This window comes from Equus quagga, chromosome 2 (genome assembly GCF_021613505.1).
Source record: "Equus quagga isolate Etosha38 chromosome 2, UCLA_HA_Equagga_1.0, whole genome shotgun sequence".
Classification (NCBI taxonomy): Eukaryota; Metazoa; Chordata; class Mammalia; order Perissodactyla; family Equidae; genus Equus; species Equus quagga.
Genome location: NC_060268.1, coordinates 99,352,256 through 99,424,344, shown reverse-complemented (window position 1 = coordinate 99,424,344; position 72,089 = coordinate 99,352,256). Strand labels below are relative to the sequence as shown.

The 72,089-nt window shown below is 38.1% G+C and overlaps 1 pseudogene; it reads left to right on the top strand.

The window, feature by feature from the left end:
* Positions 1-34,698: 34,698 nt before the first annotated feature.
* Positions 34,699-68,886, top strand: LOC124235184 (serine/threonine-protein kinase MARK2-like; annotated as a pseudogene).
* Positions 68,887-72,089: the final 3,203 nt, after the last annotated feature.

Here is a 72,089-nt window from a genome sequence, read left to right as displayed (position 1 = left end):
TACAGCTTAATGAATTAGCAAAAAATGAATGCAGTTGTGTTTTCATCAATCAAGCATAGAAATAGAATATTAGCATACTTCAGAGACCCTTCCCAGACACTTCCTCATTTCCAGCCTCCTCCTATCCTAAAATATCCACATCCATTCCCCTGACTTCTTCCACATTAATTGTTTTTGCCTGATCACACACACACACGCTCACACACATATGTAATATTACACAGTATATATTATGCTATGTATATGACAGTTACTTGTTGCTACTAACATATTACCTCAAAACTTCGTAGTTTAAAGTAAGACCAATAATTTTATGATCTCTCATGCTTTCTCTGGATCAGGAATTTGGGAAAGTCTTGCCTGGGTGGTTTGGGCTTGCACTCTCTTAAGAAGTTGCAAGTTATTTGGTGAATGAAGCTCCAACAGTGGGGTGGGATGGGGCTGGAGCTGACTGAGTGGAGATATTTCTTTCTCTCTTTATGTCGTCAAACAGTCTATCCATATGGGCTAGTTTTGGCTGTATTATTTACAGCACAGCGACTTCATATTGATTACAAGGTGACTCAGAGTTCTAATTGCAAATGTTCCTGTTTTCAAGACAGAAACGGAACTGCCTTTTGTGATCTGGCCTCAGAAGACGTGCATCGTTTCTTCCACCACATTCTGTTAGTTACAAGAATGTCAAGGTTGCCCATATTCAAGGAGAGGGAAATGAGACTCCATCTCTTGATGCCAGAATGGGGGTGGCAAGGTTCTAGAAGAGCAAGTGGGAGGGGAGATAAAGTGACCAACTTTGGAAAATATAATCTGTCCAGTCCATTGTCCACCAACAACAGTATGTATTCCTCCCACATGCAAAATATACTCAGTCCCTCCCAAGATACTTCTGAAGTCTCATCTCATTATATCAGAGGCATCAGAATTTTCCCTTCAAGTTAGGTCCAAGTGTAGATGAGGTTCTTCACGTGTCAATTCCTCAGGTGCAGCTCCTTGAATACCACGCTTCACAATCTGAACACCTGTGAGCATAAGAGACAAATTATCAACAAACTGTCCTCTTCTCACCCATGCAGCATACGGCAGTGAAGTTGGCATAGGATCACTACTGCAAACACTTCCACTCTAGCAGGGGGAACCTAGGAGACACACAGCAGTTACCACTCCACTGTAATTCTGAAATATAACTGGACAGGTATTGCCAGTTTGTTCTTTTCTTAGGGCTCAGTTCCACTGTTTGGATGCACACTCTAGGCTCTTGTCTCTGCCCTGAGCCATCCTTCCCTTTCCATAAGTAGTTGCCCATGATTTCAACAGAATATTCTTCTTAGCTTGCATCCTACCTCTAGTGGTTGATGATCTAAAGGCCCCCCCATAACACCTGCTTTGATTTTACTGTCTTTGTCCCTTTAGTCTAAGCTGGTAGTGCTTCCACTAGTACACTTCTCTGAAAATTATGTGGGCATCCATGACTATTAGTAGGTTACACTCAATTAGACAAAAGCCAGGTCCACAAATCTCTTCAAGATAGGACCTTCTCTACCCAGAGCTCTATGTGAGACTGATGATGGACCATGTTCTTAAGATCATTAGAAGTTCTATCCCTTAACATTTAGAGTATTGAGACACTACCTGAAGATTCTCAGAGGGCCTTTAGTTTGTGTGAACAGTTCTATGAGACCGTACCTTAGAACTTTCATATATCTTGACAAAAGATATCAGTCTCACCCTAGATTTGATCCTAGCTCAGAAGTCATCTCTTAATTTAAGAACCCTTGGCTAGCTAAAAAAACAAACAAACAAACAAACAAAGAAAAGTTCTGGCACCCTTATATTTCCTTCTAATTTAACCTGGAAAGTGAATAATTTATTCTTTAGATCATCTCTGTCCTCTCTCGTTTTATTACAGGCAGGAAGAAGAAGCCAGACAGAGCCCTCAGAACTCCACCAGGAACCTTCTTAGCTAGATCACCCAGTTCATTCAGAAAGTTTTCTGTTTATCATGATAACATGAGAAAGTTCCCTTTGGCTAAACTTTACATCACTACGTAAAATAGGTCTCATTTCCTCTAATTTTCTATATTTAGCCAAGTTTCTTTTTGTGACCTACCTTGGAAGTCAGGTATCGTCACCTCTGCCATCTTTTAGTGCTGACAGAAAAGTCTAAAGCCCACACAGATTCAAGGTAGATGAACTTGACTTTTCTTCTTGGTGGAGGAGAGGCAAGGCTCTAGAAGAGCATGTGATGCTAGAGATATTTTTAAAGTCATCTTCAGAAAATACAAGCTTCCAGAATTTCTTTTACTAAATATTCAGTTTGTGAAGTTTTTGTAAGTTGCAGCATGTAGCAAGTAGCTTGTTCATTTTCCTTGCTGCATAACGTTTTCTTTCATGATCCACTGCTATTTTAACCACTATAACTATTGATGTACATTCAGGCTGATCCCAGTTTGGAGTTATTATTAACAACACTGCTATAAAATGTTTGCGTGTCTTTATGAGTACAATGTATGCATTTCTGTCAGGTATACACATAGGAACTGTTTGGTATGTTTGTATTTATTTTTATAGATAACACCAAAGAGTTCTCCATGATGATTTACTCAATTTGCATTCTAATAGTGCATGGAAGTCATTCATTTCATGTTTCACGTCTTTTCTATCATGTGATGAGTTATTGTTAGTGGATATATTAATTCCAGCATTTTAGTCTGCTCTTCTTCATCTATAAATTTTTTAAAAATTTACACATTGCTAAAGTCACCTTATTTTTCTCGTATATATTTCTGCGAACTTTGCCAAATGCGTAGTCAGGTAACTATCACTATAATCAGGCTGTTGTATAGAGCAGGATACACCTCCACAGTTTCCCTTGTGCTCTCCTTTATGGTCATCTCCTTCCCCCTCGCCAACCTCTGGCAACCCCAGATCTCTCCTCCTTCCCTGTAGTTTTGCCTTTTCTGGAATGTCATTTAAATTGAGTCACATAGTATGTAACCTTGGAGTCTGGGTCTTTCATTCAGCTTCATGCATTTGAGATTCATCCATGCTCTTGTGTGTCAATAGATTACTCTTTTCCGTCTCTGAACAGTGTTTCATCGTATGGGGGCGCCATAGTTTATCCACACACTTAGTGAAGGACGTTTGTGTACTTGCCAGTTTGGGGTGATTGTGAAGGATGCTGCCATAAAAATTTCCATACATGTTTTTGTGAAAAAAAGTTTTCATTTTTCTAAAGTAAATAAATATCTAAAAGTAGGAGTAGTGAATAGTATGGTAAAAATATATTTGACTTTATAAGAATCTGTCAAACATTTTTCTACACTGGCTGTACCATTCTTCATTCCCATCAGCAATAAATAAGACTTCCAGGTGCTCAGCATCATCACTAGCAGTTAATATTGTCTGTTTGTATAATAATAATTATTATATCATATTATATAATGATATAATATTATTATGATTATTATCGTTATTCCTGCTGTTGTTGATATAACCGTTCATTACATGCATGCAATGACATATCACTGTGGATAAAATTTGCATTTCTCTAATGATTAATTATGCTGATCTTATTATAGTCTATGTGCCATCCCTGCATCTTTTTTGTAAATCTTTTATATTAATGTTATGTCTTTTATAATAATATAAAATATTGTTCAAATATTTTGCCCATAATTTAATTTGCTTCTTTTCTGATGACTGAGTTTTGAGAGTTCTTTAAATATTCTATATACCCAGGGATATATCATTTGCCAGTATTTTCTCTAAGACTATAACTTGGCTTTTTATCTTCTTACCCATGTCTTCACAGAGCAAAAGATTTCCTTTTGATGAAGTCCAAGTTATGCTTTTCTTTTATGGATTGTGCTTTTACTGTCAAATTTATTTTTTTGTGGTAGGCAGAATAATGATGTCCAAAAATGTCCATGTCCTAATTCCTGGAAACTGTGAATATGTTACTTTACATGGCAAAAGGGACTTTGCAGATGTGATTAGGTTAAGGGCCTTCAGATGGGAAATTATCCTGTATTATCTGTGTGGGTCCCTTCTAATTACATGAGTCTCTAAAATCAAGTAACCTTTCGTGGTCGTGGTGCTCAGAGGGAACCATGACTGGGGAACAATGGTCAGAGACTCATGCAATGTTGGTTTTGAAGATGGAGGAATGGACCATGAGTCAAGCAATGCAGGCAACCTCTAGAAGCTGGAGAAGGCAAAGAAACCAATTCTTCCCCTGGAACCTCCAGAAAAACAACAGGTAATGCTAACACCTTGTTTTTCACCCGGTGAGATCCATGTTGGACTTCTGAGTTATAGACCTGTGAGGTAATAGCTTTGTGTTGTTTAAAACCACCAACTTGGTGGTAATTTTTTATATCAGTAAGAGAAAATGAATATACTTAAACCATTACAACTTTTCTCAGAGTGTAGCAATGTGCATTCAACCTAGAAGATATCACGGAAAGTGACCTTTGGAGTTTTACAGAAAAAATATTAAATCTATTGTTTATTACCTGTTCCTTTGAGGAAATTACTAATCATGAGTTTTAATTCTGCAATTTGAAAAAAAATAGGAATGATAATTCCAAATAATATTTTAGTTGTGTGGATTAAATGTAGGTAATATATGTAAAATGCCTACAATACTGCCTGCCAGAAAATGCATAATCAAAAAATGTTGATTACCTTTGCATATCCTTTGCTCTGTTTCATTCACTATTTACAATATTATTAAACATTTACCGAGTACCTGTAATGTGGAATTGCGTAAAGTCATTGATAACTGGAGCTCCAAGATACCCTATGGGTCTACACCTTTCCTTTTACAGATAAGGAAACTGGTCCAAGGATGAGAAGTAGTTTGAACAACATCTCGTAGAATATAAACAGCAGACACAATTAAGAACTGTTCTTTTGCAGGATGTATTCATCTGATCTTTACAGAACATTATTCTTTCTATGGCCTTCACTTATTGAAGACTGGTTAAAAAATGACATCCACTTCATAGGTACTATTGGCACAATAATAACACCTCACATTTATTGCATATTTATAACATTCTATGAAGGGTGCTAACTCTCTCAAGTACCAACTAAATAGTTCTCACAACAGCCTTATGAGATAAAAACTATTATTGTCATCCCTATTTTACAAATGGAAAACAAAGGCACAGTGAGACTAAGTATATTACATAGACACCAAGTAGTGAAGCTGCAATTTGTGCCCAGGAATTCTGACTGCAAAACCTTACTCTTATCCATTATCCTAAAATGCATCTAGTAGCTAAGATGTGATGCAAATACTCCTAAGTAGCACTAACACTTACTGCACTCCTCCTGTGCACCAGACACGATATGAGGCAGTTTACATGCATTACGTCACTTAATGTCATGAACCTATGGAATCTGTATAAGTATCGTCACTTAGCAGAAGGAATCTGAGTTTCAGAGAAGCTAAGTAACATTTCTAGATCGATATGGCTATAGCAGGAAAAGCAAACTGTCCAGCTTGACTCTGTCTCCACAGTCCATGATCTTTTAATGAAGTTACTTCTCAGCAAGTAGTCAGGCATTTGGACTAACATTAGTAATTCCATCTGAATTATATAAGCTATATATATTTTATCTATTTATCTATCATCTATCTTCATCATTATCTATCATCTATCTACTCTTTAAAGTTAGGAAACCACTTCTTAAAGTAAACCTTAGTTTTTTAAAATTTCCATTTGAACATTTTTCTCTTTTCTTAAAAAATGGGATATGTTCATCATTAAACATTGGAAACTAGAACTCGGATTTTAATGGTTAGTAGGTATTTCAAAATTAAGATTGTTAGTATATAATCACCAAAAGCAGAATCCTTAAATCTCATCCTAGAATCTTTCATTCTTTTTTTTGTTCATTTAACATCCATAGGCACTTGGAAGGCAGAAACTCAAAGTAAGGTGTTGTTAAAACCATTTAAAGTAGACTGCAGAGGTGTCACTGGGAGATGTGGAAGTTCTGAGGACATGATCATTGCCTCTGAATATGTAAATGCTAGAAAAAAATTAACTAAATTTCTTTTAATAGCTTGAGAGGGCAGAATCAGGCAGAAGGTATGGCTGGACGGTATGGGTAACAGGGTAAAGAGGAGGTAAAGTTTTAAAATAAGTATTCGTAATTTGGGTTTAGACGTAGTTCTGAAGTATTTCTAGAGTCAGTTTACTGTGTAAAGTTGGGAAGGTAGAATTTATGTGAGAGAGACTCTATAGCATTTAAAATTCTTCCAAATATTTGATCACTGTTGTAAAGAAAACCAATATACCGCAACGTTAAAACTACATGAGAGCAAATTTAATTTGAGAAAAGACCATAACTTTAAAAATAATTCTAACAGTTTCCAAGCTTTTTCCTTTATTATTTCCCCCCCCTCTTTAAATACCTCACCGCCACTGCCATCCAACTATTCAAGCCATCTGGATCCCCTTTTTAATCAAGAAACATTTTTTCATTTTTACTGGTTATCTATTTTATGCCTTACCTCCAACATTGGCAGAAGATAGTAGAAACAGTTACAGTGGAGATTTTTGACTGAGGGAGACAGCAGGTTATTAAATAATTTCACACATCATGCAATAATAGGAAAAGGGGTATTTACCTGTGATACACATTTGTAAACAAAATCAGGATCCCATTGCAAGATATTTAGAAAAGGATGAATCCCTTTGAAATTGTTACAAAATCATACATTCCCTAATTACAATTATTGTGAGAAATATAGAGAGACTAAGAGAAGGCAGAAAGAAGCCACTTCAAGGGGAGAGTTGACAGAAGATATGAACTAACGTGGAGATCTGTTATAAAGAGGAGAACTAAATAGTTTGCACTATGACATTACTTTTTCAGAAAGGGATCTCGGCTTGAACTGGACCTTGGGTTGCTCCAGGTGCTCCTAAGAAATTGACCTTCCCTTCCTTGTCTCCTAGGGAACCCTGAGGGGTCACTAGCTGGACCGCTGTCAACCTGTTTCTTACACCTGCTGAGCAGAGAGGCAGGTACTGAGTTACCAGAACAGTCAAGAAAGAGGGTGGCCAGGAGAGGGAAACTGGCAGAATTACCACTCTATAGGTGGGGCATCAGCTGCAGCGACTATACACACCCACAGGGAAGTCGGGGACCTGGGAAACTGTCCCCTTTTCTAGAACACGCTGTGCTTTCTTCTGCTTTATGAAATTAATTCCATATCTTTCCTTATCCTATTATCATTAAAAAATTATGTCACAGCTGGACTGTTGAATTTTCTTCAATGACATTGTCAATCCATTTTGAAACCACACATTGCAAAACTGTACTATGATATAGCGCAATGCCAATAAGTACTCCAATTAATTTATTTGGAAACCTAAAAAAAAATTATAAATTCCATTTGAGGAAAAGAAATAAATCAAAGAGATGGTTTCTGGTTTAAAATGACATTTAGCTAGCTGGCCACAGACGTACATTTTACTCCAATATTTATGAAGCATCAGAGAATGATAGAAATAAAACAGCCCCCACAAGTAAGACCTAGCTGCCTGCCTATATCTGGGAAGAGTATTGACTCTACAAGCTATGAAACTGAGATAGGATTGCAATCAATGCCTTACATGAGCCTTGTGTGGCAAAAATGCAAGCTTGAGAAATATGAGAAAAGGATGTTTTTCCTCCTCTCTGCCTCCACAAGTTGTTTCAGCTTGAGAGATTGAGGGTTTGTACCGACTAGAAAATGAAACAGCTGTCCCGTCCCTTCTCGTGTGAGTGACTGCCTTGGAGGCTATCAAAACCTCACCAGCTACTCTCATCTTTAATTGAACGGCTTTTATGTGAAAAACTGAAAATACAGCAGTGGTATTAACTGAGACATGGAATATTGGAGGAGCGAAATTTGGTGGGGGAGGAAAGGAGAAAGGCAGAGACAGAGTGAGTTTGATTTGTGATATATTGATTTTCACGATGTTTATGTGAAATCTCAAAGTGGTATACAGTAAGATTTGTATGCTTGTTTCTGGATTACAGGAAAGAGCAGGTATGAACTCCGTACTTCTGTAACATCGTATTTCTTCTCACATCAATCGACTACATTCTCAATTCTAACCTTCACTCTACTGAAATTCATCTTGTCAAGGTTATCAGTTAGTCCCTATGCATTAAATCCAATGACTGCTACTCAGTTTTTATCTTAATAATCTCCCATTTGCATTTGAAATGTTGACTTCTCCCTCCCTTATGAAACACAAGACTCTTTTGGCTTTAACGTTAAATTTCCTGTTTTATATTAAGGTTTACTCTGTGTATGTATATGTATGTACACATGCATGTATGTATATATACATATGTGCATATTATATATAATATATGTATATATTATATATAATATTTATTATAATAATATATATTTTTATATAGATATATATATTTCCTTTCCAACTTCTATAGTAGCTGCCCTTTCTGCCACTTAAATTTGGAATTTTCCAAAGTTATCTCCATATTTTATTCTCCTTTCACTCTAGATGGTTTTCTCAGGCTAATTTTATCCATCCTCATGGTCTTATCTATGTTTAATAATCTGATAACTCCCCAATCTTTATCTCTAGTCTTGTTTTAAATTAATAGGTATTTTCTAAGTGCCAGGAACATTTTCCTTAATATTCCTATTATTTGAGAGCAAAAGCTGTTTGGTTTATACTCTTTGGGGACTTGACATGACTTTGGTTACATGCACACTGAGTCCTTGGTTTTATCTTTCAGGATCAGGTAAGGAGATCTAAGGAAAGTCTGCTGCAATTTGATGCTCTCTAGACTCCATTTCTGGCAGTATGGGAGGTGAGATATGCTTCCTCTTCAAATACATTGAAATCTTCATAAACTATAACAAAATTTCAAATGCATAGTTGAATTCCCAATAAAATGAAAAACTCTAGGGGTGCAAAGCAAAGAGGACATAGAAAACCAAAGCAGTATTCTTCTACGTAGTAATGATGATGCCAATATCATACCTAAGAAAATTAAGATTATATCACATCAGCTAATATCCAGCCCATACCCAAATTTTCCCAAATGCCTTCAAAAATATTTTTATAGCTGTTTTTTTAAATCAAGATTCAATCAAGATTCATGCATTACATCAGATTTGTGTGTCTCAGTCTCTTTTGAAAAAGAAAAATTTCCCCATTTTTTTTCTTTTCACACGATATTGACTTTTTGAAGCCAGTTGTTTTGTTGAATTTCCCACATCCTGGATTTGTCTTATTTTTCTCCTGCTGTTGTGAACCTGAACTTTGTCTACCATGTTACTTTTCCTCTTCTTTAGAATCCAGGAATTGAGTCATTTACGAAGGAAACATTCATTTAAAAAGATGGTGTTGCCCCTTTATCCTTAAGTAGAATGGATAATATCTTGAAAGAAAGATTGTGTTTGGTGAGTGTCACAATGACTGACACCAGGGCCTGATTTAACTGAGTATGTTAGGAACTTTCAGAGGACAGGTTAGGACATTGGCTTGGCCTCCTCTTCCTCGATGACCATACTGGCAGCAGAGATTCTGCTGATAAATTCCCAATCCAAAATGGTAAAAATGTTTCACTTCTCACGCCGACTGTGATTGGCTGTCAGTGGCTGAATAGAGTACAATCTTGAGGAGGATGCTGAGGACATAATTCACCCCAGTGAGAAAGAGTGCCACAGAAAACACTTAACGTCTGCCATCAACCCAGGGAGGATAAATGCTAGTACATGTGAAAAATATTTGAGAACGCCACCTGACCCACGATGAGCAAGCAAATTCTATCTAGCAGGCTCCTATCTGGGAATACCCTTTCTTTCCTCCTCCAAAGACAGTCGTGGTCCTCCAAGATTTTATCAACTCCAGGTATCCAGGTTTTGAGGCAGTAACTGATCCAGGCAACATTAATGTTGAAGAGGTAGGGTGACACCTGAGGTTGGTTAGGGGAATAAAATGAAGTTCACAGTAGTTCCCTAAAGTAGACAAGAGGTTGCTATTTACACTTGACTAGAAATAATTGCTGTGTAAGTTGTTCCATAATGTGTCCTCTAACAGATTCTACACAAGAGAGCATTTAATGTAAAGTAGCTTCATGGGTCATTTAGATGAAATCCACATTTTTGTGTGTGACAAGTGCTGAATAGATTCTTTCTATTGAATTCTTCTTAGGAAGCTCTAGACTCATGGAAAGTGTGGAAAGAAAAGCAACTATGTAGGATGTCTTCTCCAGGCTTCATTTACCCTGCTGTACTGAAGGCATCGTGGCACTTAGAGTCATTCCCTTGAAAACAAATGGTAATTAGGAATGGAGGCAGATGATTTGATTGCATTATTAAGTCTGAGGTGGTTAGAGACATAATTTGCTTCCCTGTGAAATGGCTATTAAATAAGAAGTCATCAACAAAGATACTAGCATGGGAGGATGGAGAGAACGCTGGAAATTTACTCTCCATCCTTTTTCAAATCCTGCTGCAATCTGCCATTTCCCAACCCAAGGCATCATTTCAGCACTGAAAATATCATGAAAGCTTTTATTCGAGTATCACTTTATGCTTTTTTTCTAATTATTTTATTGAGGTCATATTGGTGTATAACATTATGTAAGTTCAGGTGTACATTATTATATATCATTTTCTGTATAAACTGCATCGTGCTCACCACCAATAGGCTAATTTTTATCCATCACCATGCATTTGTGTCCCTTTACCCCTTTCCCCTCAGGTAACCACTATTGTGTTCTCTTTATCCATGTGTTGTTTTTTTTTATCTTCCACATAAGAGTGAAATCATGCAGTGTTTGTCTTTCTCTGTCTGGCTTATTTTGCTTAACATAACACCCTCAAGGTCCATCTAGGTTGTTGGAAATGGAACGATTTTGTCTTCTTTTATAGCTGAGTAGTATTCCATGGTGTATGTGTGTGTGTTTGTGTGTGTGTGTGTGTGTATGAATACATGCCACATCTTATTTATCCATTCGTCAGTTGATGGGAACTTGGGTTGCTTCCACATCTTGGCTATAGTGAATAGTGCTGCAGCGAACATAGGGGTGAATAAATCTCTTTGAATTGTTGACTTCATGTTCTTTGGATAAATACCCTGTAGTGGGAGAGCTGGATAGTATGGTATTTCTATTCCTAATTTTTTGAAAAATCTCCATACTGTTTTCCATAGTGGCTGCACCAGTTTGCATTCCCACCAGCAGTGGATGAGGGTTCCCTTTTCTCCACAACCTCTCCAACATTTTGTTAATTTTTGTCTTGATAATTAGAGCCATTCTGACAGGTGTAAGGTGATATCTCATGGTAGTTTTGATTTGCATTTCCCTGATGGTTAGTGATGTTGATCATCTTGTCATGTGTCTGTTGACCATCTGTATATGTTGTTTAGAAAAATGTCTGATCCGGGGCCGGCCCCGTGGCCAAGTAGTTAAGTTCGCGCTCCGCTGCAGGCGGCACAGTATTTCATCAGTTCGAATCCTGGGTGCGGACGTGGCACCACTCATCAAGCCATGCTGAGGCGGCTTTCCACATGCCACAACTCGAAGGACCCACAACTAAAAATACACAACTATGTACTGGGGGGCTTTGAGGAGAAAAAGGAAAAAAAGAAAAAAAAAGAAAAATGTCTGTTCATATCCTCTGCTCATTTTTTGATCAGGTTGTTTGTTTTTTTGTTGTTGAGTTGTATGTCTTCTTGATATATTTTGGAAATTAACCCCTTGTCAGATATATGATTTGCAATTATTTTCTTTCAGTTGGTATATTGTCTTTTTGTTTTGTCCATGGTTTCCTTTGCCTTGTGGAAGATTTCAGTCTGATGTAGTTCCATGTGTTTCTTTTTTTCTTTTGTTTCCCTTGCTCGAGTAGACATGGTATTCAAAAAGATGCTGCTTGGACCAACGTCAAAGAGTGTACTGCCTATATTTCCTCTAGGAGTTCTACGGTTTCACATCTTACCTTCAAGTCTTTAACTCGTTTGAGTAATTTTTGTGTATGGTATAAGAAAGTGGTCTACTTTCATTCTTTTCCATGTGGCTGTCCAACTTTCCCAACACCGTATATTGAAGAGACTTTCCTGTCTCCATTGTATGTTCTCAGCTCCTTTGTCAAAGATTGGCCATCCATAGATGTGTAGTTTCATTTCTTGGTTTTCAATTCTGTTCCATTGATCTGTAAGTCTGTTTTCCTGCCAGCACCATGCTGTTTTGATTACTATAGCTTTGCAGTATATTTTGAAGTCAGGGATTGTGATGCCCCCAGCTTTGTTCTTTTTTTCTCAGAATTGCTTTGACTATTTGGGATCTTTTGTTGTTTCATATAAATTTTAGGATTCTTTGTTCTATTTCTGTGAAGAATATCATTGGGATTCCGATTTGGATTGCATTTAATCTGTAGATTGCTTTAGGTAATATGGACATTTTAACTATGCTTATTCTTCCAATCCATGAGTGTGGAATATCTTTCCACTTCTTTATGTCTTCCTCCATTTCCTTCAGTAATGTCTCACAGTTTTCAGTGTATAGTCTTTCACCTCCTTGGTTAAATTTATTCCTAGATATTTTAATATTTTTTGTTGAGATTATAGATGGGATTTTATTCTTGACTTCTCTTTCTGCTAGTTCGTTATTAGTGTATAGAAATGCAACTGATTTTTGTAAGTTGATTTTGTACCCTGCAACTTTCCTGTAGTTGGTTATTTCTAACATCTTTCTGGTGGATTCTTTAGGTTTTCTATATATAGAATCATGTCATCCACAAACAACGAGAGTTTCACTTCTTCCTTTCCAATTTGGATCCTTTTATTTCTTTTTCTTGCCTAATTGCTCTGGCCAAAACCTCCAGTACTATGTTGAATAAGAGTGGCGAGAGTGGGCACCCTTGTCTTTTTCCTGTTCTCAGAGGGATGGCTTTCAGTTTTTCACCATTAAGGATGATTTTCACTATGGGTTTGTCATATATGGCCTTTATCATGTTGAGGTACTTTCCTTCTATACTCATTTTATTGAGAGTTTTTATCATAAATGGATGCTTTCTCTGCATCTATTGAGATGATGTGATTTTTATTCCTCATTTTTTCAGTGTGGTGTATCACATTGATTAGAGTAAGTTGAACCATCCCTGTGTCCCAGGTATAAATGCCACTTTATCAGGGTGTGTGATCCTTTTAATGTATTGCTGTATTCATTTTTCTAATATTTTGTTGAGTATTTTTGCATCTATGCTCATCAGAAATATTGTCCTGTAAACTTCCTTCTTTGTGCTGTGCTTGCTTGCTTTTCATATCAGGTGATGTTGATCTCCTAGAATGAGATAGGAAGTGTTCCATCTTCTTCAATTTTTTGCAATAGTTTGAAAAGGATAGGTATTACATCTTCTCTGAGTGTTTGGTAGAATTCTCCAGAGAAGCCATCTGGTCTTGGACTTTTGTTTTTTGGGAGGTTTTTAATTACTGTTTCAATCTCTTTACTTGTGCTTGGCCTATTCAGATTCTCTATTTCTTCTTGATTCAGTTTTGGGAGGTTGTATGATACTAGGAATTTATCCATTTCTTCCAGGTTACCCAATTTGTAGGCATATAGTTTTCATATGCCCTACATGTCCTATAATTCTTTGTATTTCTGTGGTGTCTGTTGTAGTTTCTCCACTTTCATTTCTAATTTTATTTATTTGAGACCTTTTTTTCTTGATAAATCTGGCTGTGGGTTTGTCAATTTTGTTTATCTTCTCAAGGAACCAGTACTTAGGTTCATTGATGCTTTCTACTATTTTTTTACTCTTTATTTGATTTATTCTTGCAGTAATTTGTATTACTTCCTTTCTTCTGCTGACTTTGGGCTTTGTTTGTTCTTCTTTTTGTAGTTCTATTAGGTGTAGATTACTTATTTGAGGTTTTTCTTCTTTGTTGAAGTGTGCCAGTATTGCTATAAATTTCCCTCTTAGAATTGCTTTTACTGCATCCCATAAAAGTTGGCATGTTGTGTGTTCATTTTCATTTGTCTCCAGGCATTTTTTGATTCCTCGTTTGATTTCTACATCAATGGAATGGTTGTTCAGTAGCATGTTGTTTAGTCTCCATATATTTGTGACTTTCTCAGCTTTTTTCTTGTCATTGATTTCTAGTTTCATAGCATTTTGGTTGGAAAAGTTGTGTGATATGATTTCAACCTTCTTAAATTTATTGAGGCTTGCCTTGTTTCCAAACATATAATTTATTTTTGAGAATGTTCCATGTGTACTTGAGAAGAATGTGTATTTTGCTGTTTTGGGATGGAATGTTCTATATATATTAAGTCCATCTTGTCTAGTGTTTCGTTTAAGGCCACTATTTCCATGTTGACTTTCTGTCTGGATGATCTATCCATTGTTGTAGTGGGGTGTTGAGGTTCCCTACTATTATTATGTTGCTGTCAATTTCTCCCTTTAGGTCTGTTAGTAGTTGTTTTATATACTTTTGGTGCTCCTGTCTTAGGTACATGCATATTCATAAGTGTTATTTCTTCTTAGTGGAATGCCCCTTCTATCATTACATACTATCCCTCTTTGTTTCTCATTGTCTTTTCTATCTTGAAGTCTGCTTTATCTGATATAAGCATGGCAATACGTGCTTTCTTTTGCTTGCTATTTACTTGGATTATCATTTTTCATCCTTTCACTCTGAGCCTGTGTTTGTCTTTAGAGCTGAGATGTGTTTCCTGGAGGCAGCATATTTTTGGGTCCTATTTTTTAATCCATCCAGCCACTCTATGTCTTTTGACTGGAGAATTCAACACATTTACATTTAGAGTAATTATTGATGAAGGCTTAATATTGCCATTTTATCTCTTCTATTCCGGTTTTTCTATAATTTCCTTTTTTCTCTTTGCTTGTATTTCTGACTGCCATTTCAGTTTGGTGGTTTTCTGTGATGGTTTTCTCAGTTTTCTCTTTATTTATGATTTGTGGCTCTATTCTGATTCTTTGTTTCCTACTTACCTAGAGGTTTGTATAAAAGGTTTCATAGGTGAGATAGTCCATTTTCTGATAGCCTTTTATCTCCATTAGCCTAAGCAGCTTCCATCCTCATGCTCTTTCCTTCTGAGTCATTATTGTCATGAATTTTTTTTCTGTGTTTTGAGTTTGTGACTAAATTGAAGTGTTTGTAGTTATTTTTTTATTTATTTTTTTATTTTTTCTTTTAAAGATTTTATTTTTTCCTTTTTCTCCCCAAAGCCCCCCCGGTACACAGTTGTATATTCTTCATTGTGGGTCCTTCTAGCTGTGGTATGTGGGACGCCGCCTCAGCGTGGTTTGACGAGCAGTGTCATGTCCGCTCCCAGGATTCGAACCAACAAAACACTGGGCCACCTGCAGCGGAGCGCGCGAACCCAACCACTCGGCCACGGGGCCAGCCCCAATGTTTGTAGTTATTTTTGATGCTTTCCTTCCCTTTATGTTATAATTAAGTGTTTGCTAATCTGTTCTAATAGATACGTGCAATTTTCTGATTTTGTCTATTTATCTCCTCTCTCAAAGCTTTGTACACCTTTTCCTTTTTGTTTCAAGTTGCAGAGCTTCCTTCATCATTTCTTGTAAGGGAGGCCTAGTGGTGACAAACTCCCTCAACTTTTGTTTATAGGGGAAAATTTGTATTTCTCCATTTTACCTGAAGGATAGTTTCACTGGATAGCATATTCTTGGCTGAAAGATTTTGTCTTTCAGCATTTTGAAGATATAATTCCATTCTCTCCTAGCCTGTAAGGTTTCTGCTGAGAAATCCACTGAAAGCCTGATAGGGGTTCCTTTGTAGGTTATTTTATTCTGCTTTCAGCCCTTGATATTTCTTCTTTGTCATTGACTTTTGCCAGTTTTATTATATGACTCAGAGAAGGTTTTTTTTTTTTTTTGCATTGATGTAATTAGGAGTTATATTAGCTTCATATACTTGTAAATCTAGTTCTTTCCCCAGGTTTGGGAAGTTCTCAGCTATTATTTCTTTGAACAAGCTCTCTGCTCCTTTCTCCCCCTATTCTCCCTCTGGAATACCCATAATCCTTATATTGCTTTTCCTAATTGAGTTGGATATTTCTTGAAGAAATTCTTCATTTTTTAAAAAATCTTAGTTCTCTCTCATCCTCTACCTGAAGCATTTCTATATTCATGTCCTCTAATTCACTAATTCTGTGCACCATAATATCACCTCTATTTTTTTACGGATTCTAGATTATTTTGTATTTATCTCATTCATTATGCTCTTCATATCTAGAATTTCTGGGATGTTTTTGTAGTTTCACTCTCTTTGGTGAAGTATCCTGCTGCTCATTAATTTTATCCGTGAGCTAATTGAACTATCTTTCTGAATTTTCTTGTAAATCATTGAGTTTCTTTATGACAGCTATTTTGAATTCTCTGTCATTTAGAGTGCAAATTTCTGGGACTTCAGGATTGTTTTCTGGAGACCCATCATTTTCCTTCTGCTCTGAAGTGTTACTGTAGTTCTTCATGTTGTTTGATGAATTGATCTTTTGCTGAAACATTTGTGATAGTATTAGGTTTCAGATTCCACCTGCCACCACTAGGGGGGAGCAGGCGTTGTGTTTTCTGATTCCACCCTGTCTGCTGGAAGTTGTGCATGTAGGGCTACTCTGCCTTTGCGTGGGCTGGCTACAGCCACACTGCATGTTACACTCATGTGGGCAGAGCCTCTGCTCTGGGCAGGCAGATCAGGCAGCACAGGCAGAAACTCTGTGCTTGGCAGGGGACCAGCTGAGGTGCTGCATGCCAGCTAGTTGGGGTGCCTACTGGGGACTAAGCCACCACTCAGTGGATCCCACAGACTGCTGTGCTCCATGGGTGAGGCCTCCTTCTGAGTGGGCAGGGTGCCTTCTTGCCTTGCTATGCTCAGTGGGCAGGCACTTTAGTGGGGTCTGATCCACTGCCACTTGGTATAGAGCAGTCTCACCAGCAGGGCCACCATGGTGCAGTGGGTACGCCCACAGCTGGGCAGCCGCTCCAAAAGCATTTGTGCAAGCCAGGCTATCCCTGCCTCCTCCTACAGTTGTGCCAGCCACTCTGTAAGGATCTTCAACCTGGCTCACTGCCACCAGGGAAAAGGATGGGTGTGCTCACATAGTTCCACTGCATCCTGGAGATCCAGTCCACCCACCTTCAAATGGATAGCTGTGTGGATCTCTCAGATGTCTTGTTGTGCTATGCAGGGAATCCTATGCTGGTTAATTAATGTCCATTTAGTTTTAACTTAAAGGGGAGAGACTAAGGAAACAATTCACTCTGCCATGATGCTGAGGTCACTCCGGCGAGATGTTCTCACTTTACACTTCTTAATATGGTATTTTACCAATTACCTAATCAGAGCTCAATAGTCTAACCCAGTGAGTTAGGGACGCTCCTCCCATACTGATTCTATGTTTGACGTTGGAGTTTATTGAGGTTAAATGATTGAGCCACTATTGCCTGAATTTGAAGAGATGGAGCAATAATTAAAACACAGTTCTTTTCTGTTTTTTACTCTACATCATGATGATCATAGAAGTCAACGTGAAAAATAACACATTATAAAGACATGTTGTTGGGTGACCCAATGGAATGTATTATATAGTTTCAAAGGCTTTTGCCCCTTTTCCTTTCCTTGTTTCATACATCCACACTCGTGCTCACATCCACAAAAAGAACATTATTCTTCATTATGGCAGGTCCCAGGGGCCCAGGTATTTTTCATCTCATTAATGCTGCTACCATCTACTACACTCATTGGTGGGTGGGCATCCTCCCATCACCAAAATGTCTTAGAAAACAAATAAAAGTACCACTTTTTATTTTAAAGTTGTTTTTTTCTCCAGTTAAGAGACAAATTTTAAACTGTATGTTAGAGTCACTTGAGGAACTTTAAGACTACATATTCCTAGAACCTGCTCACAGAGAATAAAACTATGATAGTCTTCATTTGGGACTCAGAAACATACATCTGTTACAAATACTGTAGAAGAATTTCATTCAGGTCATTTTCAGAACTGAGAAACACTGCAATTGAAGGGATAACAGAAATGGAATAATGGCCCTTAACCTTTCAAAATGTTGTAGCTAATGTGTTTCATCTATGTTCTTGTCTCTCTTGTGAAAAAATCCCTTCCTCCCAGCCATAACCCTAACAGATCTCTCTAACCTCTGCATTTTCATACCACCTTAGGACAGGGCATGAAGATGTGGCTGGTAGCTACATATTGGACAAAACAACTCTAGAATCTCAGGACTTGCTTGTCCTTGTACCACCAGGCTTTTATCCTTTACTGAATGACCCACTCTGAGACATTATAGCTCAAATGGGAACTTCAGTACAAGTCAGAAGTTCATTTTTTCTTCTATTACTGACTAATATTTGAGCTCCAGTGCGTATTGCCATCCGTAATATATTGTAAACCTTATTTGCCAGAGATTTTCAGAGGATCATTTGAGATGACATTTCCTTTTTTAAATAGACTTCAATTTTAGAGCACTTTTAGGTTTACAGGAAAATTAAGCTTGTGGTACAGAGAGTTGCCATATCCTTCTCTCAATCATCCCTTCCCCCAGTTTTCCCTATTAGCATCTTCCATTAGTGTGGTACATTTGTTACAATCGATGTACCATTAATAATAGGTTATTTTTCATTAATCTATTCTTTACATTAAAGTTCATTTTTTTTGTTCTACATTTCTATGGGTTTTGACAAATGCATAATGTCATGTATCCACTCAGAATAGTTTCACTGCCTTAAAAATCCTCTGTGCTTTGCCTATTCATCCCTTCACCCCACCCAACCTCTGTCAACCACTGATCTTTTTACTATCTCTATAGTTTTGCCTTTTCCACATGTCATATAGTTAGAATCATACATAATGCAGCCTTTTCAGACTGGCTTCTTTCACTTAGCAATATGCATTTAAGATTTCTCCATGTCTCTTCATAGATTGATAGCTCATTTATTTTTATTGCTGAATAATATTCTATTATATGGATGCACCTCAATTTGTTTACAAATTCAGTTAGCAAAGAACACCTTGGTTGCTTCCAGCTCTTGGCAATTATGAATAAAAGTGCTACAAATATTCATGTACAAATTTTTTTTGTGAACGTAAGTTTTCAATTCATATGGGAAAATACCTAGGAACGTGATTACTAGATTGAATAGTAAACCCATGTTTAGCTTTGTAAAAACTGCTGAAATGTCTTCTAAAATGGCTATGCTACTTCTCATCTCCATTAGGAATGAATTATAGTCCCTGTTGCTCCACATCCTTGTCAACATTTGGTGTTGTCAGTGTTTTGAATTTTAGCCACTCTAATAAGTATACGGTGGTATCTCATTGTTGTTTTAATTTTCAATTCCCTAATAACATATGGTATCAAGTATCTTTTCAGATGCTTATTTTCCATCTGTGTATCTTCTTTGTTGAGGTGTCCAGATCGTTTGCCCATTTTTTTTATTGGGTTGTTTGTTTTCTTATTATTGAGTTCAGGTAAGTCTTTTGTCAGATATATGTTTTGCAAATATTTTCTCTCGCTCTACAGCTTGTCTTTTGTTTCCCTTAGGAGTGTCTTTTATAGAGTAGAATTTTTAACCTTAATGAAGTCCAACCTATCAGTTTTTTCTCTTGTGGCCCACGCTTTTGGTGTTGCATTTACAAACTCATTACAAGCCCAAGGTCACCTAGATATTCTCCTATGTCATCTTCTAGAAGTTTCGTATTTTACATTTAGGTCTATGATCCATTTGGAGTTAATTTTTGTGAAAGATGTAAAGTCCGTGTCTAGATTCATTTTTTGGATGTGGATGTCTAGTTGTTCCAGCATTATTTGTTGAAAAGATTATCCTTTCTCCATTGAATTGCTTTTGCTCCTTTGTCAAAGACCAGTTGACTATATTTCTGTTGGTCTATTTCTGGGCTCTCTATTGTGTTTCACTGATTTATTTATCTATTCTTTCATCATTACCACACTGTCTTGATTACTGTAGCTTTATCACAAATCTTGTAGTTGAATAGTGTCAGCGCTCTGACTTTTTCAGCATTTAGTTGTCTATTCTTGGTCTTCTCCACTTCCATGTAAACTTTAGAATTAGTTTGTCAATGTCCACAAAATAATTTCCTGGGATTTTAATTGGGATTGTATTGTACCTTTAGACCAATTTGAGAAGAATTGACATCTTAACCATATTGAGTCTTCTTATTTACGAACATGGAATGTCTCTCCACTTATTTAGATCTTTTTTGGTGTCTTTATTCAGAGTATTATTGTTTCTTTATATGAATCCTGTACATATTTTATTAGACTTATGCCTAAATATTTAATTTTTGGTACTAACATAAATGGTATTGTGTTTTTAATTTCAGATTTCAATTGTTCATTGCTGGTATATAGGAAAGCAATTGGCTTCTGTATATTAACCTATATCCTGCAAACTTACTATAATCACTTATTAGTTTCAGGAGCATTTTTCTTTATTCTTTGAGATTTTCTAGGTAGGCAATCATGTCATCTGTGAACAAGGAGAGTTTTGTTTCTTCCTTCCCAATCTGTATGCTTTTATTTCCTTTTCTTTTCTTATTGTATTAGTTAGAACTTTCAGTATGATGTTGATTAGGACTGGTGAGAGGGTACATCCTTGCCTTGTTCCTGATCTTAAGTGGATAGCATCAAATTTCAGACCATTAAGTATATTACCTATAGGATTTTTGCAGATGTTCCTTATCAGTTTGAGGGTCTACCTGTGTTCTTAGTTTGCTGAGAGTTTTTATCATGAATGAGTATTGGGTTTCATCAAATACTTTTTCTGCACTTGTTGATATAATCATATTTTTTTCTTCTTTATTCTGTTGATGTGATGAGCTACATAAATTTATTTTCAAATGTTGATTAAGGCATATTTTTAAATGTAATTTCACACACAAAGTAACACTTGAAGACAAGGCATTTTTACTTGCATTCCCTAGACCAAAATATTATCAGATACAAAGAGAAATGGGAAGGATACTTAGGAGGGAGAGAAAGCTAGAGGAATGTAGGCTGCTGCTCCTGTCGAATGCTCTGCTTCAGGAGTGTTTCTTGCTTTATGTTGAACAACGGGAAACTTGTTCTAAATAGGCCAGCATAGTTGTCTTTAGTCGTCTAACAGTCCCTTGAGAAAGAGGTGGGGATAAGAAAGACTTCATGTTTTATCATTTGGTTTATTAGACTCATCCTTTTCTTGTTTAGAATAAGAATTTCAACTTTAGTTCTAGAATTTTAGAATTTACAAACTAGTAAAATCAAAGGCTGTCAGGTTTTTCAAATTTTGCCAACTGAGACTTTGCCTTGAAGGTTTTAGGACAAACAGTGGAGGGCAATTTAGGATGTGCAGAGAAGATGCTACAGAGAAAGCTCTTGAACTGTCTGCTGCTTTAGAAAAGTAGGACCTCAAATGCTCTTCATGCTTTATACTCCAAACTAGTGGTGCAGGTCATGCATGCCATGGTCAAAATTAAGGGTGATTGTTCCTAATAAAAGATAATTTGCTAAGGTATTTGTATTGTATTTGTGATCTCACACTTATGTGAGATGTAAGTGAACAGGAAGCTAAGATTGCCATCATCATGGAGCCGGCAGCCTATTTGGGGAGACAAAATTAACTGGAACTACCCAGGCAGGAGACGAGATTTATACTGTCAAGTGCTGAACCAGGTATTACAGAAAATAAACATCGTAAGGAGTCAATAAAGTGAAAACAGAGTAGGTTGAAGAAGAGAAGGAAAACTCTATGAGAAATGGGGATTTGATATGGGCTTGAAGGGAGAGTAGATTTTTAGGTAGGTGGAAAATAGATCCCAAAAATATCTGAAGAAAAAGACAACATAAAGGTGGGTTGTGACTCTCCTATGCAGCTTCCAAAGCACTCCTCTGCCTATCTCCTAAACAGCTTTGCTCCTTTGTGGCTCACATCTCTGACAGTGTCATCTCTTGCCCTTTCACGTAACTATCATTAACAAGCTCTCGATTGTTCCTTCTAACTTTTTTTTAACACATCATCATCTAGCTCACCAGCTTTCTCTCAGCTCTAACCTTTTTCTTCACCCACAGTGAATTCAACATATGGGTGCACAGCACAGTCATTCTAGAAATCAGGAGTTTTGTTTCAGGACCATCAGCAATATACTTCTCTTCCAGCCCATGTCAACCACAAATTCCATGATCACAACCTCCTAAGCTACAATCTCTGACTGCAAAGCCCTACCTTCTAGCTCCCTTGCTGCAGTGTCCCCTATAATGGTCCTCTTTAACTTCGTAACCACCACTCCTTTCACTGCTCCACTTTCCACAGGACTGCTCTTAGGTTCACTCACACAGCTTGGCATGAATTCATCACAATCATATTCTTACAAATCTTTGGCTGCCACTCATCCTCCCCATTTTTGCATCAGAGCAGCTCAACTTGGCTGAAAAGCAACCCCTTAAATTTAAAGAGATTTTTAATCACCAAAAATTTATAATTATGTCACCTTGGTTGGGCCTTCAAAATTGTTGGGGAAACGTCAGACTTATTTCTATTTCTGGAGGGCTTAAGGAAGGCTTTCCCTTACACTTTCAAGTCTGGAGGCTAGAGCACAAATGCAGATCCATAGACCCTGGGTCTAAATATCTGAAAGTATAATTCCAACTAACAAACTGCTAAATAAAATGGGATCTACCCTTCTGTCTTCACAAATACACCTTCACAATGACCTGAAAGTCCAGATTTCAATTTAGTGTTTTAAGATGCCTCAGAATTCTGTGAGAGCTTGCAAAGCAGAAAAAATAACAATACCCAGCTTGTGGCCTGCCCCTTTCTATTCTCTAGCTCCCCCACTGACTCTCCATGACAAGGGTCTTGAGCATGCAGACAACTTAGCCAGCATGCCCATTTACCATTTCATAACAGCTGCCCCTTGATCTCTCCTAGGGCCTGAAGATGCATACAATCAGAGCCTGATCTGACCTCAGGAAGGCAGACATGGGGAAGAAGACCAAACAGAACAATGAGGCTCTACTGGGCCATTTGGACAGGGATTTCTGGGCAGCTAGCTACCCAAAGGCTGAGGTAGAAGGTCAAGATGGGCTTGGGGTATGTACTTCTCTTTAGCCTCATGGCTAAGGAAAGTGGTTGCCCAGCAAAGGGCCAGAGTGTGGACCCCTAAAGAATGAGGCTGAGGATAGGATATAAGGGCAGTATCGGCTTGAGAAAGCTCTAAGGAAAGAACTCATCCTACAAGCAGAATGAGCTGAGTCAGTAAGAAAGCCTCTGTCATTAAAAGTTTGCAGATTGTTAATACAGTGTATTACAGTAACACAGTGTGAAGCCTGATATTCAAACTTAGTTCTCATCCAGAGAAAGCAGAAGATTTTAAGATTTTAAGCCTAATCTGAGAATCCCAGGAGCCTCTGCGAAAGATAGGGGTACAAGAAGCCGTGTTTTGGGACCTCACATACACAGTATGAACCAAAGCTAAGTGGGCCGTTTATTGTCACATCTCTTCAGCCTCTTCCACCACATAGTGCCTTGCAGTTTGGCAAGTGAGGGCTCTCCTCATTGCATAGAAATACGCAGAGTGGAAAGAGTGGCAAAGGGGCCCGCTGAGAGACCACAATGAGCAGCAGACCAATGCTAATTCCCGAAGGCAGTGATGGCCACTCCATCAAGAGAAACTTTGTCAGAGCACTTGGGAAATATTCCTGGGGGCCATCCTGGACTATTCTGGGGCAGTGCTCGTTCTTGTACAGATTTGGAGACCTAGCAAGAATGTTACGCAAGAGACCAGAAGCCAGAGCACATTTACAGTCACTTCTTACTAGTTTTCAGGTTGTAGTGGAGAGGCCCTGGGTTTAACCACTTCCCTCCAGAGGTACTTAAGGATGCACACATTTGGTGCGGCGATAGTGAAGACATGATGTTGGTCAGCTAGAGGAATTACCACTCAGAGTAATAGTGCCAGCTGAGTTTGCTCAGGAAAGAGGAGACTCAAACTAACACTCTGTTATGTCTACTGTGTCCTAGGCATTTTACATCCAAGTTTAATTCTCAGAAGAATCCAGTGAGGTAGGCGTTATGCCTATAACACCCCAAGGCTCAGACAGATCAAGAAATTGCCCACAGATGCATGGTAGACAGAAAGATGGTTTGTGGCAATGTTCGTCTCCTCCGTTTTGCTGCTTTCTGTAATTACAGAAGTCTCTTCCTTAAGAGAGCCTCCTGGCATCTTGGCAGTGTAGGTTATCTCATGAAGAAATTCTTATATTCAGTGTAAATAGCGCTCTCTTTTTTTTTTTTATTAAGGTTATAAAAGTTAACATCCTTGTGAAATTATAGTTGTACATTATTATTAGTCATGTTGTAGGTACACCACTTGACCCCTAGTGCCTTCCCCCCACCCCCCTTTCCCCTGGCAACCACCAATCAGTTCTCTTTGTCCATATGTTAACTACCACCTATGAATGGAGTCATACAGAGTTTGTCTTTCTCTGTCTGGCTTATTTCACTCAACACAATACTCTCAAGGTCTATCCATGTTGTTGTGAATGGGACAACTTTGTCCTTTTTTATGGCTGAGTAGTATTCCATTGTATATATATACCACAACTTCTTTATCCAATCATCAGTTGCTGGGCACTTAGGTTGGTTCCATGACTTGGCTATTGTGAATAATGCTGTAAAGAAGATAGGGGTGCATGGAGCTTCTGATTTCAGGTTCTTAGGATATATACCCAGTAGTGGGATGGCTGGGTCATAAGGTATTTCTATTCTTAACTTTTTGAGGAATCTCCATACTGTTTTCCATAGTGACTGCACCAGTTTGCATTCCCACCAACAGTGTATGAGGGTTCCCTTTTCTCCACAGCCTCTCCAACATTTGTCATTCTTGGTTTTGGGTATTTTTGCCATTCTAAGAGGTGTAAGGTGATGTCTTAGTGTAGTTTTGATTTGCATTTCCCTGATGATTAGTGATGATGAGCACCTTTTCATGTGTCTATTGGCCATCCGTATATCTTCTTTGGAGAAATATCTGTTCATGTCCCCTGCCCATTTTGTAATTGGGTTATTTGATTTTTTATTGTTGAGTTCTGTGAGTTCTTTGTATATTATGGAGATTAATCCTTTGTCAGATAAGTAACTTGTGCATATTTTTTCCCACTCAGTGGGCTGTTTTTTTGTTTCAATCCTGTTTTCCCTTGCCTTGAAGAAGCTCTTTAGCCTGATGAAGTCCCATTTGTTTATTCTTTCTATTGTTTCCCTCATGTGTAGGGTTGTGGTGTCCGAAAAGATTCTTTTGAAGCTGATGTCAAAGAGTGTGCTGCCGATATTCTCTTCTAGAAGATGTATTGTTTCAGGCCTAATCTTTAGGTCTTTGATCCATTTTGAGTTTATTTTAGTAAATGGTGAAAAAGAATGGTTGATTTTCATTCTTTTACATGTGGCTGTCCAGTTTTCCCAGCACCATTTGTTGAAGAGAATTTCTTTCCTCCATTGTAGGCCCTCAGCTCCTTTGTCAAAGATTAGCTGTCCATAGATGTGTGGTTTTATTTCTGGACTTTCAATTCTGTTCCATTGATCTGTACATCTGTTTTTGTACCAGTACCATGCTGTTTTGATTACTGTGGCTTTGTAGTATGTTTTGAAGTCAGGGATTGTGATGCCTCCAGCTTTGTTCTTCTTTCTCAGGATCGCTTTAGCAATTCGGGGTCTTTTGTTGCCCCATATGAAATTTTGGATTCTTTGTTCAATTTCTGTAAAGAATGACATTGGAATTCTGATTGGGGTAGTGTTGAATCTGTAGATTGCTTTAGGTAGTATGGACATTTTAACTGTGTTTATTCTTCCAATCTATGTGCATGGAGTGTCTTTCCATCTCTTTCTGTCGTCATCGATTTCTTTCAAGAAGGTCTTGTAGTTTTTATTGTATAGATCTTTCACTTCCTTGGTTAAATTTATCCCAAGGTATTTTATTCTTTTTGTTGCGATTGTGAATGGGATTGAGTTCTTGAGATCTTTTTCTGTTAGTTCATTGTTAGCATATAGAAATGCTACTGATTTATGTATGTTGATTTTATACCCTGCAACTTTGCTGTAGTTGTTGATTGTTTCTAATAATTTTTGTATGGATTCTTTGGGGTTTTCTATATATAAGATCATGTTGTCTGCAAACAGCGAGAGTTTTACTTCTTCGTTGCCTATTTGGATTCCTTTTATTTCTTTTTCCTGCCGAATAGCTCTGGCCAACACCTCCAGTACTATGTTGAATAAGAGTGGTGAAAGTGGGCACCCTTGTCTTGTTCCTGTTCTGAGAGGGATGGGTTTCAGTTTTTGTCCGTTGAGTATGATGTTGGCTGTGGGTTTGTCATATATGGCCTTTATTATGTTGGGGTACTTTCCTTCTATACCTATTTTATTGAGGGTTTTTATCATAAATGGATGTTGGATCTTGTTGAATGCTTTCTCTGCATCTATTGAGATGATCATGTGGTTTTTGTTTCTCATATTGTTAATGTAGTGAATCACGTTGATTGACTTGCGGATGTTGAACCATCCCTGTGTCCCTGGTATAAATCCCACTTGATCATGGTGTATAATCTTTTTGATATATTGCTGTATTCGGTTTGCCAAAATTTTGTTGAGTATTTTTGCATCTATATTCATCAGTGATATTGGCCTGTAGTTTTCCTTCTTTGTGTTGTCCTTGTCAGGTTTGGGGATCAGGGTGATGTTGGCTTCATAGAATGTATTAGGGAGTGCTCCATCTTCCTCTATTTTCTGGAGTAGTTTGAGAAGGATAGGTATTAAATCTTCTTTGAATGTTTGGTAGAATTCTCCAGAGAAGCCGTCTGGTCCTGGACTCTTATTTTTGGGGAGGTTTTTGATTACTGTTTCTAGGCTGTCCGGGGGTTGGGGGTTGGGGGTCGGAGAGTTTTCACCTATTTCCACCTCCTCCCGGGGGGAAGTCTGTCCGAATTCCGATTTGTAGTAGCATGAGACTTTTAGGCGTCTTGAGATGCTATCTGGATATCCTTTGTTAATCGGTGAATGTCCATTTAGTTGTAGATTCGACGGGGGAGAGACAAAGAAGACCTCTCACTCCACCATCTTGGTCCCGCCCCGCTAAATAGCGCTCTCTTTTGACCTTGGCTGTCTCATCTGTTTCATAGTTCTGGATATTAAATTACATTTCATTAGGTGTATGTCTGAAATAATATTAGCTTTTGGGGGGGAATATTAGAAGTCACCACAAAAGAGACTTGTGTATTAAATTGGCATGTTGAATCTCTAAGAGAGCATCATTTTCATGTAGGTATTTAATAAATAATATTTGAGGGTAAAATAGAATCCAATGTGTACTTTAAATATATATCTGAGGACACCACTTACATCCCCTTTACATGTTTCTCCACTCCTCATTGCTGAGCAGCTTCGATGCTCTGCTACACTGTCTCTGAATCTCATATCTAGACCGCCCCTGCTGCTTTTTGAAGCTCCATAGGAGATAGCTCAAAGTCAGCTCCTGGCCACTGCCAGTGGACAAAAATCAGAGTGATGATGGAAAAATAATCATTTCTGTTGCTTCAAATAATTCACATGCTTTAGTGCCATGTGTATAAAAAACTGTGGCAGTTGATTGAATTGTGGATTTTTGATGCTGATTTTGTGAAGCTAGGCAAACCCAACGCTCATGTACCATGATTGCCACCAATAAAGTGACCCTGATATGCCCAAGGGTGAGGAGAGACATGGCTATTACACAGAGCACCTTGGTCATGAAATCCCTTATTTACGATCGCATTCAGAAAGCCATGAACCTTTCCCACTTACTATCGTATTTTAATTCGCTGCCATACTTGTGAGCACACATATAAATCAGGGTGCATCTTTAAAAGATAAATGTCACACCAAATCCAGGATGAATGAGTGCTTCCTGTTTTATAGAATCGATGTGACCTGAATGCAAAGAGCATTTTTGATTAATCAGAACTAAGATTTTAATAAAGAAACAGCAGGTGGGCTAACTACAAAATTAAAAGTCCCAACCATCTCAGAGTAATAAAGTCATAAATATAAACGTGCTCAAAATATCTCATTTGCATCTTTGAATAACGTCCCTGTTTAACCAGAACAGGGCACTGACTTGACCAGCAGAGGGCAGTTTCCCACGTATGTTTTCGTTTCACGGTTCAGCCTTGTCGCAGGATCCTTGTCAATCTTTCACTGGGTAATAGAGCAGAGCCTGTGTGGTAATTAATTGCCATCTGCAGTGTGTTTTTACCAGTGAATTCTACACCCAGTTGCTCAATTGCAATATCCTATCAGCTGCGTTTTGATGCAGGCTGGAGAACAAAAATGTGCCTTTGGTTTCCTAATCAAGTTTGGTCAATTTAAGGATTCTTTTTTGCAGAAACTGTATCAATTTATCTCTGTGATTGTAGTATAGCCTTCCTGTGAGTAGTTAAAATTTTATGGTTTTTTAAACAGGGCAGATCCAGGTTGGAAATCAGGTCTGATGCCTAGTGGCTATATATCGGTTTTGTTAATTACTCTGGTTACTTAAACTGGGCCTATTTTCTTATAGGAAAATGTAAATAATTGTAGGATAGCCTAAGGCTGTATGAGGTTTAAACCTCTTAAGGATTCATGAAATGTATGCTTGAAGATGTTCACCTTATCTATGTAAGTTACACATATATTCAGAAAACAGACTCTCAATAGATTGACCTCAGGAATTTTTGAGCACCCTCACCACACACTACACTATGTACCTCTGGGCAAACAATTGAATAGGTATGCCCATCTGTTGTTTTTGTGACTGTAAACGTGGCAAAGGGATGATAACAAATACACTTTATAGTTCATGAAATGCTTTTACGAGCCCTGCTTTATTCATTCTTCACGGCAACTCTTTAGCAAGGCAGGACAGATATTAGAGGCTTGTTTTACAGTGAGGAGATTGAGCCACAGAAGGTTAAGCAATTGGCTCAGCATCACATGGTGATGACAGACACAGAGTAAGAGCATGAACTTAGTTGGCTCTGACATCTAGACCAGGGCATTGTCAACACACCACATGGGACCTCTGAAGAGTCACAGCACCTCTCTCCTGCAATATCTGCCCCTACATCTGTGACTGAGAGAATGAGGCCAAATAATCTCAAGTTCCCTTCCAGCTCTGATGTTCCAAGAGGTCTTAAGAAAATTTCCATGAAACGGATGGTTCTAACATGAGGAGAGAATTATCACGATATTTGCACTATGCTTAGAAAATGAGGCTTCAAGGCTTAGCAATACTGAGAAAGGTCTTGGAGGGAAGAAAGGTAAAGAAAAAGATGGTGAGGACTTATTGGTCCCTGAGTCAATTAATCGTTAAATTAAAAGAAAAGTCAACTGTTTCATTCTCCTCTTCAACACCCATTAAACATCGCTATTATCATCTAAATACCACTCCCCAAGATGGTACGCCATAATATAATTCTATCAAATTTCTTTGTAAACCGATAAATCATAACACACCAAATGAACCTACTCTTCCTTACCGCCATCCAAACACCACTCCTAAAATCAAATTAAACACTCCAAACAACAGCAGTAGTCATAATACTTGTAGTAATAATAATACACATGTACAAGTTTTCTATGTGCCAGAATTGTCCTTTGTGCTTTGAAGCCATATTCATATAATCTTTTTGATCCAATGAGATACGCACCTTTAATATCCGTGTTATACAGCTGAGTAATTTGATGAAGCTCTCGTCTTCCTCCCTCCTGTAGTACGTCTAGATCAGGCTACCATCACTTACTTCCTAGTTACTGCAATAGTCTTTTTTTTGTACTCTTATTTACCAACACATCAGTCTACAAAGCATTTGGACTGATCTTTTAAAAATATAATCATGCCATTCTCTTGTTTAAATCCTTCATGAGATTTCCATCACACTTATAATGCCTAAAAGGCATTTGTGGCCACAGCCTACCTTTATAATTTCATCTCATCTCGCCTTGTTTCATCTCATCTCATCTCTTCTCATGCTCTTCCTTCTTGTCATGAGGCTTTAATTACATTTGAAATTCTCTCTGCAACTTGGCTGGACCAAGAATTTTCCCCATCCAGGGTCTTTTCCCATGGGGTTCCCTGACTGGGAGGCTTTCCTTCTCATTCTTTCCTTTGTTATTCCTATGCATATTCCTGAATTAATGTCCTTTCTTCAGAGAGGCTTTCTCCGCGGGTTACCTTGTCTCAAGTCAACACACTTAATTCTTTGGTTTAATGTCCTGTTTTTTCATTATAGTTAACATAATTAGTAGTTATACACTTATGTGCATGGTTATTATCCTGTTCTTGTTGCTGAGGAAGGGTCCATGCTTGTTTGTTTACCACTATACATCCAAAATTTTGCACAGTTCCTTGCAGAGAGTAGAAATGAAAGAAATAGCAAACTCAAGGACTCAACTTTTTCATCCTTAGTAAACATCCCTATTCCTTTATCCCCAATTTCTTCCTTGAAGAATGCAAGACATGCAGTCAACTTATTCCTTAGATGAAGACCAAAATTACAGGACATGCAAAGCCGTAATTTAAACAAACAAAAACTGCTTGAAGATAATAAAAGAATAAGTAGGAATTAAATGGATGACTCTTATCTTTTATTATATAACATTTTTACTCTTATTTTGCTTTTTGTAAAATAAAACTAGTTCATCTGATGTTAGCATTTCATGTATTCTGAATCTACCTAAAAAAAATTTTAGAAAAATTACTGGAGGAAGCGACCTAGCATCTACCCAAGAATTAGGAAGGTACTCAGGGATGAAATTGAGAAACTGCTGGGCCTAGCATTTAATTGGAAGGGCCACATGATACAAATCATAAAATCATAATTATATGGATGAGGTGAGTGGTGACTAGCTCATCCAGTCCCAGAAGAATAGAATTGGTAGGCACTCACTCCAACCCACAGCTTTGAAACTTGAAAGAATTACACATTACACTTAAGGAAAATAGTGTAACAAATTTTAAAATAGAGATACATTTTACAGATTTTATATAAATTCATGGATATTAATATGATGGTATCTTATGGGGAATGAGGCCATTGGGGATCTATTTAGCTTTTTAACCAGACACCCTGGACCAAACGCATGCTTATCTTCAAACCATGTTCATGTCCTATGTTAAACACATATTTGATGCAATGTATTGATTCATAACCTACCAATGTACAGTATTTCAGTCCATGTTTTGGCGTCAAATACTTTCTCTTGTTTTACTAGAATCATAAGGCCAACTTTAATTTAAATAGGGCAGACCTACCATTTATTAGGTGGCTGCAGGACTGAGAGATCCTGTGGGGCATTTTGCTTCTACTTAACTCTGCCCCTCAGTCTGCCTGAGCTGTCATCTCAGGAAGATGGCTTCCTACTCTTTGCTTCAGTGACTACCCGCTAGAACTGTTCTTCCAAGGGCTTTGTTCTTACCTCACATCATTTATTCATTTGACTATCAGTAAATGTTTACTGGATACCTATTACAAACATGCTACATGCTGGAGAAATGGAAAAGAAAGGGACATGATTTCGCATCTTGCAACACATACAGGAGAAAGAAAAATTATTGAGTGATGACTGTGCAATGTGTGAAGTGTGACAAGAGAGACTTGCAAGGAACGACAACTGAAGATGGAAAGTCTTGTAGAGAAAATGACATTTGAGTTAAATCTTAAGTGTTCACAAGGCAACACTTGAGAGGTGGAAAGAAAACATTTATGAAAGAGAAGAGAGATGTGCTAGAATGTAATATGTTTAATAAAATGGAATTCAGTTATGGGAGAAAAATGCCTGAAGAGAGAGGTAGGCATCACCTTAAGGAGAAGCCACACTTAAAAATTGAAACTCTGTTCTGAAAGAATAGACTCTGGGAACACTGAGAGATAAGGCTTCACTAGATTTTGAGAGAGAGAAAGAGGCTACGCAAGCTTTCTGATTCCTAATTGGTTCAGCTGGATGGATTATGGCGACGTACTTTGAGATGGGAAGCACCAGGGGTGGATCACTTGACAGTATGTGTATATGTGTGTATAATAAAGAGGAGAAGGTGTAAGGTGATGTGTTCACCTTTGGTCATGTTAGTTTTGAGGTACCCCTGGGTCATACAGGCAGAGGTGTACATAAGGCAACTTGATACACAGTCATGGAGATGAAGGCTGAACTTTTGGATGGAGACAATGACTTAAAATTCATACAAATTTAAGTGAAAGCCATGTTCCTGGGGCAGAATGTGCAGGTAGAACAGAACATTTAGAGTGGGAAGACAAAGTGATGCTATTTAATCAGAAGTTACAAAACTATGCAATTTTCATAGATGAAAGTTATTCAATTCTGCTACAATGGCCTTGTCTTAGCCAATGAAAAAATGTGAGCACATAGCCGGCCTTCATTCAGTGGCTGAGTATGTACCACTTGCCAGGCACCAAGAAAGACACGGAGCATATTTATACAAAAGTTACGCAAGTTATTTTTTAAGCAAATTAAGTCTCACAGAACTACAGTGTGTGTTGATTTCTAATTGCTGTTTGCTAAAATCCTGGAGAAACAAGCTTCCAGTTCCAATGTAGCAACATTAGGAGGGGATATGTTAGTGAGTATGGCGTTACATACTGGGGAAAGCTGAACCAGTAAGGAGAGCTCTTTGCTTCTAATAACAGGTGGAGCGAGATGGAAGGGTGAGAAGACTGAGACTGCTCATAGATAGGACACTGGTTTTATATATCCAGCTGATTTGAAAGATGCATTAATATCTACCTCAATGGCTTGTTTTGTGAAAGCAATTGAGCCAAGAGCATAGCAGCAGGCAATGAAAGGTCTACCAGTAGTCACTATACTGCATTCACATGTAGGACATTCTCCTGGTATTTGGGAATATCCTTCCTTGGGACCATGGATGGACATGACTATAGGAATTCTCCATTCTCTGTCCACAGTTTCTCATTAGATAGAGATAATAGCAAAGTAAATAGAGAGATAGACAGTTAGCTAAACAGACAGACACACAGACATATGCTTAATGTGCAGGAATCCAGGATCAAGGAGAATTGAAATAATGCTGCTGCCCTTTGTCCTCCTCACCCTGCTCCTAATCTTCTGCCCATCTCTGAAGCTATCTATGGATTTTAATCCCTAAAGCCTTTTATGCCTAAGCATATTCAAAGCTATTGGATTTTTCTTTGACTATACTGAAAAGTAATTTGAGCAGAGATAAGCTTGGGCAAGTCTGAAGCATTTTGACAAATGTAAAAGGATGGATTTCAGAGTTATCTAGCCAGAGAATCATTAAAGAAAATTGTCTGTTCATCATAATAGACCCATAAGAACCCCTCAATTTTTGAAACTTTGAATCTAGTATGGAAATAGAAGATTAGGGATGTAACCAAAGACTTTCAATTTCAATTACTTGAGAAATAATTAAAATTGATTTCTTATATATTTTATTGTGCTATGAGTTTAGTCATATTTCTTGGCCTGCTGTTAACCATTTTTTGAGTTAAGGTGTGTCTCTGAGAGAGTTGTATGCTTTTTTCCTCAGTAAATATCAAAGGTCCCTCACATCCTTTATTTCTTATTAACTCTATTAAAGTTAAGCTATAAAGTACGTGGTACCAACTGACAATTAAGGGGTTGAAATTTTAAAATACAGGCAAAAGTTAGACAGTGATAATATGGCTTTATTCACACGTAGCTTAGCACTTTGGAGAAAATAGGCAAATAGTCCTACTGTCTGTTTCAATAGCAGAAAAAGTAATAGATTTAGCATTACTGTCTGCTATATTTCAGTAATTATAAAAAGAGTAACACTTTGGGAGTTGGCAGACCTATGTTCTCATGAAGACCTTTTTTATAGCTGTCTCTGTGATCTTGAAAACCTACACCCTCTTTGGGTCTCATTTTTCTCATCTTCGAAAAGAGAGAGACTCATTCCTTCAAGTCTGATATTCTACGAGTCTATGAAATAGTGTGAATTCAAGAGCACCTAAGCAAAGCTTGGGAGGGGAGACGTGTGCCATCTTAGGCTCAGGCAGATCCATGCTCAGTTGCCACAAACGATGATGTAATGAGATCTGCAGGGTCCAGCAACTTCTGTGCTGGATGCACGGATGTTCTCGTTGTAGTTTGCATCTCAGACGCCAGGAGCTGACAACTTTTCCTGATTCAAGTAAGCAGATGCTCTTCTCCCAGCCACCCTCAGTCATCTGCTCCCTGACACTAGTAAAAGGAAAGACTTCAATCAGATCCACAAGGTCCTCGGTGCCACTGGGCATTATGTGATTAAGTCTCTAAATAACACTCGGGCAGAGATCAAATCAGAAAGCCTGGATTGCAATTGTCAGGGCATCCACTGGCTATCTGTGTGCTGAATAAATATTCCTCTTCCCGTGGCACAAACTTGCTAAGATATTCCTAATTTTTTTCTAGCGTGAGGGCTCCCAACCAGGAGCTGTGTCCTGGGAGATTTGGGGAAGCTCCAGTGCACACCATTTCACACACCTGTTTTTGTCCCCATAAATTTGCAATTACTTTTCCAACAGGCTCAGACTGATTCCAGCATTCTTCTTTCCCCTCCAGTTGTTACGCAGGCAGTTCTAATGTGCATCAGCTCGCAATGCCAGAACAGGTCAAACCTTTACCTTTTAGCTTCCCCAATGAGCCCAGTTTGAGTTTAAAAAAGGAGCCTTTAAGCCTTGCTGCGTACTGCTGTCTCCTGGCCTCTGAGCAAGGAACAGGAGAGTTGGTAATGATCACAGCAGAGAATTCATTAAGCTGCTTTAATTGAGGGCTGGGGCAAGGCGGGAGTGAGGGCCAAAAATTTGACCTCATTGAGCCTGGAGACCGGAGTGGGAAGACAGCTAACACTTTGTGAAGCCTCTAAGAACTAGAGGCTTAAACATTTTAATTTACCCTCATGGCATCTCTCTAGGATGAGAATGAATGTTACCATGTTACAGATGGCTCAGAGAGGTTAAGTAATTTCTCGAGGGTCACATATCTTCAAGTAGAAGAGCCATGTTTAGAATGCAGATCTGTCAATAGGCCAGTGTTGTTTTATCTGTTTCCTAGCCTGCAGGGGAGAAACACCCAGACTTCGGGAAATATAAAGCAGTATGAAGAATAGTTTTGGGAATCAGTTTCCTGTGGTAGCAAGAAGCTGAATGAAGCCTGTTGTTGGAGCTGGAGGCGGGAGCATGGAGAAGGAGTGGAGAGCACGTCTGAATGAATTATGGGTAGGAAGCGCAGGGTGGGAGAGAAAGCAGCTTGGGATCAGGCTTTGCAGTGAATTATCCGAGGCCTCAACAGTCTTCATAGATGAGGCTCAACTTAAAATTTCTCTTACTAGCAATCAAGACCCTCCAAAGCTGGCAACACTGGTGCTCCAACCTTACTGCTGATTGCTAACTCTCAGATTCCCCGTGTTTCAGTCAAGTAGTATGACCACATGTGCTTCTTCCCTGGACTTCACACACTGGAGAGCCTTTCCCCAGGTCTGGAGATCTGTTTCTTCTCCGTTTCCCAACTCCTTCATCAAGGTCCAGAGCCAATGTCTGTAGCTTTCTCTGACTCTCCAAGGTGAAAAATGAACCTCGTCCTACTGAATTTCCTCAGCACGTTTATTAACTTCTAACCACCTGGTGGTTTCTGTACAAGCTTTGTATTCTGTGCTAGATTCTCAGGTCCTTAAAGGTTAGAGATATGGCAGAAGAAGCACACGTTTGAGGTTTGAAAATCTTCTCCTTTCCCCTCCTGATCTCCTGCACAGAGACGATGCTCAGAAAATACATACAAAATAAGGGAATTTGCTCCCTCCATTATGCTTCCTTTTTCTTTTCTTTTCCTCTGTAGAAACCACTGATCATCCATTGAGTGAGTTTATTTAGTAAGCATGAACTCTGTGGATGTTCTGTGAGGGGCTAGGTCATAGAAGGCTTCCTCTGTCATGCTAAGACACTGAGTGTACTTTTGTTTTAGGGAGATGTGAACATGTATGACTCAGGAAAGTGACATGATCGGATTTGTTTTCCAGAGAGATTCTTCTAGATGCAAGGTTAAAGATAAAATAGAGAGAGCTGAGCCAGGCAGTAGGGACAACAGAAGGATGCGGCAACATTCCAGGCATGAGATGATAATGGCTTAAATCAATCTTTACAATGGAGAGGAAACAAATAATAGAACCGTGGGTGTGTGTTCACAGCCTTTTACAGACCAGGCTTCATCACCTCATCCTTTACCGTTGATTCTTGGTATCTGACTATTCCTTCATTTTCATTCCACGGGGTTTGATTTTCTTCTTTGTAGATTTGCCAAACACGATAGAAAAAAAATAATGAAAAATTATTACTAAAAGAGAAAGAACATGTGTTACTTTTAAGTAGTAGATAATTCATATCATTAAGCAGAAATGAGTTCCAGAATGTGAGGATCTCAGAAGGCTGTCATGAAATTGCCATGAATCATGGACCATATGGTAATTCTATCTTTAGCCCTCTGAGGAATCGCCAGACTTTTCCACAGCAGATGCAGCATCTTACATTCCCACCAGCAACGTACAAGCGTTCCAATTTCTCAACATCCTCACCAACACTTGTTATTTTCTGTTTTTTTTTTAAATTATAGCTATTCTAGTACGTGTGAAATGATATCATAGTTTTGATTTACCTTCTCTAAAGACTGTTGATGTTTAGTATGATTTCTTGTGGTTATTGTCCATTTGCATCTCTTCTTTGGATAAATGCCTATTTATCCACTGTATGCCCAATAACATAGATTTACAATTATTTTTATGCCTTTGTGTTTTAATGCATGTGGGAAATAAAAAGTGGAGTTACAAAAAATTCAGCAATACTGGCTTCTATAGTTGTCTGTGTATTTACCTTAACTGGGGATTTTTATTTCTTCATATGGCTTCAAGTTACTGTCTAGTGTCCTTTCATTTCTATCGGAAGGACTCCTTTTAGGATTTCTTATAGGGCAGGTTTACGGGTAATGAACTCTCTTAGCTTTTTATTTATTTATTTTTGTCTAGGAATGTCTTAATTTCTCCTTCACTTTTGGAAGGTAGATTTTTCAGATATATAATTATTTCTTAACAGATTTTTTCTTTCTAAACTTTAAATATATCATCATACTGCCTTGCTGCCACCATGGTTTCTGTTAATCTGACTGAGGATCTCTTGTGCTCGATAAGTTGCTTCTTTTTTTTCTTACTACTTTTAAGATTTTCTTTTTTGTCTTTGGCTTTAGCTAGTTTGATGCTAATGTGTTTTGTTATGAATCTCTTTGAGTTTATCCTAGTTGGAGTTTATTGTTTCTGGGATTTGTAGATGTATGTGTCATCAAATTTAGGATGTTTCCGGGTGTTATTTTAAATATCCTCTCTGCTTCTTTCTGCATATGTTGGTCCACTTCATGCTATCCCACAGGTCCCTTAGGCTCCGTTCATTTTTCTTCATTTTTTTTTTCTTTCTGCTCCACAGACTTGATAATTTCAATTGTTCTATCTTCAAATTTACTGACTCTTTCTTCTGCCTACTCCCATCATCTATTGAACTCCTCTACTGAATTTTTTAAGTTTTTATGCTTTTCAGTTCCAAATTTTGATTAATTTTTATAATGTTTATCTCTTTATTGATATTTTCATTTTGTTCCTATACTTTTTCCTGATTTCCTTAGGGTTTTTGTCCATATTTTCCTTTAGCTCTTTGCTTATATTTAAGACCATTGATTTAAAGTCTTTGTCTAGTAAGTCCAATATCTGGGCTTCCTCAGGGATTGAGTTTCTGTTGGTTTGTTTTGTTATATTTAATGGGTCATACATTCCTGTTTTTTGGTATACTTTGTAATTTTTTGTTGAAAAATAGACATTTCAATATTATAATGTGATATCTCTGGACATCAGATTCTCTCCCTACTCCAGATTTTTGCCATTTTATTGATTGTTGAAGGCTAGAGTAGCCCATTCATTTAGTGAATTTTCCAAACTATTTTTGTAAAGATGGTGTGCATTCTTGTGTGAGGTCTCTGAAATCTCTGCTCCTTTACCTTACATTCAGCTAATGTCTAGATAGAGAATCCCTTGAACACCAGGAGCTAAAAAAAGGGAAAAAGAAAAGAAAGGAAAAATAAGCAAAGAAAACCAAACACCTCTCCCAGTCTTTGTGGACTGGCCCTGTGCTCATCACTCCAAAACCCAGCCAAGGTTGTACTAACCCTAGGGATCAGCTCAAGGTGAAAACTTAGAGATTTCTCAGGTCTTTTATGAGTGTTTCTTGCCCTGGATGTACACGTAGTTTTCTAAAATCCACTTTATGCACAGGTGCTTTTTTTTCTTTTTTGGTGAGGAAGATTGTCCCTGAGCTAAGATCTATGCCAATCTTCCTCTATTTTTATATGTGGGATGCTGCCACATCATGGCTTGATGAGCAGTGTGTGGGTCCATGCCTGGGATCTGAACCCACAGACCCTGGGCTGCCAAAGCAGAGCACACAGACTTAACCACTACACCACTGGACTGGCCCTGCATAGGTGCTTTTGAATGTCCTAATTTCCCAAAGAATCTCCCCCAAGTTTTCCTCCAGAGCTTTAGATGGTCACATACATGTTTCAACTGTAGTCCTTTCAGCCCTCAGCATCTGCAAGTTGTTGGTTCGCCGTGCCATGACTTTGAGCAATGCCTGCCACTTTTCTATCCTGAGTTCCAGGCTAGATTAAACACAGGTGAGCCACACCTCAGTCTTTCAGGTGGCCCCTAGACAGGATTGAACAGATGTATGTAATAATTTCAGAATAGGACCTGCTCTGCTGCTTCTAGATCCAGGGGCTGGGATTCCACACTGAGCTGCTATTGCCTCAAGATCTCCTACAAAGGGGAGGAGGTGGGGCAAGGGCTAACAAACTAGAACAATTTTCTATCATTTCCAAGTTGCCTTTTTCTTGATTTGTTATTTGCTTGGTTGTAAACCTTTGACCATTTTTCAGGAGTTCTGCGAAAGCTGGTGCTGACAGTTTCTGCTTGTTTAGTGATGTTTCTGTCAGGGAATGAGACCTTGAGCCGGCCCATTTCACCATTTTACTGACATTACTCCCAATGTTTTTACTAAAGTAAAGTTTTATTGAGGTAAAACCTACTTTCATATAAGTCCCCAAAACGTGAGGATAGAGCTTGATGGTTTTTCCCAAATTGGTACAACTGTTTAATAAGCAGTCAAATAAAGAAACAGATATTACTTGCTTTCCAGGGGTCCTCTTCTGCTCACTTTCGCCAACTCTCAAGTGTGGCCATTCTCTAACTTCTAACAATGTACGTTGGCTCTTACTCTTTTTAAACTTTTATAAGTGGAATTGTATTGTACGTGTTCTTTTGTTTTCTAACATATTTTGCTCATCATTATGTTTTTGAGATTCATCTATGAAACTGTGTACAGTTATAATTTATTAATTTTCATTTCTGTATTTTTTTTCAGCTTTTCCCTTTCTCTTGTCAATGGGCATTTGGGTATATGCATTTGCTGACTATTGTCAGTATTACTACTATGTGCATTTTTGTACACATCTTTTCCTGGATATATGTGTCTATCCCCAGGAGAGAAATATCTAGGTTATAGGGCACATGTTAGTTCAGCTTCAGTTTTTCAAACTGCTTATTCTAAGTGACAAGCCCTCCAAAAGTGGATGAAAGCTGAGGTTCTGTCACACCTTCAGGAACATCTGCTACAGTCTGTGTTTTGTTCATTTTGACCTTTCTGGTGTGTGAATCATGATTTTCTAGCATTTTACACTACTACCAGGAAAATATAAGAGTTAAGGATCCTCCACTTCCTCGCCATCCTTTGGTATCATCAACTTTTTTTTTTTCCTTTAAGGATTGGCACCTGGGCTAACAACTGTTGCCAATCTTTTTTTTTTTTTTTTTCTGCTTTATCTCCCCAAACCCGCCCTGTACATAGTTGTATATCTTAGTTGCAGGTCCTTCTTGTTGTGGGATGTGTAACGCCGCCACAACGTGGCCTGACGAGCGGTGCCATGTCCGCGCCCAGGATCCGAACCCTGGGCCGCCGCAGCAGAGCACGCAAACTTAACCACTTGGCCACGGAGCCGACCCCTCATCAACCTTTTTAATTTTAAGCATTCTGGTGAATGTGTAGTGGATCTCATTGTGGTTTTAATTTGCATTTCCATGATGAATAATAACATTGAAAATGTCTTCATGTGATTATTGGTTATTCATATATCTTGCTTTGAAACTGTCTTCAAATATTTTGCCCATCTTTTAATTGCAGCTTTCATCTATACAATATTTAGTTGCATGGGCTGTTATACATGCTGAATACCAATCATTTGTCAGATGTATTTTTGTGAATATTTTGTCCTAGTCTCTGGTTTATGTATTCATTTTCTTAAGAGTCTTTTCATAAGCGGAAGTTTTATATTTTAATGGAATATAGTTTATCATTTTTAATGTTTTTTGCTATTTATGAACTAAGAAATATTTGCATGCCTCCAAGTCATGAATGTTATTCTAATTCTTATTCTAAAGATTTCATGAATTTAGCTGATATATTTAGGTCTTGTATACATCTTAAATCAATTTTTATGTACACTGTAAGGTAAAGGTTGAAGTTTACATTTTTCATATATATCCAAATGTTACAACACCGTTTGTTAAAAAGATTTTCATTTTCCCATTAGATGGCTTTGGCACCTTTGTTGAAAATCACTTGCTTGAATCAGTGTGTTTTGAGGCTCACTCTTATACTCATTTGTTCTAGATGTCTGTCTTTGTGTATGTATAATATATAACTGTCCCATTCTTTTGATTAGTGTAGATTTATAGTCAAGCTTGAAGTCAGGTTGTGTAAGTCCTCTAACTTTGTTCTTTGTCAAGATTATTTTAATATTTAATGTCATTTTCATGCCATATTAATTTTAGAATTAGCTAACCAAATGCTTGTTTTAAATATGGCTTGAAATTTCATGAAGCCTATGGACCAATTTTGGAATAATCAATATCTTAGCAATATTGATTTTCAAACAGTATAACTTTTCATTATTTAGTTCTTCTTTAACTTTTGTCAGCAGTATTTTGTAGTTTTCAGCGCCCTGCAACTACCTATCTTCACATATCTTGTGTTAAATACATCTCTTAGTTTCAATGGTTGGTGATATATCAAAAGAATGAAATTTTTGCTTTTATTTTTCATTTCTTTTTTGTTAATATATAAAAATGTTTATTTTTCTAAACAAACTTTGTGTTCTATGACATTATTAAAGTCACTTATTCAAGTAATTGTTTTGTAAATTTCTTATGTTTCTCTTTGTAAATAATCAAGTTATCTGCCAATAAAGAGAATTTCACATCTTTGTTTTGGTACCTTTTGTGTCTCTTATTTCTCTTTTCGTAATCATTTATATCATCTACATCTTTGGTGATATTTTATCTGGTTGTTCTATCATTTAAAAGAGAAGAGTGTTAAAATCTTCAAAAATGACTACAGAATTGCCTACTTCTGATTACATCAAATTTTGATTCATGTGATTTTAAGGATATGATTCTTTATGTCTTCTTCTTGAATTGAGCTTTTTATCACTATGAAATATCCCTCTTTATCTCTTTCAAATACCTTTGGTTTAAACTATATTTCTTCTGGTGTTAATACAGCTATCTTGCCTTCTTATACCTACCGTTTGTAAAAGATGTCTTTTTTTTCATCATTTACCTTCAACCTCTATTTGTATTTATATCTAAGATGTATTTCTTGTAGGCAAGTCATGATTTTTTGATCAGTTTCAATCTCCACGTTTTCTTTTGTCTTAGTCCAGTAACTTTTAAAATAGTTACAGATACGATTAGATTTACTTGTACCATTTTATCTTTGGATTTCTCCTTGTCCCCACAGATGTTTCTTTCTCTGTTTACCATTGCCTAATTTCTTTTGGATTATTTAAATCCCTTTTAGAATTCCATTTTAAATTATTTGTTGGCATTTTTAGATATGCCTTTTTTGCATTAATTTCCTAGTGATTAACCTTGGTGTTAATATTGTAAACTTTTCCATTTATTTAAACCTAATATGGAATCGTTTTAAATAAATGGGAGAAAATTTGCAATCATGCATGACCATTTATCCCCCATCAATACTTTGCTCTAGGGTTTTTATATGTGTTATATTTAAATAACTAAAAAATAAATTACAATGTTATTTTTTCCTATACCTAAGTATAATTTTCTTGTTCTTTTTATTAAGATTTTATTTTTGGAGAGACATTAGCAACATGGCTGAATAAGATGTCCCTCGTTCATTTACCCCCTCCAATAATAGTTTGGCATCTGTCCGTGGACAAAACTACCTTTGTGGGAGTTGTGGGATCTAGCACCGTATACAGGGGCCCTAGGAGGAGTCTCGCCCACACGTGCATTGGCTAATTAGCGTACAAACTCTGGTCCTGGCTGTGAACCTTGCAGTTGCTCATGAACAGGCTCAATTCTCTCTCGATCATGGGTCTAGAAAACCCCAGGAAACAATGACTTAGATAATCATGGATGAGAGGATTTATAGATGTCCAGGTTTCCAGAAGAGAAGTTCCAGCACTACAATAGGACAAGAAAAAAATACGAATTTGATGCAATGGAGAGGGAAAGAGGAACAGTTGACTTTACCTGTGTCACTGCTCACCCAAATTGGCACAATTCAGTGCCAAAAGAGATCTTCTCAGTCCATGATTTCTCCTTCAGGGGAATGAGAGAGCATGTGAGTGAGTGCCTGGCTTCTCTGGCTGTGCAGGAGGCTGCCAATGAGGCCCATTTCACTGTCACTCCATCCAGAGTACTGAGTCCTGAGCTGCATGACTGGGGATGGGAAGAGGCTGGGAAAGTGGCAGATAGAACTCATGGAAGGCATTAAAGGGATGTGGATCCTACTAACCGTATTGCAGATTCCACCATGAAGCCCATCCACGAGCTGCGGAGGATGCCTCACCGGCAGAATCCCCCAACTGATCCATGGGCACCCCCAGTCCTCTCTATTCCTCACCCTCCACCCTCCTACCTGTGGCTAGCTCTCTGTGGGTGCTCTCAATAGCAGTAAAAGTGAGCTTTGGTAGATGGCTAGTGAGCATGCACAGAAAGTCAGCTCGAATCTGTAGATTGGGGAGAGACTAACAAATCAAGCTCTCGCTCTGCCCTTGGGAAAGCAAAAAAATCTGAGACTGTCAGCATGCAGCATGGTGCATTGCATGATCGAGAGAAGGCATACAAGTTTAAGAAGTCTGCCACAAAACAGAGGAAGAAGTATGGCACTGGTGTGTTCATAAAAGTTGTGAGAAAGCCTTATTCCTTAGCAGAGCTAATGGAAGATATGCCTCTCCTGAAGTCAGTTAGTGAAGACTGGAGAGGTGACTGCATCTTCAAATGTGAAGAGAGCAACATAAGACTTCAAGGAATATCAAGGAACCATGACATCAACAAAGGATCATAATAATCTTCCAGTTACTGACCCCAAAGGCATGGAGATCTGTGGTCTATCCAATAAAGATCTCACAATAGCTGTTTTAAGGAAGCTCAATGAGCGGTAAGGAAACAGAGAAATATAACTCAACAATATCAGGAAAATAATGCAAGACCAAAATGACAAGTTTAATGAAAATATAGAAATCATTAAAAAGAATTAAGTAATAATTCTAGAGCTGAAGAATAAAATGAATGAAATGAAAAATGCAGTAGAGAGCATCAACAAAAGAACAGGTCAAACAGAAGAAAGAATCTGTGAAGACAGGACCTTTGAACTTACTTACTTAAAGAAGAACAAAGAAAAAAGAATGAAGGAAGCTTACATGACCTGTGGGAATCCATCAAGAGAAACAATCTACAAATTATTAGTCTCAGAAGAAGAAAGGGTGAAGGGGGCAGAAAGCTTATTACAAGAAATAAGGGATAGCACAGCTGGTTAGGCTTTGGTTACCTATTTTCCCTCAGGCAGACCTATTTATGAAAAACAGAGTGTGCTAGCATATTTCGTAATGCTTCCTTTCCCCTCCCTTGTGGAAGCAGGAGGAGGTTGTTTTCTGATACAGTCATGTATCACTTAACGATGGGGATACGTTCCGAGAAATGCGTTGTTAGACAATTTGGTCATTGTGTGAACATCATAGTGTACTTACACAACCTAGATGGTAGAGCCCACTATATGCCTAGACCAAGATGGATGACCTATTGCTCCTAGGCTACAAATGTGTACAGCATGTTATTGTACTGAATACTGTAGGCAATTGTAACACAGTGGTAAGTATTTGTGTATCTAAACATAGAAAAGGAACAGTAAAAATATGGTATAAATGGTACAACCGTATAGGGCACTTACCACTAATGGAACTTGCAGGACTGGCTCTGGATGAGTCAGTGAGCAAGTGGTGAGTGACTGTGAAGGCCTAGGACATCACTGTACCCTGCTGTAGACTTTACAAACACTGGACACTTAGACCACCCTAAGTTGATTGAACAATTTCCTTCTTTAATAATAAATTAACCTTAGCTTACTGAAACATTTTTACTTTATAAACTTTTTAAAAATATGTTTAACTTTTGACTCATAATAACACTTAGCTTAAAACACAAATATGTTGTAGAGCTGTACAAAAATATTTTCTATTTTCTTTCTTTATGTCCTTATTCTATAAGCTTTTTTCTACTTTGAAAAGTTTTTTTTGTTTTACTTTTTAAAGTTTTTTTTTTTTTAACAATTAAGACACAAACGCACACATTAGCTTAGGCCTACACAAGGTCAGTCTCATCAATATCACTGTGTTCCACCTCCACATCTTGTCCCACTAGAAGGTCTTCAGGGGCAATAACACGCATGGAGCTGTCATCTCCTGTGATAACAGTACCTTCTTCTGGAACACCTCCTGAAGGACCTGCCTGGGCTCTTCTTGAGGAGGTGTCACTCTTTTCAGAAATGGTGGTTTGCTTGGTTTGTTTCTTTTTTCATCATAGATTTACTTCTAAGCAGATAACGCACCATGAATATTCCTCTCTATTATAATGAAAACCTTTTGGTATTGGGGTCCATGTTTTCAAAGTTTTCAAGGAACTTGATGAAGTCTGTAAAAACTTCTGCTAAACTCTTCACTGTGAAGTTTCTTGGAAGTTCTTCTTTTTCTTCTCCTGCAGTTTCCTTTTCTCTTGCCTCTTCTTCACCTATGCATTCCTGCTCCAGTTCCAACAACTCCTCAATAGTCAATTTCTCAGGAACTCCTCAATATAATCTTCATCCACAGCCAGGTTAAATTTTTTTGCCATCTCAGTCATAGTATTATTGGCTTTTGCAACCTCCTCATCCTTGGCAAATCCTTTGAAGTCACGGAAGAACCTCGTGAGTGTCTTCTTCCAAATGCCATTTATACACTCCCTGGTAACATCACCCCAAGACCAAGAAAGCTTCTTGATGTAGTCATAGATGTTGTAATCCTTCCAGAATTGCATCAGTGTCTTCTCGATGTCTTCCTCATTTGCTGCAATAGCCTGGGCAAAGGTCCTCCTCAGGTAGAAGGCCTTAAAAGCTGCTATAACTCTTTGATTCATTGGTTGGATCAAAGAGGTTGTGTTTGGAGGGAGAAACACCACTTTGATATTGGGATGAAGATCACCAATAAAAGGAGGAAGTCTAGGAGCATTATTGACAGTAAGCAAAATCTTGAAAAGTATGTTATTACATAAACAGGCACTTCTCCACTTCACTGGCATAGCAATTAGGGAGGGCATCTTGGAAGAGGAGCTGGATCATCCATGACTTCTTATGGCTCTTGTACTACACTGGCAGCTTGTCATTACTGATTTTCTTGAAGGCCCTGGGTTCTCTCTGTATCAAATCACAAAGGGTTTCAACTTATAACCTGCAACACTGTCCCCAAGCAGGATTGCTATCCTGTCCTTAAAAGCCGTGAGACCTGGCACTGGTGTGGCCTCCTTATGGATGAAATTCCTTTCAGGCATTTGTTTCCAGAATAGGGAGTTTTCATCCATATTGAACATTTGGTGTGGCAAGTAATTTTCCTCCACAATCCTCTTATCTAGAGTTTCTAAAAATTCTTCTGCTGCCTTCACATCAGCACTCACAGACTCACCTTTCACTTTCACATTATGAATGAATAACGATTCTTGAACTGCTTAAATGACCCAGAGCTAGCAGTAAATTCAACATCATAGTTGGGTCCAACCTTTTCTTTCAACATCGCAAACAAATATTTTTGCTTTGGCCATGATCATCCCAGTGCTGAGAAGGATGCACTTCTGTGTCTGGTGTTCAGTCCAGATCATCAGAAGTTTCTCGATGTCTGATATAGGCCCTTCTTGAATTCTTAGTCTCATTGCTTTTGATAAAGCAGATCCTTTAACAGCTTCCATCACTTAGATCTTCAAGATCGTAGCTATGGTGGGGTGGGACACACCTGACTGGTGAGCAATAACCACCACTGATTTTCCACCTTCATTGTCCTCAATCACCTTTAATTTTGTTTCCATGTCAGTCACTTGATGTGGGCTCTTCCTGGCAAAAGCAGCAGTGGATTTTGTATGCTAAGGGGTCATGACAAGCAAAACAACTTGAGATTAAATCAAGCACAAGAGAAAATGATGCAATCAAGACATGCGATAAACACAAGATGTATGAGGCTATTGCTGGCGTAACACAGCATACTGTTTTACAGTAAACTTTTTTCTTATAAATAGAAAGAATCACTCTAAAATAATGATAAATAGTATACTAAATACATAAACATGTAACAGTCATTTATTATCATTATCAAGAATTGTATAGTTTACATAATTATATGCGCCATACTTTTATATGATTGGCAGCACCCTAGGTTTGTTTACACAAGCATCACCACAAATATCTGCGTAATGCATTGTGCTATGACATTACAACAGCCACGATGTCACTAGGTGATAGTAATTTTTCAGTTCCACTATAATCGTATGGGACCACCGTTGTATATGTTGTCCATTGTTGACCAAAACATCATATGCGGTGCATGACTGTATTTACTGTGGAAATCTGGTCAAATGCCTGGAGGTAAATCTCACAATATTGTGGGGACCCCACTATAAATGGGTCCTCCTGGACTTTTTAACTCTCAGAGATGTCTACACCGAGCCTGCAGCAGTTCGTCAATTACAGTGCAGGTTTTTCTACCCGGGCACTGATTCCCACAGCAGTTTCTGCTAATGAGCCTGTGCTCCAGTAGGTCATGACTCCCTGTCTTCACCTGCCTGTCTTTCCAGTTTTGGGGGCAGCAGTTTGCCCCGTGTCCTCAACTCTCTTATGGATCCTGGAAGAGTATTGAACTTTTCAACCTACTTAGCTTTTTACTTATTAGATTGGAGTGTTGGCTTCCAAGCTCCTTACCTGCAGAATTGGAAATATTCTCAAATGTAGAAGACATTAAAGTTTTCCAGGGTTTAGAGACAGGAGGATTGGGACAGGTGAGTGCAGTCATGAAAGGGCAACACAGCAGATCCTTGCGCTGATAGAACTGTTCACGATAATGATGGTAGACGCGTGACCCTACACACGTGATTCAGTTGTATAGAATAAATACGCACAAACACAAAATGTAGTTCATTCTTGAGCAAGAGATCCATGTGAGATAAATTGATAGCTGGCAATATGACTTCTAATTATCATATTGCCGCTCCAGGATTCTGAAATTCACTGTCTCAATGTCTACTCCAAAAAGTAAAAAGTAACTTTGTATTAAGTTATAGCAAGAGCCAAAAGTTGAATTTGTGCATCTAAGATTTTAGCGTAAGTATCAGAAATGTGTCTAACTGATTTAGGGATATAGAATTTTTCAATTTATAAAAAATACCTCATCAATGACCAGCTTACATTCAGAATTGCTGTTGGTATATTTATGCTATTTTAAATACAATATCCTGAAATTGTCAGAAATCTGTTATTCTTTATACCCTCCCTTACATTCTATTTTGTACAAATAATTTTAATTATTTTTAATAAGCTTTTACATAACTTGGAGGAATAAATATAATTTAAATAGGGAAAAAATTTACCTGACGTAAAGAGAAGCAAGTAAATGAATGTGATCCATAATGAGAAAACAAACTATTAATTAAAATAGACTCAGAACTGACTGAAATGTTAAAATTAGAAGACAAAGGCATTAAAACAACTTTTATAACCATATGCCATATTTTCAAGGAATTAAGTAATGACAGGAAATAAAACAAACTGAAATAGAACTTGTAGAAATAACTACAACGGCTGAGATGAAAAGTACAGTGGACGAGATTAAAAGCAGAAGCAAGAGCAATGGGGGAAAATGGCAATAGAAACTGTCTAGAATGAAAAATGAGGAAAAAAATTTAAATGAACAGAGTATCAGTTAATGGAAACAATTTTAAATGTCCTAATACATAATATGTGTTACAGGAATCCCTGAAGGAGAAGAGAGAGAGGGAGTAAAGAAAAAAATTTTGATAAATAATGACCAAAAACATTTCAAACTAATGTTAATGTTTTATAGCTACATTGTCAGTATTTATAACATTCCATTCTGTTTTGTAAACAAGATTTCCACATTTTATTAATTCGGTAGCTAAATACATTAATGCTTTCTACTTGCCTTTTTTCCATTGTTTCTCCCTTTTTTCTTTGTCAAGTAAAATACATCCTCTGGTGATTTCTTTAAAAAGGGCTAAAAGTAATAATATTTTCAGAGTTTCTGTACATTCCCAAAATGTTGTCTGCTTCCTTTATGTTTGAATGATTGTGTATACAATTCTTGAGTCAGACTCTCCTTTTCCTTGAGAATTTTTAAGTTTTCAATTGTCTTCTAGCATTAAATATGGCTGTGGAGAAGTCTGAGGCCAATCTTATTTTCTGTTTTTAAGTGACCTAATCTTTATCAAGCTGCCCCAAGCTGAATTAAATAAGACATTTTTTTGTGTTGCCCACCTGTGTCAGGTTTTCCTAGGACACAAAATAAATTTTAGTCTCTGTATTAAGACCTTGTATGTTTCTGGAAAGTTTTCTTGAATAATATCTTTAAAGATAGATTCTCTTCTACATTTTTTTCTTTAGTTACCCAGTTTATGCAATTTTTGTATCTCCCTTGCCTTTTATTGTCTCATAATCCTTTTAGGAACACTTATTTATATCTATTTCCTTTTGCTTCTTATTTATGTATTTATTTATTTATTGTGTGGAAGATTGGCCCTGAGCTAACATCTGTTGCAAATCTTCCTCTTTTTGCTTGAGGAATATTGTTGCTGAGCTAAAATGTGTGCCAATCTTCCTCTATTTTATGTGGGATGCCACCACAGTGTGGTTTGATGAGTGATGTGTAGGTCCGCACCCGGGATCTGAACCTGTGCAAGCCCAGGCCAGCGAATGCCCAAACTTAACCACTATGCCACCAGGCGGACCTCTTGCTTGTCTTTTTAAATCCTTCTTTTATGACCCTTATAGAAGATATGGCAACATGTCTTCTGTTATCATGAACAATTTTGTCTTCATTTCTGTGATTTTTATCGTCTCTCCTTTCTTTTCTCAGCTCTTCTATTCGCATTTTGTCATATTCTAATCTTATCGTCTTGTCCCCAGTTCATGTATCTTTGCTTACATCATCTTGTTTTTATTGATTGTTTCATTACATTTTTGAATTCACAGTGAAATGCTTGTTCAAGACTTCCTATGTTGTTACTGTTACTTTTTAATGGTGAATATGCTTCCTGTGCCCTTGGGTTTATTTATTGCTCATTTCTCATTTTATCTTTGAGCCTGGGACTTTCCCTTTTTGACTAAATGTTTCTGAAGTAATTTGTTTCCTAAAACTGTTATTTTCAGGAAGTTCCTTGAAGGAGAGGCCAGGCCTAAGTGTCATGGTAAAGGAGTGTTCCTTAAGAATGAAGATATCACATGTGGCTGCTTTTGGCATTTGTATCTTGCTGGGAAGTTGAAGGACTGATCGTGTACTATACTCTTTCTCCTTTCTCCATTTCTCTTGACACCCAATCCATAAAGGTCAATATTTTGAAAGATAGCATTGAGTTGCTATTTCTCATTAAACTTGTTGTTTTTGCATGATTTCCCATTAGACAATAAAGAAAAGCCTATTGATTACATGTCCAACTTAGACATGTCCAACATGTGAAATTAGAAGTTCTCAAAAATAATTCACAAGTCTGGGAAAAATGATCCTGTATTCCTGCTAATTCCCCTAGACTCCAAGTTTTCCAATGTAAGAGCCAAGATTTTGATACTGTAGTATTCTGGATTTTCTAACTATCCTGCCTAAGATAAGAGAAGGAGAGAAATGGGCCTTTAGCTTGTGGGCAAAAGCAAGTGCGATATTAGGTAAACATATCTGTTTATACTTTAACATGATTTCCGCATGTGATCTGCAATTGCTTCTCCAAGAGGTGATGAGCAAGAGGGTTGACAGGAACCTATCTATGTAGGCCTGATCTAAGGCAGAAAGAGCATCAGATTGCCTGTGCCATCTAAGCATTCATTGACATCACAAGAACGAAAAAACAGAGAATTAAAATTTGTAGTAAAAGCTTCAAGGAAATAATGCATTTTTCTTTATCTTCTGTTGACTTATCTTCTCAAGTTTTCTTTTGGCTGAGGTCCAAAGCCACTTCTGTGACTATAGAGGTCACCAAGGAAAGGCATAGCCAAATGTGTCATACTAGGCCATCAGAATGGAAGGCTTTGCCGGTGCATACGTCTGTAGGTGTGAGTAGGCTGATCCTTTGCAACAGGCCCTGAGAAATACTGTGATCGACTCTAAGGAATGTGATGATTGATAGGATGTACGTGAAGGGGGAAAATTTGAGAATGATGCCTAGATGTCTTGTTTGGCCATCTCAGTGGATAGTTATATCTTCACCAAAATAAAAAGTACAGAACTGGCAGCAGGGCTGAGAGAGCAAAATAATGAGTACAGCCGTGGACAAGTTAAGTTTCAGGGGTCTGAAGGATATCAAGGTGATGTCCGGTAGGCAGTTGAATACATGGTCTAATGCTCAAGAGGGAGATATGGGCCGGAACAAAGATTTGGAAGTCATCAACATCATGTCAAAGGCTTGTCAAGTGGGAACTCAAGTGAAAGTCCCAAGATTCATTTTATAGCCAACAGACCAAATCAAATACCAGGAAATTCTTTGTGCAAATGGTACATTGCTCTCTGAGGAATGGCTTGCCTGCAGCGGAAAACTTGAGGATTTCAAAACTCATTGCAGGCCCCCCCCCCCCATGAAGTCCAGCTTTTGTTGAGAGGTAATACTGTCTCTGTCCCCGGGCCATAAAATGTCTAACCAGGTAAAGTCATAATGGAGACAATAAAAAGAAAATAGTATACAAGATTTTAACTTAATAAAACCAGCTTAGGTATTTCATCCGGGACTCTGTAATTATTGACATAACTTTTAAGGAAAGGGAGTTGTGAGAAAAAGTGGGAAGAGAAAGACTGTTTAAATTTGTATTTGTGTGCGTGTGTGTTTATTGTGGTAAAATACAAATAAGATAAAATTTGCCATTTTAACCATTTTGACATGTAGATTCAGTGGCATTAATTATATTCACAATGGGCAACCAACCACACTATGGGAAGTAAGTGCTAAATGGGCACTGGGTTTCCACTGGGCATGAAAACTAGTTCTGGAACTAGACAACTGTGTGTGTTTTAGGCAAAGGTTTGTCTTGAAAAAGAGCAAGGTAACAGGGAAGTGGAGAGGCTTGAGAGCTGAGTCTGCCCTTCCAGAAGTGGGATCTGGCCCCTGTGTGTAAGACATCTCTCAAGGCTTAATTTCATGCTCTGTAAAATGAGAGAGAGCCTCAAAAGTATAGGATTGCAGTGATTATAAAATCAAATTGCATGTATGTGAGACTTATCACAAAATGGGCATTTAATACATGCCAGTTTATTTCAACTACTGGCCTCTACACTTGAAGCCTAAAGTGGAGTTGGTGTGTGTTGGACAGGAACTGTCCAGCAGCTGTCCCCTGGCAGTGACCTCCCCATGGTTACTGGGCATCTCACTAGAGAAGTGAAAACAGTGGAATGACAACAAGCAGTCAAATGAATGGCAAAGATTACTGTGCTTTAAGGGCGTAGAAGCAAGTTCATTTGTAACACAGAATATTATGTAAATAGGTTTTGAAATGTAACGAAGAGATTTAGGAAGCTGTAAAGGACATCCACAGCATTCAGGAAGAAGTTGCTGAAGAGGTGTATGATTTAATCTTAAGAGATGATGAGACCATAGTTGAAAAGTCAGAAGCAGTATTAGGCACCTATTGAGGAATTAGCAGAGAGATGAGAGACAGGGGGCTTGGGAGGCAGCAAATGGGAGAGGGAGGGAGGAGGGAGAAGGATGTAGTCCAATTTGGTCAGGCACCATGCCTTCTTTTTCTAGGGAAAGCTGCAAAGTCGTGATATCCAAAAGCCAATCAAACAAGAGGCTAGTCAGGAGGGTGGCCTGACTCTCCATTTTCCTGGAGACACAGCTTTAAGAAAGAAGGGGTCCTCAAAGCTCGGGGTGAGGTGACTGTGCATCTCCAAGAGATGAAGGGTAGAATGTCACCTATTGATCACACTGTTATTATAACTCTGTTCCTCAGCGCTTGCAACTAAAGGAGTAGATTTTAATTTGTCAGAAAATCAAATTTTGGTTTCATTGTTTATTCACTTGCTTATGCATTTATTTGTTTAATCAACAAATAAAATTTGAAAATCTACTATAGGCAAAGTCAGAGATGCTCCAAAATTTTTTGTTAGATGTTTTGTGAAAGGAAAAATAGGAAGGAGGAAAGACAAAATTTTAGTGTGAAAGTAAGGGCCCGACAGAAATGTCAGGAATGGAGGAAGTTCAAGAATTTGAATCTGCTTTCAGATGTACCTGAATGTGAAGTCAGTACGCTCACATGAGCTTCCCCCGGGGTACCATTCTCACACAGGTGGAACTCACTTCAAAATAAGGATCAATTATAAAGCTTGGTTATAAATTCCTTGAAACTTAAATCATATTGCCTCAAAAACACAATGCCATGCATGGTAGAAACTTCCAATGTTTTCCCCATAAATACCTCATTAATCCCTAACGTGGCAGGGAATAAAACTACCAGTGTTAATAGAAGTGTGCAATTAATCTTCCTGCCATGTCCCTAGAGCTCCGATTTAGAAATGCTGCCTTAATTGGATTATGGTCAAGTTGCACTTAACTGTGGAAATTCAACTAAACAGCACTAGGGAAAAAGTTAGAGGTGGGCAGAAATAAAGAGAAACATTTTAAATGGCAGTCATTGGTCCCATCTGACATTTCCTCCAAAGAGATTATGTCCAAGAGTGAACATGAGATGGTGGCATGAGACTGGTGGCTTCAGTAGGTCTCATACGCATGTACCCACTTTTCATAATGTGAGTGTCTCCCACTGAAAGTGATTCCTGAGTTAAAGACACACAGGGGGCTTATGAGTCGGGAGTGTAGGAAGAGTTTTCCTATGTATGGAAGCCAGAGCCACTGTTCCATCTCTAGATGCTGCTTTCCTCTTTAAGATTTATCTCTTGGAAACTGTTGGCTTCCTATCTAATTATTACAATGGATTTTTCCAATGAGAACGTCACTCTGCTTCTCCCTGAAGACTCTCACTTCTCTCTTTAGTGACCCAAATTTTCTGACTCCCATCTCTGTGTTCTTAGTACAACTAGAACTCTATGGCAACTCTCTGAATGGTCCTGCCGTGTTCTTCCCCTCTCATTGAGAGCAGCCAGGGGCAGTATTGTCCAATTCTTTTCCTCTGTGCTTTCTTTGAATATATATACCCAAATGTTATTATCTCAATGCTAGAGGTTTGATATTACCACTGTATCTACACTGTGGTTTAATAGATCTACAAGCATTAGATGAAGTTTATGACTCATAATAAGTAGCATCCTTTCTCAGTGGTAAGGTCCACTTTTAAAGGCCACTGTATCAAAAGCAGACTCCAGCTTCATCACTCAATCCTTTTTCCCATAAGGGCAGCAAAAGTCAAGGTCTTTGTTTTTGATAATATGCAGTAGGAAAATCTTTGACCTCTGGGGGAAGGAAAACAGTGCCCACCAGTAGGCCTGGCACATAGTATGAGGTCAGTAGATATTGTGCGGCAGTACCATTGGCCAGGTTGAATTGGGAAACCCCGAGTGTAAAGAGGCCAACACATTTCGTGATGTAAAATACTGTATTTATTTGAATCTAAGTTACTATTATAGTGTCATTATTGTACGAACTACAAAGGAAGAAAAAGTATAGTCAACTTTTGACAATATTTTCTTACATAGAAATTTTATTTTAGATGTATTTTAGATATAGAGTTTTAATACATATGTTGCTGCTCTATTCTATAACTTTGGAAATATACAATATCTTCTGTTTCACTTCTTGATCATAGTGTATTATTTTTGAGAACTTTTTTTGTTGTTATATACTTTTTATTTTTTATTGCAGTAACATTGGATTGTAGCATTATATACTTTCAGAAGTACATTGTAATATATTTCGAATTCTGTATAGATTACATCATGTACACCACCCAAAAACTAATTATAGCCTATCACTACACATGTGAGCCCAATCACCCCTTTTGCCCTCCTCCCTCCCCCCTTTCGCTATGGTAACCACCAATCCAGTCTCTGTTGCTACATGTTTGTCATTGTTTTTATCTTCTACTTATGAGTGAGATCATACGGTATTTGTCTTTCTCCCTCTGACTTATTTCACTTAGGATAATACCCTCAAGGTCCATCCGTGTTGTCACAAATGGCCGGATTTCATCATTTCTTATGGCTGAATAGTATTCCATTGTGCATAAATACCACATCTTCTTTATCCCTTTGTCCCTTGATGGGCACCTAGGTTGCTTCCATGTCTTGGCTAATGTCAGTAATGCTGCCGTGAACATAGGGGTGCATGTATCTTTATACATTTGTGTTTTCAAGTTCTTTGGATAAATACCCAGCAGTGGACATTTTTAATGGCAACTCAACTCAACACATCTAGTACTAGCAATGCAAATAATGCACAAATCCATGAGACCATGGACAGCTATGACAAAGCTTTCCCAAATCAGGCCATAACGACCTGCAACAGAAGTGGCTGCGGCCGGCAGCCTGGCTGATGCATATTGAAATAGTCCATCGACCCTAAGGGATATCAGATTTCAGGAATTTGTACTACGTGAAAAAAAATACAACTAAAATTTTTGAAATAGCATAAACAAGCTCTCTGCTTTTATCGCAATGAATTTCATAAACTTAAGGGTAGCTCTACTCCAATCAAATGAAGTGCAGATATGTGGGACAAGAGTTAATTCTGAGGAAATTGATTCTAGCATGTTGAAGTTTGTTACCATGACAGGAAAATCATTGCTGCATGGGGTTTGCTGTCTGTCCCTGGTAACAGATACCAAGCTTGCCGTTAAAGCAAGAACACAGCGATGGAGGGAAATCGTGAGCACGCAGAGGACAAGCTGCTTTCTACTAACAGTGATGGCTAACACCTGCGTCTATAGAGCGCATCATGCACTCAAAGTTTTGTCATACATTATTTCTACTAAACTTCAAGGCAATTTTATGAGTTAAGGACTATTGTTAGCACATTTTGTAAATGAAGAATTGAATTGCAGAAAGGCTAAATAACTCACCTGATATCCCATAGCTAGTAAATAGAGGGACAGAATTCAAAATTAAGCAGTCTGTCTGCAAAGCTCAAGCATTTCCTGCTCTGCTCTGCCGTCTCCTGGCAAGTCAGCTTGGACCCGTAGCCTTCCTCTTTATGTGCCAGGTGTTCATAAATTAGGCATTTGTGAGCTGGGAAATCGCTCTGAAACTTTGGCTTTCTATCAGAAGCAATCATGATTCACTCCTGGCTTCACTGTGGGACCAATTGACACAGGTGCACTTGGTATCAGGATGTTTGAGAGTGAGTGGTTGCAAAGCACTTGTTTGTTTTTCTTTATATATTTTTCCTAGAAGTTTTTAGTTTACAGGGTTATAAAATTATTTTTCAGTTACAAAATTAATAGTGTGCACTGTTAAAATTTTAGTCAATAAATATAAAAGCAAAAGAGTTTCCTTCTTCCGTTCCCAACTACTCCAAGGGTAAATCACAGTTCACACTTTGCTGTGTATCTTCTATGATGATTTTTATATTTATATAGACACAAGTTTTAAGTCTTATAAAAATTACATCAAAGTATTTATATTGTTATAAAACCTGCCTTTTTACTCACCAATGTATCATCAAAATAGAAACTCAATTCGATCTGTTTCAGCTTAAAAGAGGAAATTATTGGCTCATGTATTCCAAGGAAGAAGTGAACGATTAAACTGTAGGAGCAGAAGGGTGGAGTTGGGCCTCAGCATCTCCTGGAACCAAAAACTTGAACACACTTCTCTACTGTCAGAGTTTTACAAATTGTCTGCTTAGTTGTTTCTCTCATTGCAAAGCAAATTCTCTCTACAGGACAGGAAATGTTGCTGCCAGCATTCCCCAGGTGGGGCATTGGAGGCACACAGTCTCTCTTGCTCAGTTCCACTTGAAAAAAAATATCTATGGCATGACTCAAATCGATTCAACTTGGGTTAGGTCTCCATCTCTGGATCAATCAACTGTATGCAAGAGACTGGGAATTATGACTGTCACATCTTTGTTCATGTACCCAAGCCTGGAACATTCAACAGTGGCCCATGGGACAGGATCATTGCAAATATGCCAATTTCCATCTTGAACCAAATACTTGGGGACAGGAACTGGGTGTAGTTTCCAGAAGTATTGATGGTCTTTCCATATCCCTAAAAAAATATCTCAAGGGCAAAGTTTATCTGGAGGGGCAAAATGATAGGAGCCCATTGAACAAAGTATGAATGTTGCGTAGATAACTTGTCATCTCTTTATGGATGTGCATTCATCTTAGCTCTTATTTTTCATCATTACACATATTTCCCATTATTATAAATAATGCTACTATGATTATCTTTGCACACGTATCTTTGTGTCCATATAAACATGTCTGTAGAACAGACTTGTAGAAATGGACCCACAAATTATAAGTATATACATGTTTTAATTTTATAGATATTGTAAAATTCCCACTTAAAAAATATTTGTACCAGTTTACACTACCATCAACGGTGAATGATTTTGCCCCTTTCAAATCCCCCAGAAAATATTAGATACCATTAACTGGAAGGAAATTAAACTCTTTCAGAAGTGGATTATAAATTCATCACCTCAAGATAATCGAAATTTCTAAACTCTGTTTTCACATTACTTCAAGTTATGTGGCTTTGAGAGTGAATTGGCACTGAATAGGTATTAAACTTCAGAAATTCGGAGATCTTTTTCACCAACAGAGGAAGAACAATTTGATGTCAAAAGTGTGTAGAGAGATGACTTGGGTTCTTTCTTAGGAAACAGAAAACTCTATGAAAGATCTCTTGAAATCTGGCGTCATTGATGGCCAAGTCCAACATTCATTTGTTGCCTCTTTCTCAATCCAACGGCAACTGTCAGTCTTCTACATCAGGAATCATTGCGTGCAGTGAGGACAGTGAAAGTGGAAGTAAAAGGTGTACCCAAGAGAGCCTCATACAGACGGGGGATATATTTGTGTATTCATTTTTTTAGATGACTCAATTATGTTCTGAACACACATACTATATTTCTCTCAAAATATTTTGTACAATGACGCACCTGGAGATCTTGTAAAAATGCAAATTCCAATTCAGCTGTTTAGGGATAAAGCCAAGAGTTTACCTTGCTAACAAGCACCCAGGTGTGCTGAGGCTGATGGTCTGTGAACACATGGTAGCGAGAAACTGGCTTACTGGTACAAAAAAGAGAGAGAAGTCATCTGAGATTTAAGCATCATTATGTTAATTTTAGAGATGAGGATATCAGTTCACAGACAAGTTATTGGCCTAAGGTCACATGGATCTTAAATTTTGAAGCCATGATTGAACCCCAGGTCAGCTTGAGTAAACAATCCAGTTTTTTCTTAGCCGCAAGTGAACACTCAAGTGTTCAAGTCTCAGAGTCTGAGAGTTTGAAATTAAAAAGGCAACTTAAGGAGAATCTCACATACTTACTATCAAAGACTTCATGACCTAGTTGAGGAAACACAAAACATTATATACAATGTGATATGTTCTGTAATACAGGGATATGTAAGAGAGAGTTGCGATTTATAGGAATTTTATTTTTCTTATAAAGTTACTGTTTATATTGGATGCAAACTAGAAAATATGTAAATGAAAAAATAAAAATAAATTACCAATCATCTCAACATCCAGAGATTATAATCAATAATACGTATATGTTTTGTATATCATTATATTTTACAGGCATTTTTTCTATAAATACATAGATTTATGTCAAAATATCTCAGAAATAGTTTCTGGGACAAGACCAAGAGGTAGTGTCTGACATCAGTTTAACCCTTCCGGAAACCCAAGGCTGGCTGTTTCACCTACAAGTCACAGTCAGCATCTGCCAACCTTCTCTGCATAGAGAATTTTTTCTAATGTTCATGTGGTTGGCTGTCTCCCCTATGGTATTAAATAATCCTTACAAGACAATCAAGTATATTAATTATATTGTGTTTTGTATTTCTTTATTATATTATCTTATACTCTTCTTCCTCACCTCTTACCCCAAGAATAACAGCAATCATTAAATTGTTTATATATGTAATTTAGAATGAAATAAATGGCACCAGAAGGGATGGACTTCAAGGCTTCTCTTCTTCTTTCTCATCAATTCAAAAGTTATGTGTTATTTTGTTGTTCAAGCTCCAAGTTGTCCAAGAACGTTCCCATATATAGAGACTTATTTTTGTCTATAAGTAGCCCTTGTTCAGCTCTTCATGGTAACAGGAAGAAAACGAATATGCTTTATTTTCTGAAATTTATTTCCAGGTCCTTGTTTACTTATTTTATCACCAAACATGTTTTAAAACTCTTTATGTGCCAGGTCTTGCATTAGAAGTGGAAATGTAGAAATACATATAAAATAGCCTTCCTTCCAACAAGCTCATAAGCTGGTTGGAAAGACCAAAATGGGAAAAAGTCAAGAGGACATGGTGGTCCTACAGCAGAGACATGGACAAGTCTTGGTGGGGCCACAGAAAAGTAGCTGTCCCCCAGAGTTTGGAAAGAGCCTGCCAGTGCATTCTTTTCAAAACATATGTGATCATGGCATGAACTTCCTTAAAATCTTTTAATGTTCTTAAGATAAATTAGTTTACCTGGCCTTCCCAGATCTCACCAACTCAATTCACTTCCCCTACTTTGCTTTCTGTGTTCTATCCGTATTGATCTTCATTCAGTGCACTCACAATTCATTGCTTTTGCACTGTGTGTTACCATTGCCTCAAAAACTTGTATGCCTCACAAACTTCACTTACTATATCTATCTCAAATATCTATCTATCTAATATTTACATTAGTGCCACTTCCCCAAGGAGAATATCTTCAATCTATCCAAATAAGTTAATTCACCTTCTTTTAGTAGTATCCTCTGCATGAGTAGATTAATTATTTGTTCAAAATTTGTGTTTATCACAAGGTCACAAGTTCTTTGATGAGAAGACGGTCCTTTTCATTCACCACGGTATATCTAGTGTCAATCATGGTGCCTGGGACACAGCAGGATCTTGATGTATAGTTGAAATTTTTTTAAGTCTTGAAGAAATTAACTTGGTAATGATAAATGAATAGGAGCAAAAAAGGCAACTAGAATGAGTAAGACATTCTGGGGGAAAAGGGGATAGAATGTGCAATGACTTAAAAAATGAAAAGTATAGTATGTTCTAGACACTGTATGTAATTTGTTATGTTTTGAACATAGAGTGTGAAAGTAGAACAAGGGGAATAAAGGGATGGAGTAGGGTTTATCATAAACATTCTTGAATGATACAGCAGAATTTTCAATTTACTCTATTGGCGGAGTTGGACTACGGAAGGATTGTAAAGAGACAGGGTGTGAAGTCATTTGGGTTTGTAAAATAATACCATTGTCAAAATGTGAAGATGCTAGAAGATGGAAAAAGAAATTAGGAGGCTGGTGCAATTATCTGCATAGTGGAAGTGGACCCTGAGATACCTGTGTATCCATGGAGACAGAGTGAAGCAATATAAACAATGCTAAGGAATAGTAAGGCTCTCTGGTTTCTGATTTGAATAATCCACAGCCTGATTCCTCTAAAAAGATAGAAAAGAGATTTTCACTCCAAACATAATAGCATGGGTATTTTCTCTAGTGTGGAAAAATATATCCTTATATCTTTAACTTTTATGAGAAAACTGGAGTCAGATGACATTATGTTAAAATAAACTTTCAGGGCCAGCCCCATGGCCGAGTGGTTAAGTTCGCATGTTCCACTTCGATGGCCCAGGGTTTTGCTGGTTCAGATCATGGGCGCGGACATGGCACTGCTTGTCAGGCCATGTTGAGGGGCGTCCCACATGCCACAACTAGAAGGACCCACAACTAATATATACAACTATATACTGGGGGGATTTGGGGAGAAAAAAAAAAGAAGATTGGGAACAGTTGTTAGCTCAGGTGCCAATCTTTAACAAGTAAATAAATAAAAATAAAATAAACTTTCAGCTTTGACTTCCTACATAACAGTGTGAGTCACTCTGCTGACCCACTCACCAGGGAAACTGGTAAAAAATATTCTTTTTAAAAAAACAACCGTTTAAAGCCTCTGGATATGGTCCCAAGGACAAACAGCAAATTAAAAGACATATATTCAAGAACGTTTATGAAAATTCAGTGAGAAAGGGGAGAATCTGTGGTATCTGAAATAAGGCCACTGCCTCTCTTCTTCCTCCCAGGTCAGTGAAGCAGAGAGTCCACACTAGACTGTCATAGCCAAGAACACAGGACTTTCTCTCCCCTAAGCTACCAGACTTTCTTCCAAGAGGAACAGGACATGACTGTTTTGTGTCTTGCCTACAGGTACCTGTTGCTGAGGCTAAGTCCCCAGTAACTGTAGGTTAGAGGTGGTGCCTTCCTTCTTCCATCCAGCCCCTTCTTGTGGAATGGAGGCCCTACCTTAGGTGCAGCATGCTGAGACACTAGGGCTGTGATCACCCTTGACCCAGCATGTGAGGCAATGTTTCCACGACAGGAGATGCAAGTCAAGAAAACTAGGCTGCTTCCCCAACACACACCTGGATACTCACCTCCTAGAGCAGGAGCGTCAGAGAAAATTTGCCATTGCCCCCCCCCCCCCATCTTCAGAGTCCTGAGTCAGAGACTTTGCATGGGAGGAAAAATGGACCCAAAAACAGATAGTTCCTAATCACTTCACAAAGAACTGACTTCTTTTGCAACTGAGTCTACAGAAGGGCATTCCCAAAAACAGTTCTTTGAAGAGAACGCAGTGTTCTTTTCATTCACCACAGTATATCCACTAGAAGTTGCGGTGAAAGGCAATTGGGAAGAGATTCAAGATACAGGCTAAATGGTGGACTGGCTGGTTTGCTTAAGAGAACTGAGAAATAATACATCTGGGAGGAGTCTTCCTGAGGTCAAGAGATGTCAAACGGTGACCTCAGAAACTGTTCTTTTGAAGGAACCATAATTTGATTGAATTCGTTTGTAGAGGAATTATGCCATAGGACATTTTTGAAAACAACAGAGGAATCAACTGGTGATTAGTGGAGTTTAAGTATTCACCTGGTCAGAGAAAGAGGAAGAGAGCCTACCAAAACCATTGTCATTCCAGGGCAACTGTGGCTATATTCAAAGATGCACCCCCCTGAGCAGCAATATAAGAGGCTTAACACTGTAGGAGGGAGGAAAAATAAATTTCACTAAAATAGTCCATCCAGGCATAAAGAAAGAAATAAGTAAATAACAAGCTGGAGAGTAGGTGCAGGGACCATTACGCAAAGTTGCTAAATGTATTACGTAAAATGTCCCATTTCCAAAAAGACATTATGAGGTATGCAAAGAAACAAGAAAGTATGAACCATAAACTGGGGAAAAAGCAGACAACAGAAACTGCCTACAAGAATGACCAGATGTTGATTTTATCAGCAAAAGACTGATCATGTTAACAGAACTAAAGGAAACTATGATTAAAGACATAATGGAAAGGATGATAGCAATGATAATATTGCATCAAATAGAGAATATCAATAAAGAGATAAAAACTATAAAAAGAACAAGATAGAAATTTAGGAGTTGAAAAGTACAGTAATGGAAAGAAAAAACACATTAGATGCACTCCATAGTAGATATGAACTGGCAGAAGAGAGAATAAGCAAACATGAAGGTTGATTGGTACAGATTGTGCAGGCAGAAGAACAGAGAGAAAAAGAATGAAGAGTGAAGAGAGCCTCAGAGAAATGTGGGGCATCATTAAACACATAAATATGAAGCCTAGTACCTGAGGGTTAATATTCAATAAGCTTGACTTTTGACCTTGTTATGAGAAGAAGTTAATCTTGTCAATTTGCTGATTTCTTGGTTAATCTGGGGAGTAACTAAAGGGTGAGAAGGATTTATCAGCTTGTTTTACAAAAGAAAGAGAATGCCTACAACATCACCAATAACTAGCCCTAGCTGCCATTGATACTCAAAAGTCAGACTTCCCAAGGGCTTATCAGGAGTGAAAGAAAAGCAATTACCCCTTTGTTTCTCCAAAACTCCTCCTACCACACTCCTTAGCTCTATAAAACCCCCTGCCTTCTTCTCTTGTTAAGGTGAATTTGAGAGAACCCATGTTCCTCCCTTCCCATCTTGGGCAATTGGAATAAACCTTTCTCTATCTCCAAGCTCCAATGTTGCAGTGTTTGGCTTACTGGGCATCAGAAGCATGGACTTGAGATTAAGAATTTCAGTATCTCATATACACATAATGGGAGTACAAGGAGTAGAAAGACAAAGGAGCAGAAAACATATTCAAAAAAACAATGGCTGATAAATTCACAATTTATTGAAAAACAATCATCTACACATCCAGGAAGCTCAACAAACTACAAGTAGGATAAACACAAAGAAATCCACAAACAGACATAGAGTAAAATACTAAAATTTAAAGTTAAGGAGAAAAACCTTGAGAGAAGAAAGAGAAAAATGACTCATTACTTAAAAAGGAACCATAATAACACTTACAGCTGACTTCTCAGCAGAAGTAATAGAGGCCAGAAGGTAGTGGGATAACATATTCAAGGTATTCAAAAAAAATTATCAGGCAAGAAAACAAAGCAAAGCTATTTCTCAAAGTTAAAGGCAAAATAAAGACTTTCTCAAATAAAAACTGAGAGAATTTGTGGTTAGCAGGCCAATCTTATAAGAAGTACTAAAGAAAGTTTTCAGGTTGAAAGCAAGTGACCCCCAGATAGTAATTTGAATCCACATGAAAATACAAGGAGCCTGGTAGAGGTAATTATGTAATTATAAAAGGCAGTATAAATGTATATCTTGTCTCCATTTTTCTCTTAACTCATTTAAAAAGCAATTGAATAAAATAATACATATGTATTGCATGGTTGGAACTATACTATGTAAAAATGTAATATATTTGCCAATAACAATATAAAGTAGGAGTGTGGAAGCAAAGCTATTTTGAGCTAAGGAAATGAATACATATGGGCTAGTAAACTTATCACAATGTGTAATTGAGTTTGTAACATTAAGAGACATAATATGCATAATAATAACACCATGAAAAGGAGAAAAAGGAATAGAGTTATATCAGAGCAATGTTTTTATGTACCACTGGAATTCAGCTAGTATACATCTGACGCTGATTCTGATAAAATTGTATAGGATAAAACTTAGATAGAGCAATCATTAAAAATAAACTAAAAAGATATACTGAAAAATTATTAAAGAAATCCAAAGCCTCCACTAGAAAATATTTAATTAATGCAAAACAAAGTAGTAAAGGAGGAATAGAGGAACAGAAAAATATGATACAGAGAAAATAAAAACTAAAATGCCAGACATAGACCCACCTGTAGCGATAATAACATTAATGTCCATAATAGTTCCACAGTAAGTGGAAACTAGAATTAACATTTTCCTTGTTATTATTGTTATGATTACTTTGTTACCTGTCTCAAAGGATGCACGTGTGATCAAGTTAAGTGATGTTAGCATAGTCCTGGACCATGGCAGGCTCTCAGGCATGAGATTCTTTCTTTTCATCACGGAAGAAACAGGAGAGTCAGATGTTATATATCTCATATATTAAAACAATTTCCTAAAAATAGAATTCTAATTTTGAGCTAATGTTTTGACTTTTATATCCTTGGTGCCATTATGCAAATTGGACTCGAACAAAGAGATTTACAGTTAATCAGAACCTGAATTTGTTTTGTTTTTTTGGAGAGGGAGCAATTTTTACAAGAATGTACTGTTAACAAGGTGTGACAATAAGTGTAATGAATGTTAGGGCCAGCATCACATTCTTAATTTAATCCTTCTGTAAGCTATTAATTACCATTCCAGGACTTTCTGTTGACTTCCTATGAAGTATTGACATATGAGAAAGATACTTAGAAAATTCAATCACAAATTTGAATCTATTTGATTAGAAACCATAAAACTTACTACAAAGCAATGGTAATCAAAACAATGTGGTACTAACACAAGGGTAAACATATAGATCAATTAAATAAAATTGAGAGTCTAGAAATAAATTCATGCATCTCTGATCAACTGATTTTTGGCAAATGTACCAAGACCATTTAATGGAAGAAAGAATAGTTATTTAAATAGAGGCTTCCATGACAGCTATATAGCCACATGCAAAAGAATGAAGGTAGACCTCTCAATTCACACCGCATACAAAAATTAACTCAAAATGTATCAAAGATTTAAATGTAAGAGCTAACACCATACAACTGTTGGAAGAAAACATAGGGGTAAGCATTCTTGACCTTGGATTTAGCAAAGTGTCCTTAATTGTGACACTAAATAACAAAAAACCAAAGAAAAAAATAAGCTAATTGGACTTCATTAAAATTAAACTCTTTTGTGTTTCTAAGAACACCATCAAAAAAAGTGAAAAGGCAAATCACGTAATGGAAAAAACTATTGATATATCATATATCTGTTAAGGGACTTGTATTCAGAATATATAAAGAACTCTTACAATTCAATAATACAAAGACAACATTAAAAAGTGGGCAAAGGATCTGAGTAGATGTTTCTCTAAGGAAGAGATAAAAATGGCCAACAAGCACATTAAAAGATTCTTGACATCATTAGTCATCACAGAAGAGCAAATCAAACTACAATGAGATACCACTTTGCACTCACTAGGATAGCTAGAATCAGAAAGTCAGATAATAACAAGTGTTGGCAAAGGTGTGGAGAAATTGGCACCCTCACAGACTGCTGGTGGGAAAATAAAATGGTGCAGCTGCTTTGGAAAACCATCTGACAGTTCCTCAAAAACATAAACATAGGTTTACTATACAACCCAGTAATTCTACTGTTAGGTATATACCCAAGAGAAATCAAAACATATGCCTACACAGAAACTAGTACTGGAATGCTTATAACAGCATTATTTATAAAAACCAAAAGGTGGAGTCAGCCCAAACGTCCCTGAATGGATGGATGAACGCAAGGTAGTATATCCATACAGTGAAATATTACTCAGCCATAAAAACCATAACGTACTGATACACACTACAACATGAGCGAAACTTGAAAACATTATGATAAGTGAAAGAAGCCAGACACAAAAGACCACATTTTATAAGATTCTTTTCATATGATATGTCCAGATCAGGTTAATTTACAGAAATAGAGAGTAGATTACTGATAGCTTAGGACCAGATGTGTGTGATATGGTTCAGGGGTGATACCTAAAAGACCATGGGGTTTCTTTTTGAGATGATGAAATGTTCTAAAATTGCTGTGGTGATGGTTGTAAATATGCTAAAAACTGTTGAACTGTACAGTTTACATATATGATTTGTAAGGTATGTGAATTATGTCCCAATAAAGCTGTTTAAAAAAAGTGAGAAAACTGCTTGATAATACCTAGCCTTGATAACTTCAGTTCTTGCTATGACTTCAAAAGGACTCATTGTGTTGTAATTCTAAGCCCATGGCTGGGCCTCAGGAATCTACTTGCTATCTAGGTCCACACTCTTTCTAAATCAGGAAGCCGGTTTCCAATGACCTGAGAGAATTTGACCAAAATTAGCTTGTCCCCTCCTTAAAACACATCCTGTTGACATAATGAGATTTTTATCTGTTTTGTTTGTTATTAATTTTTTCTTTATTCTGTTATTTTTCTTTGTTTCTTTTTTGGTTGTTTTCTTCCTTGAGGAAGATTTGCCCTGAGATAACATCTGTGCCAACCTTCCTCTATTCTGTATGTGGGTTGCCACTGCCACAGCATGGCCACCATTGAGTGGTGCAGGTCTGCACCCAGGAACCAACCTGGGCTGCTGAGGCAGAGCACACTGAACTAAACCACCAGGCCACAGTGCCAACCCTTCTTTGTTTTTTATTCTTTTCTTTTTCCTATTTTTCTTTTCTCTATTCCTCATAATTCTTTTCTTGAGTTAGTATTTCTTTTTCTTTTTCTTTTTGTCTGGCATTGTATTTTGACTCTATTATACAATCAGTTTGTCAGGTAGACTTGGAAATGATTTTCTCTTCAGATGATTTGGATGAAGACTGTCACCAGCTTTTCTCAATTTTAAGCTTATTTTGGGACACCTTGAGTGCAAGCCCAGCAGTAGGTCCAACAGGCAGCAGACCTCGGAGCCATCTATACTGAAGAGGAGACTTACATTGGCAAAGCAAGCTCTTCATGACCATCACCAAGGATAACTTGGCAAAGGTGAAGTAGGGCCAGCACATCCTGAGTAGGAGCAGTGACAATCGGCCTCCAGAAAATATCCTGTGAAGTAGGAATCATAAGGTCACTTGACTCATCCCAACATAGTTAAATTATTTGAAGTGATCAAGACGGAACAAACGCTCTACCTCATCATGGAGTATGCTAGTGGAAGAGAGGTGTTTGATTACCCAGTGGCTCGTGGCATGTGAAAGGAAAAGAGGCTTGAGACAAATTACACCAGAAAATATCTGCTGTGCGGTATGACCACCGGAAGTGGGTTGTATATAGAGCATTAAAGGCAGAAAACCTGCTCTTGGATACCAAAAGAAACATCAAGATTGTAGACATTGACTTCAGCAACAAATTTACCTTTGGCAACAAACTGGATACCTTCTGCAATAGCTCTTTTGCTGCCCCAGAACTATTCCAAGGCAAAACTTATGATGGACCCATGTTGGAGATGTGGAGCCTGAAAGTCATCTTATATATGGTGGTCATTTGATCCCTGCCTTCTCAAGAGTCATAAGAATCTCAAGGAGTCATAAGCACAGGTTCTGAATGGAATATACCACATTCTCTTCTACTTGTCCATGGAGCGTGAAAACCTGCTCTAGAAATTTCTCATTCTCAATCCTGCCAAGAAAGGCACTTTTGAGCAAATTATGAAAGATCCATAGCTGAATGTCGGTCATAAAGGTGAACTAAAGCCTTAAGTGGAGCTACTCTCCGACCACAAGGACCCCAGAGGACTGAGTGGATGGTGTCAATGGGTTACACACAAGAAGAGATCAATGACTCACTGATGAGCCAGAAGTATGAGTCCATGGCCAGCTCATCTGACCAACATCAGCACTCCTTCGCCATCCCACACGGTACAGCATGGCCTCTCTGCCAACCCCAACCAGTGGGGTTTTAGTAATTGATCTGGTCCTGCCATTCCCATCTCTAATTCTTGGAATACTCAGAGTAGCAGTGCAGAAAATCAGCAGCCTTAGGAGGACCAGGAATCAGAACAGAAGACCAGCATTACAGTCAACATGCCTGCGACCTCCCTGCCTGGCCTGGAGACAATGATAACTCTTGTTCCCTCCAAACAGCAACCTCTCCACCAACACAAATTAAATCAGGAACTCCCCCCTTTTGGAGAGGGCCAGCCTCACCCATCTAGAAAGCAAAGAGCCTAACAAGGCTAGGGTCTGGGGCCTCTGCTGTTTCAAGGCAGAGCCTGGCCCTGCCTGCACTAGAAACCCATAACAGCCTTGGTGCAGCCCAGCCAGGCCTTTGGGAGGTACCCCACAGATGGTAATGATGAGGTGCCTCAGCAGGGCCCCCTCGGCATGTCCCTGTGCCTGGCCCCTCTGCCTACACAACGGCAGCAGTGGCAGAGCCCCAAACAGGAGATTCCTTCCATGCCAGCAGCTCTGATATGCACAACCAGGAGAATTTGCTCTTTAGGAAGACCCCAGCATCTCCATTTGGCAACAGTCAGGGCTGCAGGGGGCTATTGGGAGCTGCTGCAGCAAGATCATATTCAAGTTTATGGACACATCTGTGTTTCAGGTTTACCATAAGGAACCAGAATGAACCTGAAAGTGAAGACCTAGCAGAGATGCTCACACTTACATGGTGGGCAACAGAGGCAATGATAAAAGAATTTTGAAAGGCTGAGTAGTGCTCACTCTGCTTTACGTGGAACATGAAGATCAGAAGTCCCATGGAGTCAATTGGGAGATCTGTAAAGCCCTTGATGCAAACAGCTTCAATGGGAGCTAAACAAACAATATGTGTTGCTGTGCGTGCACAGCTCCCAGCCCCAAGAGGACTACCTCCAGTGGGAGACGGAGGTGTGCAAGGTGCCACAGGAAACTCTCAGTGTATTCAACATCTGGCCTTCACAACATTGCCTCTAAAATCCCCATGGAATTTTAGCTTTAAAAGGCTGCCAGGAGCCACCAGGGAGACAAGAGGAGAGGTAGGCTGGCCCTATGTGCCAGGCCAGCCACTCTACCTCCACATGAAAGAAACTGCAGAGACTGGTGTGTTTCCCCGGGGGCACTTCTCCCCTCCTCTGACTTTCTCTGCCTTTTCTTCTGTTTTTGTGGGGCAGGGGAGATGGTTCTATTGAAAGAAAGACAGTCTATCCAAATAGAAAACATATGTATACTTCTTTCCCTTTCTGTCTTTGCTCTTTTTCTCTCATGTCCTGGTTTTAGCTTGTAACATCTATTAGCATTTCTTTGAGCTGACTAGAGTGAGTCATTCTTTATAATAGACTACACATTACATAGTAAATGCATTTACATCATGCAAAGGAGAAGCATACAGATATAAAAATCTCTGGGTCAGGTGGTTGAAAGTGTAATCACTTAAAATCAGGGATGGCATGAGAAGACAGGAAAGCACTGAGCTACTTCTGCAAAGGAAAATAAATTTATTTTCTCTGGAATAAATATAGGCCAATAAAGCTCATTCAAATGACCTCATGAGCATAAATGTTTTCCAGTCAAACACTATGAAGGGCTAAGATGAATACACCCAACCTGTTGCAATGAAGCTGTCCAGTGGTAAGAGCTCCTGGATTCTGTAGCTCTCAGATGGATTAAATATTTTATCTTCCAAGGAACAATAATCAGATAGGGAGAGGGAGAGCTTCGGCTCTGCTTTATATTTGATTTACTTTCCCTGCCATTTCTATGAGTCACCTTTTGGTGTTGATTTTTCAATTCAGCTGCTGTTGTAGCACCAGAATCCTGAATTATGAAAAGAAAAGAGTGGTTTCATTTAGGAGAAGTAAATATTCCAGCAGCTGTGAACTCAGGATTTAAAAATCATTCTAACTTGCTGAAAGCAAGCAGACTGAGCATAGAGTCAAGTGAGAAGCAAAGGGCAGAAATATCTGTGTGGATCCAGTCCCTGGGGATACAGTGTGTGGCTGGTCTGTAGCTTGCCTCATGTTTTCTGCTTGTTTCTTCCCCCACTTTCATCAGGATGCCCCACCCACCTATCCAACCTCTACAACTCTACCTCTGCAATCCAAGATATTCCTTTATTCTCTTCACTTATTCATTTAATAAATGTTTACTGAGAGACTACTAAGTACTGTGCTCATCTACGGGGATACAATATTTAAAATAATTCACAGTAGGCAAATTCATGAACAAATATACTGTGCTAAGGGCTATTTTAGGGTATCTACTGATAGCTGTTGGAATAGAGAAAATGGTATAATTAACTGTGAGTGGAATGATCAGTGGATGAGCAGAAATATAAGCTGCCAATATATAAGGAATCACATTCTAGGGAGAAAGAGCTAGAGTAAAATTGGAGCACCTGGAAAGTTCTCTGAGATAGGTAATGGCAAATAATTGGGTATGGCATAGGGGTGACATAGGATGTGATATGTGGCAGAAGTGGTTGAAGACAATATAGAAAGATAAGTGGAGATAAGATTCTGAAGAACCTTGAAGAGCAGAAGAGCTAAGTCTTTGTTCTAGGTGAATCATTGATGACTATGATCAGATAAAGTGTGTATTCTAGGATGATCACTCCGGTTTCAAGATGGAGAATTTGCATTAAAAATCACAGTTTCAAGCCAGCCCTGAGGGCCTAGTGGTTAAAGGTTCAGAGCTCACTGCTTCAGTGGCCCACGTTTACTTCTCCATCTCAGAACCACATCATTCATCTGTCAGTTGCTGTGCTGTGGCAACAGCGCACATAGAAGAACTAGAATGACTTACGACTAGAATATACAACCATGCACTGGGGATTTGGGAAGGAGAAAGAAAACAGGAAGACTGGAAGCAGATGTTAGCTCAGGGTGAATCTTGCCCAGAAAAAAAAAAGTCCCAGTTTATAGATTTTTCCACAACATATACAAAAATTTTTTGAGATCACAGTTTTTGCTAATACTTATCATCAACACAAAATAACCAATGGCCATTTTGTAGATAAGAGATGTAAGGTGAGCTGTACTTGGGTCAGAGTGAGGATTATAACTCTGGAAGGCCTTTCTCAGAAGGGAAGAAAATGTTCTGGAGAAGCATGGCTTTTGGTACAGTCTTATATCTTTTCAAACAAAGAACATACATTAAATACTCCCAGGATACATATTCATCAGAGATTCAAAGAGGTCTTCAGTTGCAAATTCGCAGGTCAACGTGACCCAGATGTTGGGAAGGGGACTAATACTGGCATTACCAATAGGGCGTGGGAGGGGAAGCCTGCATTCTTATCTGGAGAGAGTTCATTCTTTAATGGTTAACGCAGATGTACAATGTATGTTCAATAGTCCATAAGTCAGGCTTCTTTAGTTCAAGTTGAATCAGTTTTGAACCCAAATAGTTATGCCATTTACCCCAATATGTGAAAATCTCTTGTTAATATCAATTATCAAGGTTGTCGCTTTTAAGAGGGACATATTTTTAGTGAAATTATTGGTGTGTACAATTCTCCTCACTATATAACAGGCTATAGGAAAATGAAGTTATTTCTGCATATCTTAAAATTAAAGAAAGAGGTAATATCGTTAGTAGGGTCTGACTCTCTTTTGATCTTCAATAATGACACTCTCCAGGAGACAAAGACACTGAATTAAAATCAACACTCAATGGAAAGTAACTGCTCATCGGAGGTGTAATAGAGAGCAGCAGCTCAGTACCAGTCCATTCTTTAGTAAACTTCCCCTCTCACAGTCCCTGTGTATTTGATGCACTAAGGAACCTATTCCCAAACCATGGCCCCAGGTGGCTGGATAAGTGATAGACTTATGGCATAAAGACAATCAAGCCATTCAAATGGCCTAATGCACCTGTTGCCTGACTTGATAAGATACTCTCTCTGCCTTGCCACACAAACCCTGAACTAAGGGACAGGCATCTTTGGCATCACCAGGTAGCTTTTTAGAAATGCAAAATCTTAGGCTTTGTGCAAGACCTCCTGAATTCATCTGCATTTTACCAAGATTCCCAGATGATTCATATTCACACTGAATTTTAAGAAGCACAATTCTAGACCAGCAGGTCTGACTGTCTTGAGAATTTAAGAAATATTGAAAACATGTGAGTTATTAGCAGACTAGAAAGAAACAGACCTACAAGCCATCGCTGTGCTCATG